Source organism: Ornithorhynchus anatinus, chromosome X1 (genome assembly GCF_004115215.2).
Source record: "Ornithorhynchus anatinus isolate Pmale09 chromosome X1, mOrnAna1.pri.v4, whole genome shotgun sequence".
NCBI lineage: Eukaryota > Metazoa > Chordata > Mammalia > Monotremata > Ornithorhynchidae > Ornithorhynchus > Ornithorhynchus anatinus.
The window spans coordinates 52,129,374-52,200,599 of NC_041749.1; the positions used below are offsets into that span (position 1 = coordinate 52,129,374).

At 49.0% G+C, this 71,226-nt stretch overlaps 1 protein-coding gene across 2 annotated transcripts; it reads left to right on the forward strand.

The window, feature by feature from the left end:
- Positions 1-394: 394 nt before the first annotated feature.
- On the forward strand, positions 395-38,637 carry TWF2 (twinfilin actin binding protein 2). Of its 2 annotated transcripts, XM_029051533.2 has the most exons (9): positions 395-554; positions 15,461-15,538; positions 30,032-30,210; positions 31,356-31,451; positions 34,054-34,158; positions 35,399-35,524; positions 35,769-35,919; positions 36,243-36,364; positions 37,137-38,637. In XM_029051533.2, the coding sequence occupies exons 1-9, from the start codon at positions 530-532 to the stop codon at positions 37,299-37,301; spliced, it is 1,047 nt and encodes a 348-aa protein (XP_028907366.1). In that variant the 5' UTR covers positions 395-529; the 3' UTR covers positions 37,302-38,637. The 2 variants fall into 2 exon arrangements, with proteins under 2 accessions (XP_028907366.1, XP_028907367.1); XM_029051534.1 differs by lacking the exon at positions 395-554 and having other exon boundaries at positions 15,449-15,538; positions 30,037-30,210.
- Positions 38,638-71,226: the final 32,589 nt, after the last annotated feature.

Sequence of the window (71,226 nt, forward strand, 5' to 3'; positions counted from 1 at the left end):
AGATAACTCACAGGAAGCACCCATGTCTTGGTCACACATGTGTTTTAGGTGTAACGGACATATGTAACACACGCAGTGATCAAACCTGTATGTCATACAAGTATCCTATTGGCAGCATACATACCAATCCCTTGGGTACATTAAATTGAGATATCGCGTGTGTGGCATGTCTATGTCACATCTGCACATCCCACCTATTTATCCTATACTTTTCAAACCCAGCATCTCGCACCCCTAAGCCTCGTTCGCGGCGAAGAGATCGAGCGCCTTTAGGTCTTCTCTGCGGAAGAGGTCCAGGGGCGGGTCCGGGTGTTGTCGAGAGGAGGAGGAGAGGGAATCAGTTCCAAAGCCCCGCCCCCAACTCCACCCCTTGGAGGGTGGGGTTCCGGAAGCCGGCGCGGAGGAGGGAACTGCGGCACCGCCCGGGAAGCAAGTGAAAGGCGACACTGCCGCCGTTATCGCCGACTGCCGCGCTGCATCCTCCGGAGCCCGAGTGAGCCCAGCCACACCAACCGTGCCGCAGTGAATCATGGCCCACCAGACGGGCATCCACGGTGAGAGGGCGGTGGGACCTGGGCATGAACTCCCCGCTGCTTCGGGGGCGAGAATGGCTGGAGGAGACGGGAGCCGCCTTGGGAGAGGTGGGGAAGCCAAATGTCTCTGAGGAAGTGGGGATCGGTCTGTGCCGGCTGCCTCGGGGCCGGGAGGGCGGCCACATCTCCCTCCAGGGTCGCCGCACCTCATCCAGGACCCCAGGACCTTCCTTTGGCTCTCCCGGCCCTACCAACGGCCACCCTCTAATCCTCCGTCCGCCCCTCCCTGCCTTCTTCTCCCTCCTTCTCCCCTCATCCCCGGTCCTTGCCTCAGCCTCCACCCGTACTTCCTCCATTTCTCCTCCCCCATTTTTGCTGCTCTCTGGAGATGCTCTGGTCTCTTCCTCCCTCCGGCAGAAGCGGAGCCCCTCCCACTTCCCCCCCTTCCTCCCCCCCACCTTCTTCCTTCCTCCCTTTTCCCTCCTTTACTCTTGGGCAACCTTCTTGTGCCCAAGGCCCAGTTTGTACCTGTGTCTGACCCTGCATGTGTATCTGTGGCTACCTGGTGGGTAGTTTACAAGTGTCTGTGCCCCTAGGGTTGTACATGTCTCTGTATGCGTATGTAATTAATAATGGTATTTAAGTGCTTGCTATGTGCCAAGCACTGTTCTAAGCGCTGGAGTAGATACAAGGCAATCAGCTTGTCCCACGTGGGGCTCAGTCTTAATCCCCACTTTACAGATGAGGTAACTGAGGCTCAGAGAATTTAAGCGGCTTTCCCAAGGTCACACAGCAGACAAGTGGCAGAACCCACGTCCTCCGACTCCCAAGCCTGAGATCTTTCCAATAAGCCACGCTGTACATCTCTGGATGTGCACACACCGTGTTGGAGAGATTCCGTGGGAACTACACTGGCCCTTAGCCCCGCTCCACCTCCAAATCCTACTAGCTTCCTAGCTCCAATCCCCCGGCCCCCCTAACGCACACACTCTCTCTCTCTCTCTCTCTCTCTCTCTCTCTCTCTTCCTCCCCCCCCCCCAGCTCTGAAGTTACCAAACCCCCAGGCCAGTAATTCAAGGTAAGGTAGTTTGGTTGCTTTACAGGGATCAGAAAGCTCCAGGTTGAGAGACTTCCTCTCCCCGACCCCTACCCCACCTATAGCTAGGTTTACCTGCCACTCTGAAGAGTTGCAGGAGAGAGAGAGAGAGTCTGGCTCAAAGGCAGAAGCTAGGATCTCAGAGAAGAGCCTTTAGATACCCTCATCATTCACTGCTTGGCTGTATGTGCAGGGAGTGGGAAAGGAGGCCCTGGGCCCAGCCACTCAACTTAATCATATTTATTGAGCACTTACTATGTACAGAGCAATGTACTAAGTGCTTGGGAGAGTATACTATAAAAGAGTTGGTAGACACAGTCCCTGCCTACACTGAGTTTATAGTCTACATCTTCCTTTTATGTTGTCAATGGTATTTGTTAAGCACTCACTGTGTGCCAAGCACTGTACTAAGCACTGTGGTAGATACAAGCAAATCAGGTTGGACACAGTCCATGTCCCACATGGGATTCAGAGTCTTAATCCTCATTTTACAGATGAAGCAAAGGAGACACAGAGAAGTGAAGTGACTTGCCCAAGGTCACATAGGAGACAAGTGGTGGAGTCAGGATTAGAACCCAGGTCCTTCTGACTCCCAAGCCCATGCCACACTTGGCCACACTGCTTCTCTTGACTGCTGGGTCCACTTGGGCAAGTCACTTAACTTCTCGGTGCCTCAGTTACCTCATCTGTAAAATGGGGATTAAGACTGTGAGCCCCACGTGGGACAACCTGATTCCCCTGTGTCTACCCCAGCTACCGCCCACCCTGCACGCTCCGCTCCTCTGCCGCCCACCTCCTCACCGTCCCTCGGTCTCGCCTATCCCGCCGTCGACCCCTGGGTCACGTCCTCCCGCGGTCCTGGAACGCCCTCCCTCCTCACCTCCGCCAAACTGATTCTCTTTCCCTCTTCAAAACCCTACTTAAAAATCACCTCCTCCAAGAGGCGTTCCCAGACTGAGCTCCTCTTCCCCCTCTACTCCCTCTGCCATCCCCCCTTTACCTCTCCGCAGCTAAAGCCTCATTTTCCCCTTTTCCCTCTGCTCCTCCACCTCTCCCTTCCCATCCCCACAGCACTGTACTCGTCCGCTCAACTGTATATATTTTCGTTACCCTATTTATTTTGTTAATGAATTGTACATCGCCTCGATTCTATTTAGTTGCCATTGTTTTTACGAGGATGTTCTTCCCCTTGACGCTGTTTATTGCCATTGTTCTCATCTGTCCGTCTCCCCCGATTAGACTGTAAGCCCGTCAAACGGCAGGGACTGTCTCTATCTGTTGCCGACTTGTTCATCCCAAGCGCTTAGTACAGTGCTCTGCACATAGTAAGCGCTCAATAAATACTATTGAATGAATGAATGAATACCCCAGCGCTTAGAACAGTGCTCGGCACATAGTAAGCGCTTAACAAATACCAACATTATTAGGTTCCTTCTCATTAAATGTAATCTGAGAGTCACTAGCCAGGGTCACCCCCCCCACTCACCCTTTGTCCATGTCCAGTGGGTGAGTGTCCATCAAACAATCTTTCCCCACACATAGCCTGGCCCTGCAACACTCCCCTCTTCCCATTGCACAGACAGAGAAGCAGAGGCCCAGCCTAAGGAATCTAGACCAGAGTTGCAGGTTGGGCTCTGAGTTTCCTGCACATCCTCTGTTTAGGGGAAGAGGCCCTGGGAATTACTGTTCAAGGTTAGGATGGTCTCACCTTTGAGGAAATCCCCTTCCCAGTCTTGTAGCCCCAGGGATTGTGCCAGAGAAAAGAGGAAATTCTGATAGTTTGGACAGGAGACAGCTCTGAATCATACTGAAGGTGGAGGGATGTCTGCTGAAGGCTCTCCACCTCCCCCACCCAAAAAAAAAAAAAAGATCGTGATCCTGCGTCTACAGAGAAGTCTGCCTAATGGAATGGTGGCTTCCTTTCCCACTCTTTTCTTCCTCATCCCTCCCTTCCCAATTTGGGCCTGTGCCTCACAGCATATAACTGCACCTGGGATACAAGAGAGCAGTATTCCCTAGCGGACATCTCTGTCTCAAGGAAGGTAAGGCAGGGGAGGAGCATGGAGCCAGGGACTAGAAGGCAGGAGACTCAGATTTGAATCCCAGCTCTGGCTTGCTGTGTGATGCTGAGCAAGTCACTTAACTCTCTCTGGTCCTCAATTTCTTCATCTGTAAAATGGGGATTAGCTAGATTGTGAACCTTTTCTGGGCAGGGACTGTACATGTCTATTCCAGCATGTAGCACAAAGTAAGTGCTTAACGAATGCCATAATTATAGGAAGCAGAGGCCTTACCGCCCCATTTTGTGTAAAGTAGCTCGCTCCTCATTCTTCTTCATGGCCCAGGGGGGAGGGGGGTATATTGAGCTGGCTTTACCCCAAACCCCAATTTTTGTAGAAACCTGAAAAGAAAACATTACTGCTCATACAGAAGGGGTTTTCTGGATGGCTGGAGCTAGGGTGGCTGGGCAGAGGTGAGAGATTCAGGAAGAGCCAAGCTACCCTGTAATGCTGATGGATCGATTAAGTTCCAAAAAAGCCATTTATTAAATAACTGGTAGTCGGAGAGGGAGGGAGGGTCAACGGTTGGGGAAAAGTCTCATGAGCATCATTTCTCCGGTCAGTTTTCAGCTACCCTCACCCCGGCCAACTGCCCCAACCTCAAACTCTCTAGGGATTCATCCAGCTCTAATAGCCATCATCCTCATCAGGGCAGCTTCCGAGTTTTCCGTCTCAGGTTAGGCTCAGCTGCCAGATTGTCAGATTCCATTATGTTCTGGTTGCTGCCACTTAGTGGTCTGACCGCATGCACTTCCCCAGCTGTCTTCCTTAGGAGACATCCACCCAGTGGCCACTTGCCCTTCTGGGGTCTTGGGGCTGTTTCCCTCTACATGATGGGATGGGCTGGTTGTCTTGGGGTGGGGAAAGTTGGCCTTCCTTCTAACAGGCTGTCAGACTCCCTCCCACCTCCATCTTTGGCCTCACTCTGCCAAACCTGACCCGTCTTTCCCTCTGTCCCAGCATCTGTGGCTCTGCAGATGCCCCTTGAAAATGCCGTGCCAGTAGCTAAGGAGCAAGTCCCCCTTATACCCTAGATGGGGTAGGCCCCCTTCTCTTCTAGAGCTTCTGGACTATGCAGATGTCTTTCTCTCTCCCTTTTGAAGGATTGCCTCACTTTCCAAGTAGAGAAACTGTAATCCAGACAAGGGACAAGATTTCCCCTGGACTAACCTGTGAGTCCAGGCTCCCAGCCCAGAGCTGAGACTCCTTAGATGCCCGGGTCCTCTTTAAGGGATCTAGCTTTGACTCAATTTCAGGGATCTGCCATTTTCTCCCTGATCCCTCCCCAGTCTATAGGCCCCAACCCTTTCCCCATCTCTCCCCCTCCAGGGTGCCGCCATCGGTCCCTGTCACTGGGGAAGCAGCATGGCCTAGAGGATAGTGCATGGGCTTGGAAGTCAGAAGGTCATGGGATCTAATACTGGCTCCGCCACTTGTCTGCTGTATGACCTTGGGCGAATCACTTTACTTCTCTGTGCCTCAGTTACCTCATCTGTAAAATGGGGCTTGAGACTGTGAGCCCCACATGGAAAAGGGACTGTGTCCAACCTGATTTGCTTGTATCCAACCCAGCGCTTAGTACAGTGCCTGGCACATAGTAAGCACTTAAAAAATGCCACTGGGGAGCCTGGGGCTCTCCAGTTCCTGGTGCAGGGTGCAGACCTCCTCCCTGCCCTGGGGCTTGGAGCCTTCAACTGCTTGAAGCTGGGTTGCGATTACCCAATTTACCTATTCTTAGTCCTCTGCTCTCCCCCACCCCTCCACCCGGAGGACTCAGAGGCTGTTGGGATCTGGAGGAGAGGAGGTTTTGTCCCCAGAGCTGTCAGAGCCAGGAGCTGATGTTAATTTTCCCTCCCCCTCTTCTAAATCAAGCTTTGCCCAGACTCCAGAGGCAATCTGTCTTTGCCTACAGCTGGGGTGGGATGTGTGATTCACATCCCACTGGGGTAGTTTGTGGGGTAGTTTGTGATTCAGCCTTTCACCTTCCCTGTGGAAAAATGAAAACCCTGGATTTGGGGAAGCCAAAGCTTCCTGCCTGGAGTGGGGAGAGAGCAGCCCTCATAGAAACTCATGTCTTCTGCCTTTCTAATTTTAATCTAAAAAATAACTTTTTTTTAAATTTAGACAAGGCCCAGTTGTTTAGTATCCGATGAGTTATGAGCCCCCTCCATTACTCGCACCCCTCCCAGTCTGGCCTTACTGAAGTTCACTCACCACCCCATCTCTCTCCTCACCCCACTGCTATTTCCTGGCTTGCAAGGGAAGAGAGGCTGTATTCCTGCTGGGCTAAGAGAAAGTAACTCCAGAAATTTAAATGTGGGCTAGATCACTTTTCCATCCTGCCCCTTCCCAAATTGACATGCAGTCTCTCCTAGATCTCTCTAGTCTGTAGCTAGTCTGTCTAGTCTGTCAGAAGGTAGGGCGATGGGTGTAATAATGTTAACATTAATAATAATAATAATTATGGTACTTGTTAAATGCTTACTATTTGCCAAGAACTGTGTCTCCCCCGATTAGACTGTAAGCCCGTCAAACGGCAGGGACTGTCTCTATCTGTTGCCGACTTGTTCATTCCAAGCGCTTAGTACAGTGCTCTGCACATAGTAAGCGCTCAATAAATACTATTGAATGAATACTAAGCATTGGGGTAGATAGGCCAATTTAGGTCAGATTTAGTACAATCCCTGTCCCTCATGAGCCCCATGTGAGACCTGATTTCCTTGTATCTACCCCAGTGCTTAGAACAGGGCTTGGCACATAGTAAGAACTTAACACGAACCATAATTATTAACTATCATCATTATTATTATTATTATTTAATCCCCATTTTACAGATGAGATAACTGCGGAACAGATAAGTTAAGGGACTTGCCCAAGGTCACTCAGCATACACATGACAGAGCTGGAATTAGAACCCAGGTCCTCTGTCTTCCAGGCCCATACTCTTTCCACTAGGTCTTTTGTCTTCCAGGTCCACTAGGTCATGCTGTTTCTCAAGCAGCGATGCCCTCAGGGACACCAGGGAAGAGAGGCCTTCTTCTGCCTCACCTAACTGTATCCCTGCACAGCTACCTTCTCCAGAAAACTGAGTTCCCTCTGTCTTCTGGGCTGGCAGGAAAAGGTTAGTTTTGGGGCCAGGGGCCAGGCTTGTGACTCAGTAGCTCCCAGACCTGATTCTCCCCAGTTCTGAATTCAGGCCAAGGACTGAGAGGGTGGGTGGTGAGGAACCTGAGGCCCAAAGCAAAAGGCTCCCTCCTGTGTCTCCCTATGGGACAGCTCCAGGTCATCCCCATTATCCCCACCCAGCTAATAGAGGCTGGCCACAGCATCTTTTCTAGTTTAAGAGGTGCAGTCACTTTCCTGAGCTGTGAATAATTCAAGTCACCAGAGCTGGGAAATCCCTTGGAAAGACTGTGCTTACCGAAAGATAATCTTGGCTGGGTCTGGATGCCAGATCCGATCCCCTCTTCCCCAATCCTGCCATGCCCCCATCTGCCCTCTTGTGCTCCCCACATCCCCAGGAAGGAAGATACTGGGCTACAACTGGCCTAGGGAACAGGTGTAAGGGCTCTAGCACAGTCCGGGGTCCTGACATCTCCCAGAGGGAAATCCAGAAGAAGACCTGAAGGGTTGAAGTCAGAGTTGCTCCTTGTTGCACCCCCTCTAGGATGATAAGCTCCTTGAAGACACAGTAGAATTGGTAGAAACAATCTCTGCCTAGGTACTCATCCCACCCTTCACCCTCCTAGCATTTATGTCCAAATCCTTATATTCTGTTCCTTCCCCTATCTGCAATTTATTTTAAAGTCTGTCTTCACCACTAGATTGTAAGCTCCTTGAGGGCACGGGTTGTGTCTACTTACTCAATTGTACTCTTTCAAACACTTAGTAATGATAATAATAATTATGGTATTCATTATGACTTACTATGTACCAGGCACTGTACTAAGCGCTGGGGTGGATACAAGCAAGTTGGGTTGGACTCAGTACCTGTCCCACATGGGGTTCACCATCTCGATCCCCATTTTACAGATGAGGTAACAGGGCAGAGAAGTGAAGCGACTTGCCCAAGGTCACACAGCAGACAATTGTGGAGTCAGGATTAGAACCCATGACGTCCTGACTCCCAGACCCATGCTCTATCCACTCTGCCTTGCTGCTTCCAGGACAGTGTTTTGTACACAGTAAGCACTCAGTAAATATGATTAATTGATTTGATGGATGAATCCCTCCTACTTAGACTGTGAGCCCCATGCGGGACAAGGACTGTGTCTTACCTAATTAACTTGTACCTATCCCAGTACCCGGAGCAGTGTTTAACACATTGTTGTTGTTGTCTTATGCTGTCGAGTCGTGTCCAACCCATAGTGATGCCATAGACACATCTCTCCCAGAACTCCCCACTTCCATCTGCAATCGTTCTGGTAGGGTATCCATAGAATTTTCTTGGTAAAAAATATGGAAGTGGTTTACTGCAGTAAACGAGTCTCTGCCCTCAACTCTCTCCTATGCTGCTGCTGCCCAGCAGAGGTGAGTTTTGACTTGTAGCAAATTGCCGTCCACTTGCTAGTCACTGGCCATGCTAGGAATGGAATGGGTATGCCTCTGCTTGACTCTCCCTCCTGTAGTCATGACTGTTAGAGTACTGGAAACTCTCCAGTTGTTACTCTGAGAGGGGTTTAACATGTAGTAAGTGCTTAACAAACACCATTTAAAAAAAAAAAGAGAGGGCCCGGAGATGAACTAAATGACTTTAGTTGTATATTCAATTACTCTTTGTCAATACGGGCCCTTAGAGCGTAAGCTTCTTGTGGGGAGGGAGTGTCTCATCTCTTGCTTCTGTACTAAAGAAAAGTTTAGTACAGTGCACTGCACCCTGTGCACACTCAAGTGTACTGTGTACTACTTGAGCACTATTGTATTAAGCAAATGAGAGAGAAAAACAGATAAATGAGATGTTCCCTGCGTGCAAGGAGCTTACACCCTTAATAGGGGGGATAGACATAGAAATATTTACAAATTGAGTAATCAAAATAAATAGTTGATTTCACTATTTCCAAATGCTGCTGGAGGGGTGTCCATAAATATGGAAGCACTAGAGTGGGTGTTTTGTTGATGTAACTTGGAGTATTGGGAGTTAATTGGGGAAAGCTTGCTGGAAGAGGTGGAATTTCAGAAGGGCTTTGAACTTGGTGAGAGTCGTACCCCTGTGGATTTGGGGAGGAGGGATTTCCAACACCAGGGGAACCCCATGAGTGAAAAGATGGAGGCGGGAGAGTTGCAAGCAAGATACACCTAAAAGGTTGTCCTGAGGGGAGTGAAGACAGTGTGTTGGGGAATAGTGGAAGAAAAGAGCAGATAGGTAAGGTGGGGCTAGATGTCGGAGAAGGCATTTATTTCCCCAAAAGGCATTTCTTTCAGAAGATGTAATCTGGGAAATCCCAGAGCACTGCTTTTTTCCCTGTCATGTGACTGAGCAATAAGACCATGAAAATGCCTTTCATGATGGGGCTGTTCTGGAGGAGACTGGACCTGGAGAGTGGTGATTCTCGTGTTCTGGACTTGGGGATGAGGTGGAAGTTTGGCTAGAGCATCTGGCATGTTACAGGGATCTAGTGAATGGTCATTTGCCCTCTCCCTTCACTGTCCCTCCTCCATCTCCCCCTCTCCCATTCTCCCACTGGCCCTGCTTGGCCTGTCTTTCTGTCCCTCCCTCAGCCTCACTCTGCTTTCCCTTCCAGCACATCTCCTGTCCCCTTGGCTGACCCTGGTCCATTTTGGAACACAGGGGTGAATAGTTATGAGTTGTAAATGTGAAACTGGAGTGGGCTGAACCTGGGGGCTGGAGCTGGGAGCTGGGCATGAAAGATTGATGGCGGTCATCTTAGGTTCCCCATGGAGTGAGTGAGGTGACTGAGGTACTCAGCGCAGCATCTGTTACCTACCCTGGATTATTGATGGGTTCGTGACGAGGCAGCTGAACCAGGGAAGTGGCTACTCTTAACCATGCCCACACATCCACTACATCCAGGGCTACATGTTGGTGGAGAGGATCTGAATCTGGAGCCATGCTCCTCTGTCTCAGCCAGGCCACGGACTTTGAGGACCATCTGGCAGTGTGACCATGTCACCAGACATCTGCTTCCTCCAGCTGGAAGTCTGAGGTTTCTGGTTTATTCCTGTGCCTGTTCTTGCTTGAGGTGGAGAGTGGCTATTAAAAGCCAGGACCATCGTTGAGTTCCCCATCAACTCCTGGGATTATCTTTCTCCTTCCACTTCTTTTTTTCCTCTCCTCTTCTCCCTCTCTACCCTTCTTCCTCTCCTGTTTTTCTGTCCCCCCTCCCCCTCAGCCTCTGTATTTCCTAAATTCTCTCCTCTCTTCCTGCCCCATTCATGCTCCCAGTCTTACACAGTGGTTGGTCTGTTGCCATGGAGACACACAGTGGGTGACTCTTTTTCAGAAGAGTGGAAGAAACACTGCTTTCTGCCTTACAGATCCTTAGCTACCAGTACCTTGGAAACAGCTTTGGACATTGGTTCAGGAAGCAGAACATATGACTCCTACTCCAGCTTCCCACCAGGTGCTTGGTGGCCTTGCCAGTGAGCCTCCTTCCCTCCCAAACTGACCCCTTGGAAGAGGAACGAAAAGGCAGAGGACTCTGCTTTCCAGGGATGTCAGCCCCATGTCCTAGGTCAGTTGCTGGTCAGAGTCATAGCCAAGCCCCTACTCCATCAGACCAGTCACTTCAAAAGCGTTCTGGAGCTCAGTGATTTCGCTGGTATTGAGCTCCAGCTCTGCACTAGCCGGCCCAGGTCTGAGCGGGTGCAATCAAGCCGAATGACCAAAGGAAAGTGTGGAGATGAGTCCCAGACTGCCGCTATGAGAGGGTTGGGGATCCTAGGACATGACCGCCCTGTTTGTTTGTCTGGCCCAGCTTGCTCACACCATGGCTGGGGGCCAGGAGCAGAGCTGTGAGCCGGGGCCTGACCACGTATGGGAAAGGGGCTATAAATATCCCAGCAACCTCACCTCAGAGGCGTGAACTGGGTGTCTGGTAGGGTCCTGAGTGGGGTGGTGGCCAGGGATCAGACAGGGACAGATAAACTGACCAGCGGGCATCCAGGAACATGGGCATCTATTTTACCAGGGGACAACGTGCTCATCTCCCTTTGGCATAGCCTCCTTGGGCTGGTAGGGTCCCCATATAGTCATCTCAGCCAACCCGCTGACTCCAGGCATGACACACTGATCAGCCAATCCATCAGTCAGTGGTTTTATTGGGAGCTAGGCACTGTACTGTACTAAGCGCTTGGGAGAGTAGAGCAGTAGCAAGTAGCACACATTCTCTGCCCTCAAGGAGTTTACAATCAAATGGGAGAGACAGACAAAAATTACTTTGAGAGAGAGAAGCCAGAGGAAGAACAAGACTAAAGCAGAAGGCAGTATCAACATGCCAGGACCAAACAGCTGAACAAAGAATGTACAGCTAAATATATAAATATATGAATGTACATGATGGGTGGGACCAGGATTAAAGTACGCAAGTTCTAAGCATGGGTGTTGGGCTGAGTGAGTTGTGAATTAATTGGGAAAGGCTTCCTGGAGGGGAGCGGAGTGGATATTGATTTTATGAGGGATATCTATTGTCTTTCAAGCTCTGTAGGAAGGAACTTCCTCAGATAACCCATTCCAGTGCTCCTCTCATCAATCAGTTAATGTATTTAATGAGCGCTTACTATGTGCGCAGCATAGATGAGAAGTCTTTCCTTGTGCCTGGCATTATTCCTTCCTGCTGTCATCTCTGTTTCACCTAGTCCTATCACTTCCCTGCCCACATTACATTTCCTCTATGTCTCAGGCTGGTGGTGAGAAGCAGCAGGAGGTCCCCAAATCCTCTACTGACCTCTTATCACAGGACCTTGAAACCATCTGCAGAGAGATTAATAACCCAGGAGATGTTTGGGGATCTAGGGATAGAGGTAAGAAGGGCAATGCTAAACTGTCAGGGAGGGCTGAGACATACATCATCCTCCTCATGCCCAGTGTGGGATCATATGGGGTCAGGTTTCCCTGGAAGAATTCAGAGTTCAGGGCCAGCCCTCAGACCTTTGTACAGAAAGCGGCAAGTCTATCCATTACAAGTGGCCAACTCCCTGTCTTCTCAGCTACTGGGTCCCACACTTGGCACATGATCTCTGGTCACTCTTCTATCATCCAAACTGCTTCCAAACGTCGTCTCATTGTTAACTGGAAGGGGAAGCCCCCTACCCCACTCCATCCCTGTGTGAGTGTGTGTTGAGGTGATTTGGTGTCTGGTTGAGTTTGCGGTCCCAGCTACTGTTTTCCTAAGATCCTTGGGGTTGGAGGACTCTGGGATTGTTATGCCCTGGGGACTTCAGTGAGTTTGGGTACTTGATTACCTGGAGAGATTAGAACAGATATATTTTCCTCTCCACCTCTTCTATTTTGACCTACTCAGTCTATATACCAACAACCACTTTATGCAGATGTTCAAGCCTAATGCAAGCATTCATTTTATTCATTGTTTGCTATAGTTGTCTGTATGTCTGGCTTTGTGAATGTCCACCTCAATGCTGCCCAGGCAATGTGGTCCCAGAGAGTAGGGCCCATTTCTGTCTCACTTCCTTTCATCATAACTTGGCCCTCCCTGTGTACTAGAGGAAGTGTGACCCTCTGGAAGTTTACATTCTAAAAAAAATACTGCTCTTTGTGGGAGTAAGGGGAAGTCAGATAAATATCTAAGAGGGTGAGAGTGGTTTTATTTGGCCTTTCTTCTGTGGATACCCAGGCTTCCAAGAGGTCTGAGATGTAAACCCCGACTTAGCTTGGAGGCATGTACATGTACATAAGGGGTGGGACTAGGATTAAAGTACACAAATGCAAAGGGTGGATGTTGTAAGCATGGGGAGTTATCCGGAAACGTCAGTGTCATAAGGCTGCAGCTCCTGGGGCCACCCTGGCCCTGTGGAAGGGGCGGTGTCCAGTGTCAGCTCCTAAGCTAAGGTGTTTGCTTCTTTACATCAAGATAGCTGCTGGCAACGGAATAAATCCCGGAAGGTGTCATATAGAGGAGGGAGAATCTGATCAGCCCTGTCCACTACTCCTCCAAGTCTGTGTGGTAGCCTTGGTCCTTTGGAGTTAACAGAGAGTGTCCAGAAGTTGCACATGACTTTGGGGTTGCTTGGGGATGTCTGAACTTATAAGTCACCCACTGTCCTGGAAGGTGAGCACACGGCCCTGGGCAGATCTGATCACTGATGATGGCTGGATGCCCCAGGGGTCGGGGGGTGGAAAGGGGCATCCAGCAGTGTGGCTCAGTGGAAAGAGCATGGGCTTTGGAGTCAGAGGTCATGAGTTCGAATCCCAGCTCTGCCACTTGTCAGCCATGTGACTGTGGGCAAGTCACTTAACTTCTCTGGGCCTCAGTTACCTCATCTGTAAAATGGGGATTAGGACTGTGAGCCCCACGTGGGACAACCTGATTGCCCTGTGTCTACCCCAGCGCTTAGAACAGTGCTCTGCACATAGTAAGCACTTAACAAATACAAACATTATTATTATTATTATTATTAAAGGGGAGAGACGGCTGAGGATTCTGCTCCTCCTCTAGGGGTGGTGAGAGGGAGAGTGGTGGGATTTTGTTTATGTAATAATAATAATAAGGGTATTTGTTAAGCGCTTACTCTGTGCCAAGCACCATAGTAAGCGCTGGGGTAGATACAAGATAATCAGGTCCCACATGAGGCTCACAGTCTAGTATGTATGTGCTAGGCTTCCCTTGGGAGCCAGAGCCAGCTGTTCTCCATTGCTGCTCGGGCTCAGGGACATAAGTCACATGTAGAATCCTGGGGCTGCAGCCAAGAGATAGCCCCTCTGCTTCCTGCTGGTGGCTTGGATATGGGAGTAAGGTTTCTGTGTGGAGAGACCAGCTTCTGTTTCCCTTGCCTTGTCTCTGCCCTCCCTGCCTAATAACAGTAGGCACTATGGTATTTTTTAAGCACTTACTATGTGCTAAGCACTGGGGTCAATGATACAGTCAGATCAAACACAATTCCTGGTCTCACAAAGGGCTCACAGCCTAAGGGGGTCTCCCTTAATCTCCATTTTACAGATGAGTAAACTGAGGCACAGAGATGGTAAGTAGCTTGGCTAAGGGCATACATACAGCAGGTGACAGAACTGGGATTAGAAACCAGGTCTCCTGACTCCCAGACTCATGCTCTTTCCTTTAAGCCATTCTGCTTCTCTGCATCTCTGCCCTCCCCCTTTAGTCTCCCCACAGGGGTGGGCAGCATGGCAATGGTGCCCAGGACCCTTCATGAGGGTGGAGATGATGATCTGCACCCCGTACTGAGGTTGGAATAGTTTGGGCTGGATATGCCCTATGACTGCCTGTTCATGTAGAGATGCCATATTGAGGCTGGAGCAGAATACTCTAGAGATGGTTTTGAGAGCTCACCTGAAACCCAAACAGAGGAGGCTCACTAAGCCAGAGAGGGGACTGGACAGGGATCAGACTGGAAGGTTACCCCTTAAGCACTTGATATTCATCCCACCCTCAGACCCACAGCACATACGTACATATCCATACACTTTGCCATTTCCCCGATCTGTAATTTATTTTACTATCTGACTTTCAGGAACGTAAGCTCCTTGTGGGCAGGGAGTGTATCTACCAGCTTTGGTCCTGGAATGCCCTCCCTCCTCACCTCTGACAATCTAATTCTCTTCCCCTCTTCACATCCCTACTTAAAGCTCACCTCCTCCAAGAGGCCTTCCCAGACTGAGCTCCCCCCTTTTTTCCCTCTGCTCCCTCTACCCCCCCCTTCACCTTTCCGCAGCTAAACCCTCTTCTCCCCCCTTTCCCTCTCCTCCTCCCCCTCTCCCGTCCCACCCCCTCAGCACTGAACTCGTCCGCTCAACTGTATATATCTTCATCACCCTATTTATTTTGTTTAATGAGATGTACATCACCCTGATTCTATTTATTTGCCATTGTTTTTATGATGTTCTTCCCTTTGACTCTATTACCATTGTTCTTGTCTGCCTGTCTCCTCCGATTAGACTGTAAGCCTGTCAAAGGGCAGGGACTGTCTCTATCTGTTGCCGATTTGTACATTCCAAGCGCTTAGTACAGTGCTCTGCACATAGTAAGTGCTCAATAAATACTGTTGAATGAATGAATGAGTATTATACTCCTCCAAGTGCTCAGTACAGTGCTCTGCCCACAGTAAAGCCTCAGTAAAACCACTGATTGATTGCTACTGCTGAACTTCACATAGTTTTTTCTCCCTGCTTAAAACTGTGGTCCCTGGGAAGACTGAAGGTAGGATGAAGGGATTCCCAGGATCCCCCTGGTGGATGTGAGGCCAGTCTGACAGTCCTCTCTTCTCCCTTCTTTCCTCCTGCTTCCCTTGGCCTTCCTTCCCCTCCCCCCTCGGGGCTTGGCAGGCTGAACTCTCTGTCACTTGAGCCATCCCAGCTGTACCCACACCACCATCAGCTAAATTTGGGAGATTATGTTCAGCCAGGCCTTGGATCGGTTTTCTGGAGTCACATGGGCCAGCTGGCCAGAGGTATTTATCGAGGGGCCCAGGAGACTGGGCTCAGTCCCGCCTGTGTCACCAGTTGCTGCTCCCTGTGAATCAGCCACTCCTTGGGAACTGGGTCTTCTGGATTCACGTCCCCTGAGGAATCAGATCTACAACTCACTCCCTATCTCTCACCACAATGTTTCTGATTCTTTCAGCTACCACCGAGTTAAAGGAGTTTTTTGCCAAGGCCCGAAGTGGCTCCATTCGCCTCATCAAAGTCATCATTGAGAATGGTGAGTTTCTACTGTCATCTGCCTCCCATCCCTAACCCCTCCTTGCTCTGACACCACTGTTGCTGCTGGGATAGCCTGGCCTAATGCAAGTAGTTTATTGCTATTGTTCTTGTCTGTCCGTCTCCCCGATTAGACTGTAAACCCGTCAAAGGGCAGGGACTGTCTCTATCTGTTACCGATTTGTACATTCCAAGCGCTTAGTACAGTGCTGTGCACATAGTAAGCACTCAATAAATACTATTGAATGAAGTGGCCGAGTCAGATAAAGAAGCTGGGTTTTGGACTCCCTTCCTACTCTTCTGCTTTCTTCACATTACCCGCTTCACTCTAGAGCCCAGGAGGGAGTTAAAGGGGGCATACTGTTGTCTCCTTCTAGACTTAGAAGCAGCATGGCCTAGTAGATAGAGCACAGGCCCAAGAGTCAGCAGGACCTGGGTTCTAATCCTAGCTCTGCCCCTTGTCTGCTGTGTGACCTTGGGCAAATTACGTAACTTCACCAAGCCTCAGTTACCTCATCTGTAAAATGGAGATTAAGACTGTGAGCCTTAAATGGGACAGGGACTGTGTCCAACACAATTATTTTGTATCTACCCCAGCACTTAGGATAGTGCCTGGCATATAATAAGTGTTCAACAAGTACCACTAATAATAATAATTGTTGGCAACTCTGTGGGCAAGTCTGTTATACTGTGCTCTCCCAAGCACCTAGCACAGGCCTTGGAGTTGGAAAGTCATGAGTTCTAATCTCAGCTCCTTGTCTGCTGTGTGACCTTGGGCAAGTCACTTGACTTCTCTGTGCCTCAGTTACCTCATCTGCAAATTGGGGATTGAGATTGTGAGCCCCATGTGGGACAGGGACTGTGTCCAACCTGCTTTGCTTGTATCTACACCAGTGCTTAGTACAGTACTTGGCACTTAACAAATGCCACAATTATTATTATATGGGAAGCAGAATGACATAGTGAATAGATCATGGGCCTGGGAGTCAGAAGGTCATGGGTTCTAATCACAGCTCTGCCGCTTGTCTGTTGTGTGACCTTGGGCAAGTCACTTAACTTCTCTGTGCCTCAGTTACCTCATCTGTAAAATGGGGATCAAGACTGTAAGCCCCACGTGGGACAGGGACTGGGTGCAATTCAATTTGCCTGCATCCACCTCAGCACTTTGCCGGGTACATAGTAAGCACTTCACAAATACCATAATTGAGAAGCAGCATGGCATAGTGGATAGAACACGGGCCTGGGAGTCAGAAGGTCATGGATTCTCATCCTAGCTACACCACTTGTCTGCTGTGTGACTTGGGGCAAGTCTCTTCACTTCTCTGTGCCTCAGTTAAAATGCAGATGGAGACTGGTGAGCCACATGCAGGACAGGGACTGTGTCCAACCCAATTTGCTTGAATCCCCCCCAGCGCTTAGTACAGTGCCTGGCACATAGTAAGGTCTTAACAAATGACATAATTATTTTGATTATAATAGTAATAATCATAATAATTGTCATTTAAGTTACAGTGCACTGAACACAGTAAGTGCTCAATAAATATAATTGATAAATTGATACTATTGAATAGGATTTCCCATGAGGCCAAAGCTACTTGAGCCTGTTGTGGGGGGGAAGTAGGGGGAATAATGTGGAAGTGAGCTTCACCTGTCACTGTAGTGAGGAGCTAGGGGTGGCTCTGGTCTCCGATCCCAGGAAACATGCTTTGGGGGCAAGATTTGCCAAGTGATAGAATGTTTGAGGTATTCAGAGCCACTGCAACAGGGAGTGGGCTTCCCCTCTTCTCAGGCTGGGTGAGGTGGGGGAGGGAGCTGATCCTTAGGGGAAGTGGGCATCAAGTTGCATTGTTTGGCCTCTGTCCCATTCCCATTGGTTCCCCGTCCTGACTGGTGAGGGCCCCAGGCTCTCTGCCCTCTGCCATTTCCTACAGGCTTATGCTGATGATAATGATGCTGACTCCCTGAGTATGGAGCCAGTGGAGCTGACTCCTAGGCAAAGGAACAGGAAGGTGGACAGGGGCTGTGAAGAGCCCAACTGAGAGAGCCTGGATTTGGTTCCTCTAAGTGGAAACCTTGGCAATCTGGTGTTGGGAAGGCTCTCTCTAGAGCTATACAAAGCCCTAGTCTCCATGTGGCATCTGTACTCTTCACTGGACTGTGAGAGACAGAGTCAGACTCTGGATGAGGTGCAGTGAGAGGGGAGAAGTAAGGGCAAGGTGATGTGGAAGATGTGGCCAAGGTGATGTGGAAGATGTGGCCCATTAAACCTTGTAACCCCCACATGACTGTGTTGCCGGAGACAGTGCTGAAGGTAGAGGTGTCTTCTTGCACCACAGCTGATCATGATGTTAGTGGGGGAGGAGGAAGCAGTGTTAGGTAGTGAGGGACCCAGGGTGGGGCTGAGCTGAGCCAAACGTATTTAGATCTGTGCCTCTTTATCCCACTCCAGACCCACAGGAGGTAGGGGCAGAGGGAAAGGAGGTGAAGCCAGAGATGAGGAGAAAGAGTAGCAGCAGGATTTTTTTTTATGATATTAAGTACTTATTATGTTCTAGGCACTGTACTAAATGCTGAGATAGATAAATGGTAATCAGGTTGGACATGCTCCACGTCCCACATGGGGCTCACAGTTTTACTCCTCATTTTACAGATGAGGTAACTGAGGCCCAGAGAAGTTAAGTGGCTTGCCCAAGGTCACCCAGTAGAAAGTGTTAGAGTCTAGATTAGAACCCAGGTCCTTCTGACTTTCAGGCCCATGGTCTATCCACTAGGTCATGCTGCTTCTTGTTATTGGAGGAGAGTTGACAGGAAGGAGAGAGAGCTGGCCAGGGAGCTGTGAAACTGGGGAAGTGTGGGGATGAGCCAGGTGAAAACTGGGTTGCTGTTTTGAAATGGAGCTGGGGGGTGGGGGTCTGCCATTTCTGGGGTTTGGGGTTTGGGTTGGGGGTGTGTTTGCAATTTCTGTGAGGCAGGTGGAGGGAGCCTACCATTTTGGGATGGGAATCTGACATTTTGGAGGGAACTCTCTGCTGTTTAGGATCTGTTTTCTGTTATTTCAGGGGGAGGTTCTTCCTTCAGGAAGGGAGAAGGGTCAAGGCAAGTTGTGATTTTGTGTTCTCTTCTCTCCCCACCAAATGGGACCAGGGAGGCTTGGCTCTGGCCTCCTGCTGACCAGTGCCTGGGCAAAAGAGACTGCAGTTAAGAGACCACCCAGGCTTGGTCTACGAGCTGAGCTTGGGCCGATAAGAAAAAACTGACTCAGGTTTAGGCTGGGCCCAGGCTTGGCTATAGTCCCCTATTTGGGCTGAATGTCAGGACCCTCATCCTCACCTGACCTCACCTGACCTGAGCCAAGCTCCAGGAGTATGGGATCAGTCCTCAATTTGACTCCCAACAGCCTTAACCAACTTGCTGAGGAGAACAGACCACACAAGTGTGCAGCCTCATATCAAATTTACAGTTGCCCCTGAATGGCTGATAATGATAATGATAATAATGATGGTATTTGTTAAGCTTTTACTATGTGCCAAACACTGTTCTAAGCACTGGGGTAGATACAAGGTAATCAGGTTGTCCCATGTGGGGCTCCATTTTACAGATGAGGTAACCGTGGCATAGAGAAGTTAAGTGACTTGCCCAGAATCACCCAGCAGACAAGTGGCGGAGGTGGAATTAGAACCCACGACCTATGACTCCCAAGCCCGTGCTCTTTCCACTAAGCCATGCTGTTTGCCCCAGGTGGTATACTGAGCAATAGTGCTAGTCCCCCTCCAGCCCTATGAGGTCTGAAATGGGGCCATAGTTGTCCAAGTTCAGCCAGCCTTTTCCCCAGGCCTGGTTTGGGCCAGTGAGGAGATAGAGAAGCAGCGTGGCTTGGGAGTCAGAGGTCATGGGTTCTAATCCTGGCTCCGCTGCTTGCCAGCTGTGTGACTTTGGGCAAGTCACTTCACTTCTCTGTGCCTCAGTTACCTCATCTGTAAAATGGGGATTAAAACAGTGAGCCCCATGTGGGACAACCTGATCACCTTGTATCACCCCCAGCGCTTACAAAAGTGCTTTACACATAGTAAGTGCTTAACAAATGCCAGCATTATTATTATGTCAAGCCAGGGTCCAACAGACATTACCTCATCGATGTCTCCTGCTGTTTCTGTCCTGGGCTTGCCAGTCCTAGGCAGAGCACGCTAATTAGGGAGAGGGGCCAAGAAGTGGAGTCAGGTAATAGTAATAGTATTTTTTAGGCACTTGCTATGTGCAAAACTCTACCAAGCACTGAGAAAGAATACACAAGTGGGAATTAGACAGGGTCCCTGGCTCTCCAGGGGCTCACCATCTAAAAAGACTAAAAGTAGGAAAAGGGGACTGGTGACAGACACATAAGGGAAAAATAAACCAAGAAGAACAAAAACAACATAAAAGCCAAGGACAGGGATGTTGTGCAGAGGCCAGGCACTACTGGATTCAGGCTGGGGTCTAAAATTTCAACTCTGGCAGAACCCAGGAGCAAATTTAGGGTTCTGTCTCTTAGTTCTAGATTGATTTGGCCCCAGAGAGGGGATCAGAGCCTGAGAGGTGGGAGCCAGGGGGAAAGGGGAAAGGACAACCTGATTCTCAGTCCAGCTTGTAGACATGTCCCAGTCCCCCTTTTCTTTATGGGGGGGGGGGGGGTTTGGGAGCTTGGACTTCTGCAGCACCTTGGTGCTAGTGACAGAGGGCTGTGGGCTCTGAAGAGGTAGCACTGGACCAGGCTCAGAGGAGAATTGGCAGTCGGTAATGGAATGCAGAGACCAGAGAAACCCAGTTAGATTGATGGATTTGAGAACTTCATTCATTCAGTCATATTTATTGAGCGCTTACTGTGTGTAGAGCACTATACTAAGCACTTGGAATGTACAATTTGGCAACAGATAGAGACAATCCCTGCCCAATAACATGCTCACAGTCTAAATGGGGGAGACAGCAAAACAAAGCAGAACAAAACAAAACAAGTAGTCTGGCGTAAATATCATCAAGATAAATAGAATCATAGATATATACACATCATTAACAAACTAAATAGAGTAATAAATAATATATACAAATGAGCACAGTGCTGTGGTGAGGGGAAGGGGGAAGAGCAGAGGGAGGGAGTAGGGGGAATGGTGAGGGGAGGAGGAGCAGAGGGAAAGGGAGGGCTCAGTCTGGGAAGGCCTCCTGGAGGAGGTGAGCTCTCAGTAGGGCTTTGAAGAGGGGAAGAGAGTTAATTTGGCAGATGTGAGGAGGGAGGGCATTCCACGACAACAGTAGCACATGGGCCAGAGGTCGACAGTGGGACAAGCACGAATGGAGGACCATGAGGAGGTGAGCGGCAGAGGAGCGGAGTGTACAGGGTGGGCAGTAGAAGGAGAGAAGGGAAGTGAGGTAGGAGGGGGCAAGGTGATGGAGAGCTTTGAAGCTAAAAGTGAAGAGTTTCTGCTACATGCGAAAGTTGATAGGCAACCACTGGAGGTTTTTGAGGAGGGGAGTGATATGCCCAGAATGTTTCTGTAGGAAGATGATCTGGGCCACGAAGTGAAGAATAGACTGGAGTGGGGAGAGACAGGAGGAAGGGAGATCAGAGAGGAGGCTGACACAATTATCCAGTCGGGATATTATGAGAGCTTGTACCAGCAAGGTGTTCGTTTGGATGGAGAGGAAAGGGCAGATTTTGGCGATATTGTGAAGGCGAGACCGGTAGGTGTTGGTGACAGATTGGATGTGTGGGGTGAATGAGAGAGCAGAGTCAAGGATGACACCAAGGTTGCGGATCTGTGAGACATGAAGGATGGTAGTGCTGTCCACAATGACAGGGAAGTCAGGGAGAGGACAGGGTTTGGGAGGGAAGATAAGGAGTTCAGGGTCTTGAGAGTGGAAGCTGAAAGGTTACCCATGGTCAGTTCTGATGAGTGATGGTAGTGTAATGAGATGGAGAGACTAGCTCTGGAGATGATTTCTCAGCTATGGGGAAGGATTACCTTGGTGGCGGGAAAGCAGGGAGCTGAGGCCATAGAGCTAGAGTAAAGGTGGAAACATCAGAGCAGGGTTGAGAGGAACAGCCACTTGTCTCTAGGGACTTGGGGACAACAGAGTTTTGAGTGGAGCAGTCTTACCTGCCATCAGCTTTCTCTGGAATGGAGGGTGAATGGCCCCTGATGAGTGAGCACCAGCCAAGTGCCCAGCCAACTGGGGGTCATCTCCAAGTGTGCCCTCCCCATAGGGGGACACTGAGGACAGTATCCCACATGTCTGTGTCTGGTGAGTTGTCACAAAGCAGGCCTGGAAATGGGCATTGTCCCTGCCCCATGTCTATCAGCTGGAATAGCTTCCAGGGGGTGAGTGGGAGGTCTAGTTCTCCAGGGAATTGGGGAGGGGAAGGGCCATGCTGGGATCTGACAAGGGGGAGGAGGGTCCCCTTCTGCTTCCTCCTTCTGTTATAGGGCTCTAAAGTCACTCCTGACAAAAGAGAAGGCTGGGAGGCCTGGCTTCTCCCGGGAGGAGCCTGGGGCCATCTGGTCCCTGCGGAAGCAAGACAGGTCCTGGTCCAGAGCTGAGCCCCCACTAGCTAGGCCAGGTTAAGCTCTGGAAGGTGGAGTTAGGATGTGGGTGGGAGACACCTGGGGTCCGGTGCTGCAAGTCGGAGCCCTGCAGCAGTTGAGGAAGGGGTTCCATGCCCCAGGTTGAGGGTCTGTAGGGGACTCAAATGCCACCCCTTCCACTTGCGCTGCAGACCCCATTCCCTCCCACCTTATAAAAACTCTCACCCCGTCCCTCCTCCCCTCCTTAACTTCCATCTTCAACCGCTCACTTTCCAACGGCTTCTTCCCCTCTGCCTTCAAACATGCCCACATCTCCCTCATCCTAAAAAAATCCTCCCTTGACCCCACAGCCCCCTCTAGTTATCACCCCATCTCCCTCCTACCCTTCCTTTCCAAACTCCTGGATTGAGTCGTCTACACTCGGTGCCTCAAATTCCTCTCCTCCTGCTCTCTCCTGGACCGCCTCCAGTCTGGCTTCTGTCCCCTCCACTCCACTGAAACTGCCGTTTCAAAGGTCACCAATGACCCCCTTCTTGCCAAATCCAACAACTCCTACTCTATTCAATAGTATTTATTGAGCGCTTACTATGTGTAGAGCACTGTAATCGCTTGGAGTGTACAATTCGGCATCAGATAGGAACAATCCCTGCCCAATAACGGGCTCACAGTCTCCTCGACCTCTCAGCTGTCTTTGACACGGTCGCTCATCCCCTTCACCTCAAGAAGTTATCCAACCTTGGCTTCACTGACTGTATCCTCTCTTGGCTCTCCTCTCATCTCTCTGGCCATTCATTCTCAGTCTCCTTTGCGGGCTCCTCTTCCCACTCCCATCCCCTAACTGTAGGGCTTCCTCAAGGGTCAGTTCTTGGTCCCCTTCTGTTCGCCATCTATACTCACTCCCTTGGTGAACTCATTCACTCCCACAGCTTCAACTATCATCTTTACACAGATGATACCCAAATCTACATCTCCTCCCCTGTTCTCTCTCCCTCCCTCCAGGCTCGCATCTCCTCCTGCCTTCAGGACATCTCCACCTGGATGTCTGCCTGCCTCCTAAAACTCAACATGTCCAAGACTGAGCTTCTTATCTTCCCCCCACAAATTCCGTCCTCTCCCTGACTTTCCCATCACTGTGGACCATCCTTCCCGTCTCACAAGCCCTCAACCGTGGTGTCATCCTTGACTCTGCTCTGTCATTCACTCTACACATCCAATTCATCACCAAAACCTGCCGTTCTCACCTTCACCACATCTCCAAGATCCACCCTTTCCTTTCCATCCAAACCGCTACCATATTAGTATAATCACTCATATCCCAATTGGATTACTGCATCAGCATCCTTTCTGATCTCCCAACCTCCTGTCTATCCCCACTTAAGTCTATACTTCACTCTGCTGCCCGGATTATCTTTCTACAGAAACGTTCTGGGCATGTCACCCTCCATCCTCAAAAATCTCCAGTGGTTGCCTATCAACCTTCGAATCAAGCAAAAACTCCTCACTATTGGCTTCAAAGCTCGCCAACACCTTGCCCCCTCCTACCTCACCTCCCTTCTCTCCTTCTACATACCAACCCACACACTCCGCTCCTGTAGTGTTAACCTTCTCACTGTGCCTCGTTCTTACCTGCCCCAACGTCAACCCATGGCCCACACCCTACCTCTGGCCTGGAGTGCCCTCCCTCCTCAAATCTGCCAACGTAGCACACTTCCCCCCTTCAAAGCCCTACTGAAAGCTCACCTCCTCCAGGAGGCCTTCCCAGACTAAGCTCCCTTTTTCCTCTGCTCCCCCTCCCTTCCCCATCACCCTGACTCGCTCCCTTTGCTCTACCCCCCTCCCTGCCCCACAGCACTTGTGTATATATGTATGTATTTATAATTATAATTCTATTTATTTTTATTAATGTGTATATATTGATAATTCTATTCATTTATAATGATGCTATTGATGCCTGTTTACTTGTTTTGATGTCTTTCTCCTCCTTCTAGCCTGTGAGCCCATAGTGGGCAAGGATTGTCTCTGTTCCTGAATTGTACTTTCCAAGCGCTTAGTACAGTGCTTTGCACACAGTAAGCACTCAATAAATATGATTGAATTAATGAATGAACCTCCAGGCACCTTCTGCCTCAACCCAAACACTGTGGCCTGGCCTCCCCAGCTCCCATTGTATCAAATGCAAAACTTTGGGGCCTGGGCTGGGCTCTAGCATAAGGACAGTTCTCTCCCTAAGGGGCAGAACCTGCCCGCTTCAAACAGTTTTGCAGATGAGGCAACTGCCTTGGGGCACAATATCAAAGTGGGTGGCAGCAGTGGCATAGGCACAGTGTTGGAAGGGGCAGCAGTTTGGCAGAGTTCAGGGGCCAGGGTCAGGGAGAGCAAGAATTTCAAAGCTGTCCATTCTGCTCCTTATCAACAGTTTAGAAGAAAGACATAGCTAAACTATAAGCTATAACTGTTTAAGTGCAGGGATTATGTCTACTTTACTGGACTCTCCCAAGCACTTAATACAGTGTTCTGCATACAGTAAGCACTCAACAAATACCACTGATTAATTAAAGGGTGAAGCAATCTGCTAGAAATGCTTTGGGATTCTCTATCAATTTCAGTTGTCCAGGCTTTCCCTGCTCCCATTGAGTCTGGTTAAATTAGTTTTCTGCACTTAAAGCCAATACCACCTGGACCCTAGAAAGAAGGGGGCCTGGAGAGGAGCACAGTCTGGTGGAGCTTTCGTTGCCCCTGAGTTTCTCAGCTCTCCAGAGTTCCAGACCTTGGGATTGGAGGATTGGAGGAAAGAGGCAGGAAAGGGAGGTCGGGGTTGCTCTATGGAGATGGAAAATTGGGGAGGAATCCTCATAGAGTTCAGAAAGGGCAGTCTGTTAGGTACAACCCCCGTCCAGGGCACAGTGAGGCCCAAGTTCTAACCAGGCTCCATTACTGCTTCACCCTAGCCCAGGGTTGTGTATTATCCCTTCTGCCATGTGGGTGTGGCACTGACCGCATTAGCAGCCAAGTACTTCCAGATGGGAAGAGGGTAGGGTTGGAAGGGCACAGGCCTGAGCTAAGTGGGGAGTGAGACCCAAGCAGTTGTGTTCTAAGAGCTGGGAGCAGGAGCCTAGAATGAGGGCTTAGTGAAAAAGAATGGAAGGAGTTGGCCCCGGGAAGTGGGCCAATGCAAGGATCACTGCTTCACTTTCCTTTCGTATTTCAGAATTCTCTACCACCTTCCTCTCCAAATACCTCCCTTGCACCCTTGTTCCCCTTTAAGCTAGAGTGACGGTTACTCCTGGGTTCATTTCCCTAGATCCTTTGACCCCTCTTGGACTGACCTCAAACCAGGCACCGAGTGGTGAAACTCCGAGTGCTGGCAGGGGGACAAGCAGCTGCCTCCAAGAAGTATCTGGGAGCAGGGTGAGCTCCAGGATAGGAGGGGCCAGGCTGAGTCTCTCTGAAAACCAGCTTGCCTTTCCATTTTCATTTCCTTGGTAAAGGGAGGCTTCTTTTCCCACTGCAGTAGGTCCTTTGAGCAGGGAGTGGTAGGGGCAGGGGAGGGGAAGCATCTTGGAACCCCGAGTCTAGGATTTGGATTTTAGGCAAATGAGCCCTCCTTTCCCTTCCCTGACCCCTTTGGGAACAGCTTTATGAAACCCTGAAGAAACTCAGGCTCTGAGCTGCTCTATTCCCACAGTCAATCAATCACAATTTTGCCTTTTGTTCACCTTTTAACAGGCTAGTTCCCTAGGTCCTATTTAGGGTGTGGTGCTAGGGAGTCCCCACACTTTGCTTCTCTCTCAGGTGAAGCCTCCCAAGTCTGTGAGTCCAGGCTCCTGCATTCCAATTTCAACTCCGTCCCCACCTCCATCTGGGCTCTGAAGTTGTAGACTTCAATCATGTCCCCTCTCAGGCTGTTAATCCTAACTTTCAATTTCATAAAGAAGCTTCTCCGTCCCCCAGATCACTTGAGTTCCCCTTTCCTATACCCTTCTTAAAATGCAGTGATCAGACCAGCAGGTAATATTTCAGGTGTGGGCACCCCATGCTTTCATATAATTTTCTAATTGTTTATAGTGTATTGCATACACAGCGTGGCCTAGCAGAAAGAGCACAGGCCAAAGGAGTCAGAGGACATGTGTTCTAATCCCAACTTTGCCACTGGTCTGTTGTGTGACCTTGGGCAAGTCACTAAACTTCTCTGTGCCTCAGTTTCCTCATCTGTAAAATGGGGATTAAGACTGTGAGCCTCACATGGGACAACCTGATTACCCTGTATCTATCCCAGTGCTTAGAACAGTGCTCTGCACATAGTAAGCGCTAAACAAATAACAACATTAAAGAGGCACTCAATAAATACTATTTATTAAGGCTCAATGCCTTTCCACCTACCTGCCCCCGGTCAATATTCATTGCCCTTCCCCAGTCCCTGGACCCCCATAATCAAGTCATCCCATCAACCAGCTTTAACATTTATGTGTAGAATGATTTATTTGTTCACTTCTTGCTTAACCCTTGTAAAGTGGGGATTAAATCCTACTCCCTCTCACTTAGATGGTGAACCCCATGTGGGTCAGGGACTGTGTCCAACTTGATTATCTTGTATCCACCCCATTGCTTAGAACAGTGCTTGACCTATAATAAATGCTTAACAAGTGCTATCATTATTATTATTATCCCCTTCCTGTTTATGCCCAATATTTTGTTGACTTGTTTTACTGCTGCACATTGGACCAATGATTGAAAAGAACGATGTGAAAAGCAGTGTGGCTTAGTGGAATTAGTGTGGGACTGAAAGTCAAGAGTCCCGGTTCAGCTACATGCCTACTCTGTGACCTAAGACAAGTCACTTAACTTCTCTGCGCTTCAGTTCCCTCATCTGTAAAATGGTGGTTAAATACTAGTTCTCCCTACCCCTTAGACCAGGTGGGGCAGGGACTACATCTGATGTGATTGTTTTGCCTCGGGGCTTAGTATAGTGCTTGGCACATAGTACTTTATTATTATGATTATCATCATCATCATTATTAGTATCACTAAGCACCATCAACAGTGGCACTGAGATCATAATAGAGAGCTCACCATCATCATCTTCAGGATTTACTGAGTACAGGTTGCAGGATATTGTACTAGACTCTATACTAGACTCTATAATAAAAGTAGAAGAGATAGTTCCCTGTCCTGAGCTTTAAATCTAATGGAGGAGACTGGCAGGCACATAGAGTACACATGCAATAGGAGCACAAGGGAAAAAAGAGATACAAGTGCTAACAACAAGTGTTAAGCAAGAAGTGAACAAATAAATCATTCTACACATAAATGTTAAAGCTGGCTGATGGGATGACTTGATTATGGGGGTCCAGGGACTGGGGAAGGGCAATGAATATTGACCAAGGGCAGGTAGGTGGAAAGACATTGAACCTTAATAAATAGTATTTATTGAGTGCCTCTTTAATGTTGCTATTTGTTTAGCGCTTACTATGTGCAGAGCACTGTTCTAAGCACTGGGATAGATACAGGGTAATCAGGTTGTCCCACGTGAGGCTCACAGATGAGGTAACTGAAGCACAGAGAAGTTAAGTGACCTACCCACAGTTACACAGCTGACAAGTGGCAGAGCCGGGATTCAAACCCATGACCTCTGACTCCCAAGCCCATGCTCTTTCCACTGAGCCACGCTGCTTCTCTGCCTCTTTGGTGCAGAGCACTGTACTAAGCACTGGAAGAGTAAAATAGAATTAGCTATTACTCAAGGACCTTCTAGTCCAGTGGTGTAGAGGTAGATAGGAAGCAGGAAGCAACAGAGTTTAAAACTATGTCCAGGAGTTCTTCAGGCAAGGGGGTGTACTTAAGTGCTAAGTGCTTATGTGGTGTGGAAGTGCTGAAATAGCAGTTGGAAAACATTGAGTAGTGTTCCTGCCCTCTGAATTCACACTCTACCACCACCTCTCACCCACTGTGTCCCCATGCATAGCTCACTCTTCTCTCCCACTCTTACAATTCCTGGTGACAACCTACTCCAGTTGCTATCTCCTTCACCCCCGAACTCACCCCGCCTGGGGGACATCAGGAACATCTTCTCTTCCCTGCCCCACTTCTTTCTCTCATGCCAGGCCCAGGGTCCCTCAAGGTTCAGTTCTGGGTCCCCTTCTATACTCAATCTACATCCATTCCTTTGGAAAACTCATTTGCTCCCATGGCTTCAACTACCACCTCTACGCGGATAATGTCTAAATATACATCTCCAGCCCTAATCTCTCTCCTTCTCTGCAGTCTCGCATTTCCTCCTGCCTTCAAGACATCTCTACTTGGATGTCCTCCTGTCACCTCTAACTTAACATGTCCAAAACAGAATTCCTTATCTTCCCACCCAAGCCCTCCCCTCCCCTCATAGTACCATCTCACTGTTCCTCGATCTCATCTATCTCGTCACCGACCCCTTTCCCATGTCCTGCCTCTGGCCTGGAATGCCCTCCCTCCTCAAATCTGACAGATAATCCCCCTCCCCAGCTTCAAAGCTTTATTGAGGGCACAACTCCTCCAAAAGGCCTTCCCAAAGTTCCCTTTTCATCTTCTCCCACTCCCTTCTGCATCGGCGTGACTGGCTCCCTTTGTCCATCCCCGCTCCCAGCCCCACAGCACTTATCTGTAATTTATTTATTTATATTAATGTCTGCCCTCCCCCCCGACCTGCCCCAGACTGTAAGCTCATTGTGGGCAGGGAATGTGTCTGTTTATTGCTAAAATGTACTCTTCTAAGCGCTTAGTACAGTGCTCTCACACAGTAAGTGCTCAATAAATACAAATGAATGAATGAATGAATGAATATGTATCCTGGGAGGGTTGGTTGGGGGCTGAAGGGTTTGAAAATGGCTGGGAGCCCAGGGGACAGGTCATAGTGTGAGAGAGAACCAAGTGTCAGGCTCTGTGCTTAAGTCTGTTCCCCTCCCTTTGTGCCTATTGACTCCCATCTCTGCTCCTTGTTCTCCCTTGCCCCAACCTCTCAGACCTTACTCACCTCTCTCATTTATTCATTCAGTTCTTTAAATCATATTTATTCAACCCACATATTCAATCTATCACTAAATCATGTCAGTTCAACCCTCACAGCATTGCTAAAATCCTCCCATTCCCCTTCATCCAACTGCTGCCATGTTAATCCAAGCACCTATCCTATCCTGACTTGATTACTTCATCAGCCTCCTTGCTGACCTCCCTTCCCCCCCAACCCCCATTCCAGTTCATACTTCACTCTGCTGTCCAGATGATTTTTCCACAAAAACGTCCAGTCCATTTTTCCCCACAGGAACCTCCAGTGGTTGGCCACCCACCTTTGCATTAAACAGAAACTCCTTACCATTGACTTTAAAGCACTCAATCACCTTGCCCCCTCGCTACTCTCCTCATACAACCCAGCCCACACATTTCATTCCTCTAATGTTAACTTAACTCACTGTACCTTACTCACTGCCAACCTCTCCCACATCCTGTCTCTGGCCTGGAACACCCTCCCTCCTCATATCTGAAAGACAATTACTCTCCCCCGCTTCAAAGCCTTATTGAAGGCACATCTCCTTGAAGGGGCCTTCCATGACTAAGCCCTCATTTCCTTTTCTCCCACTCCCTTCTGCATTGCCCTGACTTGCTCCCTATGTTCACTGCTCCCCCCAGCCACATGGCACTTATGTACATATCTGTAATTTATTCATTTATATTAATATCCATCTCCTCCTCTAGCCTGTAAGCTCACAGTGGGCAGGGAATGTGTCTACCAACTCTGTTATATTGTTATATTGTATTCTCCCATGCACTTAGTGCAGTGCTCTGCACACAATAAGCACTTAATAAAAGTGATTGATTGAAGGTGCTTCCCAGCTCTAGAATATTCCAAAATGAGGAGCCAAGGCAGGTTCCCAGCCAAAGCTAACTCCTTCCCACCCCTTCTCTCCCAGAGCAGCTTGTGCTGGGTGCCTACAAAGAACCGTCCCAGCGCTGGGAAAAAGACTATGACACTTTCGTGTTGCCACTGCTAGACGAGGAGCAGCCATGCTACATCCTGTACCGGCTTGACTCCCACAATGCTCAGGGCTTTGAGTGGCTCTTCATTGCGTGGTCCCCAGACAGCTCTCCGGTGAGGCCTGTGGGGTGGGGGGAAAGGGGGTGTGGGGCACTGTGGAAGGGGTTGGGGATGGGGAATAATGCTGGTTAATGGGTCCTGGGGATCCCTGTCTGAGTAGAGATCCTCACAGCTCCCTTTCCTTAGGGGAGCTGAGCTTACATTAGGAAAGGAGAAATGAGTGGGAGGGAGTTGAAAGTTTGAGATGTGCTGCCTGCCCTGGAGAGCCAGCCTGAGGCTGACAGCACATATTCACTTTTGCCTTCATTCAACTACCCCCTGACTGCCTCCAAACCACTCCAAACCCTCTCCTCCTTGTCCATTCCATCCCCCAGAATCAGGTATGGCTCAAACTGGCAGGGCCCTCCTGAAGCCATCCTTACTTCCAGTTTCAGGCCCACCTCCACTGCCACCCACTTAAAATCTGCCCACTTTATCTGCTTGTTCCTGTCCATAATCTTAGACAGCCATCCTAGTTGGGACTCTAGTCCCTCCCACTCCAAAGACCTCTGAAATGCTGTGCAAGAGTGTGGTGGGGAATGACTAAGGTTTGGTCATGATGGGCTGAACTGTGCCATCCTCTCTCCCTTTCCTCCTTGTTGGGTCTGGGCCTGAACCTGGCAGAGCTGGGAGTTTGAGCTCTGGGAGCTCTCTCTCTAGTCCCCAAAATCCCTGCAAGCCAGGGGCAATTCTTCATGGCTGAAAAGGGAAAAGAAAACCCAGAGAGAAGCAAAGTCTTGCTCGATGTCACATAACTGGGACCCAGAGTCCCAAATTCCCAACCAAGAGGCTGGAGGGAATTCCAGAAATAGTCACCCCAGAGGGAGACACCCTTAACCTCGTTGCTCTGAGTCCTGGACCTGTTCCTGGAAAGGGGCAGCCCCAGGCCAATCAGGCCCTGGAGATGGAGAAGCAGTTGGTGCAGAAGGCCGAACTCAGGGCTCCTGTTCTCCAATCCCTACATGACCACAGGGTGGGGGCAGGAGCGGGGAATGGTGAGTAGCTGGGGAGAGGGGAAGAGAACCTGAAATAGCCTGGGCAAGGGTGTGGGGATGGGGGCCCCAAGAGCTGGAAATGGGTAGAGGTGGGGGGAAACCAAGAGAACCAAGGAAAATATGTCCTCCAGTTCACTGTGGAATTGCGTTTTTCTGCCTGCCCAGATCCGGCTGAAGATGCTCTATGCAGCCACCCGAGCCACAGTGAAGAAGGAGTTTGGAGGCGGGCATATCAAGGATGAGCTGTTTGGGACAGTGAAGGTATGACTCCCTTCCCTGCCTTTCCCCAGCCATTCTCCTTCCCCTCCCTCCCCAAGACAGCCCCTGAGGGCACTGCTTGCATGAGTCCAGGCTTCACCTCCTCTTGAAGTGTCCTCAGGCCTGTTCTGCACATAGTACGCACTCAATGAATACCATTGATTGATTCTAACTCTACAGTATTCTCCTGAGTGCTTAGTACAGAGCAGGCACTCAGTATATATCATCAATTGATTCGGCAAAGATTGTGCCAATCAACTCTATCATATTGTACTCTCTCAAGCGCTTAATAAAGTGTTCTGTACACAGTAAACACTCAAATGCTTGATTTTTCCCTTCAAATTCATCCTTATTTCCTCCCTTCTCCCCTAGGGACCCTATAGGGCAGAGTAAGAGAAAGACACACAGACTATTTGGTGGCCATCCCTAGGGTGGATCTCAGGGATCTTGAGAATTGGGATCCATGTTCACTCTTTTTTTCTTGCTGGCAGTGGTTGGGCTGGCAGGGCAACAAATGAAGAAGGCCAAAGGTGCCAACTTGAGGCAGGGCTTTCAAGGGGGTGGGAGGATTAGAAAGAGAGGGGAGCAACAAGTAGTCTGGCCCTGTTTTTGTTCACTATTATATTCTATTCATTAGGCCATGCTGCTTCCCAATTAGCCCCAGAGCCCTATGGGGTAGGGCCAACTTCAGAAGGTCAGCATGTTAGCTTGGGAAGAGGGGTGGCCACAAAGCAGCTTCTAAAGAAGCTGGCCCTTTAGAAAGATAACAGCCACATAGCTTCTCTCAAAGATGGCTGTGCTGCCACCCTTTGCAAAGATGGTGGCAGGACAGAAGTGATCTAGTAGCTGGGTGTAAGCCACAGTCTCAGAGGCAAGCTGCCCAGGACACCCATTTGAAGCGTGGCATGGGCAACAGTGGACAAATATTACCCCATAGTTGGATGTGATATTTCATTACCTGCGTGCATGTACCGCATGGCGTGATGGCATCGTGGGGGGTGGAGGCAATAAAATATCTGAAGCTGACCCTGCGGTGGGACTACCAAAAGCACCCAGTTGATTCTGGAGCCTGGTGGAAGCACAAAGAGGTCCTCCACCCAGAGACTCCCCCCAGGCCCCAGGGTCTGATGGAAGGGCCAGGAGACAGAGTCAGAAGTGGAATTGCCATTTTGAGAGCTGCACTTTAGTTCAGCCCCACTCCAGTTCCAGGGCTAGCTTTAGTTGACTGCCTGCCTTGCCCAAAAAGCCATAGGGACAAAGTGAATGACTTTGCAAGCACAGTGCCAATTCATGAAGAGGGGTAACGATTACCCCGCCTTTAAAATGCTTCTGTAATAGCCCTCCCCAAGAATGAGAAGAGAAACCTAGTGGCTGAAGGATAGCTCACCGTAGCAGCTTGCAAGGCCACCAGATGGCAGCACCAGCCTACACATTGCTCAGACCTGCTAAGCAGGGAAAACCCTGAGCCCCAGAATGGCTAGATGCCTGCATAAGTCCAATCAATCTGTCCGTGGTATTTAATGAGTGCCTACTGTGTGCAGGGCACTGTACTAAGCCCTTGGCAGAGTACGATATAACAGAGTTGGTGAAGACATTCCCTTTCCTTGAGGAGCTTAACAGCCTAGAAGGCCCAGGCCTCAGAAAGACAGGTGGAGTTTGAGCAGTTGTAGCCTGTACCTCCCCGCCTTATCCTCCCGTCCCTTCTGCTCCCTCTTCAGGTTAGACAGTGGCATATACATGATGTATTTCCCTTGCCTCACTGTATTATCACCAGTATTTATCTAGCCCCAACTGTATGTGGAGCACCAAGTTAGACACTAGGCACATTCAATAGAAATAAAAGGTGTGACCCCTGCCCTTAAGGAGTTTGCAGGTCTAATGGACACAGTGCACTAATTTAACAAAGGCAAAGAGAGAATGGCTCTAAATAATAGACACAAGTGAATAAATAGATGAATCCATCCATGAGGGCCAAGGTGGCTGATGGGATGGTGTGACCGGGAAGCTTAGGGATTAAGGAGAGGGAGGGATGTGTTTTGGAGGTAGGGGGTGCGAGGGTGTTCTGGGCAGCCACAATCCAAAATTTGGGTGGGTCTGAAAGGGCATTGGTCACAGGTACCCGACCTGCATGGGTGCTTCAACTCCTAGAGCTCAGCCCAGACCCTAAGTGAGACTCTAGCAGAGTTGAAAGGGCCCTGCAGCAGTCAGGCCATATCTTCTGCAGACTCTGTCCAGGACAGCATTCAGATCATCCTTTTCAGAGTGTCATCACCCATTTTCCTTGGTAGCTCCAGTGGGTGAAACTCTACAGCCTTTCCCAGTCATACTGCTCCAGTTTGGGTGGTGGAGCAGCAGGGGTTGCAGCAGACTGACTTCTTTTCACTGAGGCCAAATCTTGTTGGTCCCAGGCTAGAGAGGCTACTCCCTGGACTAGGAATTAGACAAGCCTTCTTCCCAAGGGGGTGGGAAGAAGTGGCAGGCTGAGCAGATGCCAGAGTGTCATGACTTCCCAATTGCTTCCCCTTCCCACATTTCTGGCTCTCTTACCCCTCACGTCCCTGGGTTAACAGCCTCAGTCTCTTTTCCCTCTCTCCCTGGGACCTAGGATGACCTTTCATTCACTGGCTACCAAAAGCACGTATCATCCTGCTCGGCCCCTGCACCCCTGACTGCAGCTGAGAGAGAGCTCCAGCAAATCCGGATCAATGAGGTATATGGGACCCACAGCACCAGATGTGGCTAGGGATCGGAGAAGGCACTGAGTTGATGGGGAGAAGAGGGAGGGCCAGTATTAAGGGGAAGAACTGGTAAAAATCGAGAGTGGAGTGGAGGAGGGGGGCAGCTACTTGGAGGTTTTCCTTTCTAAGTAATCAGCACTGAAGTCCAGGTTTCCCAGCTCCCTGCCATTAATCGTTTGCCTTCCAGACCTGCCACAACCTATCATGGAACCAGGAGAAACAGTCTAAAGCACGGGGAAGGGGTGGACTCATTATGGTACTGAGCTGGCAGGAATTTGCTGCAGATTGGTATTGGTTAAGAGTTCACTTTCCTAGCTCTGAGCTCTCACCACCACCAAGGGTGTGAGGCCCACCCTTTCACAGCCTCTGATGGGGAGGGAATGCTGTGGGCAGAGAGATCTGGCTTTCCGCACGGCTGGGGCTGAGCTGTGTGGAGGAGGGACAGCACTGTCCTCAACCTTCAGAAGGCTATGCCTCAAGTCTACCCTGAGGAAAAATCCCTTGGGAAGGCAGTGGAGCCTAGTGGAAGGAGCATGGGACTGAAAATCAAGAGTCCCAGGTCCTGTTCTCAGCTCTGCCACTGGCCTGACCATGAGCTAATCACTTAATCTTTCTGGGCCTCAGTTTTTCCACCTGCAAATTGGGACTACCATTCCTGTGATTAGAGGAGCTCTTAGATTGTGAGGTCCTTTGGTGCAAAAACTGTTCTGACCTGATTATTGGATATCACCCCAGTGCTTAGCACAGTGCTTGGCTTATAGTAAAGGCTTAGTAAACACTATCATTCTGATTTTATTATGATATATAACCTAGTGTCATTCCTCTCTCATCCCCTCCATCCAGATGGATGGCAGGATTCACTCTGACATTTGCTAGTGTTTCATTTCCTCCACAGTCATCAGGGCCTAAGAGGAAGGGTGGCCCAAAGAGCGTTATTTGGTTTCTGACTCTGTGTGTGTGTGTGTGTGTGTGTGTGTGTGTGTGTGTGTGTTTTGGGTATGTGCACATACAGGACTTTCTCTCAACCAAATAAGCTCTATAGGGATGGCACTCACTCGAGCACAGTTGCGCAGTTATGGCCAGTTATGCTGTGGGGACTGGAGATGGGGAAAAGAGGAGGAGAGTCAAGGAGAGGCTAGGATGTGTGTCCTATCCCCCATCCCCATGAGGCTTCTTCTGCGCTCTCCCCCTTCCTGTATCCATCTTATTCAGGTGAAGACTGAGATCAGCGTAGAGAGCAAGCACCAGACGCTGCAAGGCTTGGCCTTCCCCCTGCAACCTGAAGCTCAGCAGGCCATCCAGCTCCTGAGGCAGAAGAACATCAACTACATCCAGCTGGTGAGACCCACTCCCTTCCTTTCCTCCTCCTCCTGGAGTGAAGCTACATCAGGAAAGAACTTGTGGGTGCGCTGGGAGGCTTCCCCAGTTATTAAAGTACTTTCTTTCAGGCCTCAGAAGGGTCAGGTTTGCCCAGGGTCCAGCTGGGAAGCCAGGCTTAGCCAGAGAGGCTCTTGGGGCCATGAGGTCCTGATTTGAGAGCTCCCCTGATGGCTCCCACCTTCTTTCCGCCGGTGTTCCCCAGAAACTGGACATTGAGCGGGAGACCATTGAGCTGGTGCACACCAGCCCTACCGAGCTGGCAGAGCTGCCCAAAAGGGTGCCCCAGGATGCTCCACGCTACCATTTCTTCCTCTACAAGCACTCACATGAAGGGGACTACCTGGAGTCTGTGGGTGAGTGCTCCTCCCCCACATCCCCTGCACCATTCCTGCCCTTTGCCTAGGATGGGAGCCAGCGTGCCTGGATCCACTCCCTGGGACACTCTCTATGTGACTCGGCAGCCAGCTGCTGTTCCTCCCTGCTCCTCACTCCATAGAGTGAGAGGAAGTACTGGGCAAGTGGGGGAGACCCTTGAGTTTGGGGTCCCTTTTCCTCCCCACCAGCCCTCCTCCTACCTAACTAGCCAAACCAGGGGACTGCCATTCTGGCTGTCAGGCTGGGGCTAGTCTTCCCAGGGTGTGCCTGGCTCTGATTGCTGACCAGTACCCCCCTGCAGTGTTCATCTACTCCATGCCTGGCTACAAGTGCAGCATCAAGGAGCGCATGCTCTACTCCAGTTGCAAGAGCCGGCTGCTCGACTCAGTGGAACAGGACTTTCAGCTGGAGATCACCAAGAAGGTGTGGGGGTCTAGGAAGAGAATGGGGGCAACCCCAGAGGGAAACAGGGAGAAACATGCTCTCACTCCCATCTCTCACCCTCCCTCAGCCTCACCCCTTCCCTCTTACCTCCTCGTCCTCCTTTTCCACCCCTTCTACCCTCCCCACCCCCCCGTCATCCTGTGCTGCAGCTCTGGGCACACAAACCAGCCTCTAGGGAAAGGCATGGGGTCCTGACAGGTCAGGTCCATTGGTCTTGAAGGGGTTGGGAGGCCCCCAAGTGAGGCTGGGCAGAGGAAATCCGGGGAAGCTGGTTCAACTCAGAGGGACATGGGGAAGTGGTTGGGTTTCCAGGTGGATCCCATAGATGGAGTGGGACTCCCCTGGCTTAGGCAGGGGTGCAGGTTCATCAGAGCCCCAAATTCTGCATGGAACACTCCTTTTCCCTACTCCCTAGTGAGATGGTCTTCATTATAGTTACAGGAATTTGATCACCTCTCAGAGCCTTTTTGACTCCTAAGTAAGGGCCAGGGGGATAATGTGTTGATTCCACTGGTGCTGGGGGGATGAGAACTGGGCCCCAGAAAGCGGGGCCCCAAATATGGGAATTTGGAAGTTGGTACCTTGACCATGTGATGAACTGATTGGAGTGGGGTGCACGGTGGCTGGTAGTGGGGGCGGTCCACCAGAGCAGGGTGTAACCAAGTCAATGGTTGCCACACAGCACAAGGAAGGCCGGGGGTGCTCTGTTTAATCCAACTTCCATTGTCGGTTCCTCCCTCCCCAACTCTAGATAGAGATCGGTGATGGGGCTGAGCTGACGGCTGACTTCCTGTATGACGAGGTCCACCCGAAGCAGCAGGCCTTCCGCCAGGCCTTCGCCAAGCCCCGTGGGCCTGTGGGCAAAAGGGGGCAGAAGCGACTCATCAAAGGTCCTGGGGAGAATGAGGACAGCTAAGCACCCCTGCTTCCCCAACCCTTCCCCACCACTCCTCTCTCCTCTCCCCTTTCTCCCTCCTTCTCCTGAGGACATGGGGCTGCGAACTGTTTACAGTGTCCAGGATTGCAGTTACCTCAGAATCTTTTGCCCCACTGTCTCCTTGTTCCTCCTTGAGAGGCACTCCAGATTTCCTCCCTGCTCCCTGCCTAATTGCTCAGTGTGTATCTGTTTCTCTCTCTCTTTCTCAGTGTTGAGACACTGGAATGGGGAAGGGGAGGGTTGGGGGACTAAGATGAAGCTTGTAGTATTTACTTCCGTCTTTCTCTCCTCTCTTCTGCCCTGTTCACCCTAGATATCTCTCAGTTCCCCTACCCCTCTTGGCTTTGCAGTCTTGTAAATTCCCGAGGGAAATGTTGTCATGTTTGTAAGCATCAGTGTAAGGAATGGAAGGGATGCCTGCACTTCCCCCCCACCCCCCCAATATTCAGGAGCCTGCTGCACCATTCATCTCCCAGCCTCATTGTTCTTGTCCCCTGCCCTCCTTCACACCAATTTTGCAGGGGAGGAGCAGAAATTGGGGCCCCTGCCCCCATGACTCTCCCACTCAGTAAGTCGACAAGATCCCTGAGCTGAGGATGGGGTGGGGCGAGAGCCGTTTCCTCCTCCTCATGTCTCAACCTCCCACAGCCAGGCCTCAGGGGTGAGAGAAGATCAGAATTTCTGTTACCCTCCCATCTTCTCTGTCTCTGGTGGGAGGACTATCTGAGGGTCAGAGGGATTCCCCTCAGCTCTGGAGAAGAGATAGGCACGGGGGAAGGTACACTGGCTTGATGGGGAGCAGAGGCTCAGCTCAACCCTGAGCCTTCTAAATCTTTGTCCACCCCCCCAAAAAATAATTGTTACCTCATCAGACTGTGGACTGAGACTTTGGGGTAATGGAGGAGAGAAGACTTCAACCCTGTTCCTACTTGCACCCAGCAGCCACTTTCCAAGAGCCATCCCCAACCACAAGTGAGAAAGCTGTCTGGTATGACATGGGTTAAATCCTCAGTGTGGGTAAAGCTCTTTCCTGGCCCTGGGATAATGAGAGTTAAAGACCCATTGCACCTCCTGCCCCAACTTCCCAGCTCCTTTGGGATGTCACCTGCAGAGGAGTCAGTCCCCAGTACCAGGCTCAACCATTGCCCCGGGCAGTTAGGGAAAACGATGGGCAAGGAGCTTCTGCTTCCCTATGACCCAGCACTCATTTCCTCACTGAGGCAGGAGCCAGGCAGGCAAAGTGGTTGGGGAATCACAGGACACACTGTACTGAATGCTGTATTTTCTAGAGAATAAAGTATTTTTCAAACAATAATGGAGCCTGTCCAACCTTCTTTTCTTTTTGACTTCTGCTTCTTGGGAAGAACAAATTAGAAAGGAAAAGGTCATGTCTCCTGGTTCTCCTCTTATCTCTCTAGCTGGTCATACTCAGTCTCCTTCATGGGCTCCCCCTCCCCCTCCCAGCCCCTAACTGTGGAAGTCAAATCAAAGACCACATGTTCAACTTTCTTCAGTATTCTAACAATAGGGTTATCCCAGACCAGAAGGTCCAAAGACTCTGAGTTGGTTCTGAGGTTCACCAGGGCTGGGGTCTGCTCTGGAGGACAGGTCCCCAAATCAGGCTAGCAAATCCTCTCTAGGATTTACCCCTCCCCCCTTCTAGGGCAGCTCTAGCGCTCTGTGTGTTTCCCCAGTGCCTTGATGTTTTAGGGTTTCCCCCCAACACACGCCAGACCACATGACTCTAATATGACAGATCACTCCACAAGGCGGAGATCAACAGACGATTGGAGGAGGGACTAAGAGTAATGAACAGAGATCATTGGGGAACAAGAGACACTAACGTCTTGCTCAACCACCAGTGAGAAGCCACAGAACCCGACGGATAGCAGGGGGACTAATGAGGGCTCGTTCCCTTGGGAACATCTTCCAGAGGGCCAAGGGAGGCCAGGGGCAAGACTATGTAAATAAAGGATGTGTTAAAACCCCGCCCATGTAAGTGGCTCAGGCTCAGTATGTAGATTGTTCAGTATGGAGACCCCTCTATGCCTGGACCAGCAGTTGTGTGTTGAGCCTTCCCAGGAGAGAGCGGAATTAAAGGTGCCTGACTTGGAGCAAGCTGTGGTCTTTGTGTTCTGTACACTACGTCTCACCAGGAATGGTAGTACCAGGCACTGTACTAAGTGCTGGGATAATAAAAATAACAATAATAATAATGACAATGGCATTTGTTAAGCACTTACTATGTGCCAGGCACTATATTCATTCAATAGTATTTATTGAGCGCTTACTATGTGCAGAGCACTGTACTAAGCGCTTGGGATGAACAAGTCGGCAACAGATAGAGACAGTCCCTGCCGTTTGACGGGCTTACAGTCTAATCGGGGGAGACGGACAGACAAGAACAATGGCAATAAACAGCGTCAAGGGGAAGAACATCTCGTAAACTATACTAAGCACTGGGGTGGATGCAAGCAAATCCGGTTGGACACACTCCCTGTCCCACATGGGGCTCACACTCTCAATCCCCATTTTAAAGATGAGGAAACTGAGGTCCAGAGATGTGAAGTGACTTTCCCAAGGTTACACAGCAGACACATCCTACCTCTGGCCTAGAATGCCCTCCCTCCTCAAATCCACCAAAAAATGACTCTTCCCCCCCCACTTTAAAGCTCTACTGAAGGCTTACCTCCTCCAAGAAGCCTTTCCAAAGTAAGCCCCCCTTTTCATCAGCTCCCCCACCCCTCCACATCACCTCGAGTCACTCCCTTTGCTCTACTCACCTCCCTTCAGCACTTATGTATATATGAATACATCTATAATTCTGTTTATTTAAATTGATGCCTGTTTGTTTTGATGTCTGTCTCCCCCCTTCTAGACTGTAATCCCGGTGTGGGCAGGGATTGTCTCTCTGAATTGCTGAATTGTACTTTCCAAGTGCTTATTACAGAGTTCTGTATACAGTAAGCACTCAATAAATAGGATTAAATGAATGAAGTGGTAGAGACAGGATTAAAACTCGTAACCTTCTGACTCTCAGAACTGTGCTCTATCCACTACGGCATGCTGCTTCCCCAAGATAAATACAAGATAATCTGGTTGGACAGTCCCTGCCCCTCATAGGGATCACAGTCTTAATCCCCATTTTAGAGACTAGGTAACAGAGACACTGAGAAGTTAAGTGACTTGTCCAAGGTCACACAGCAGACATTGTGTGAGGCACAATACAATAGAGTCGGTAGTCACGTTCCCTGCCCGCAGGAGCTTACAGTCTAGAAGGGGAGACAGCCATTAATATAAAAAAGTAAATTATGGATTTGTAAATAATTGCTTGGGGCTCAGGGTGGGGTGAATAATAGGTACACGTGCAAGGGCGATGCAGAAGGAAGAGAGGAAATGAGGCCTTAGGCAGGGAAAGCCTTTTGGAAGAGATGTGATTTTAATAAGGCTTTGAGAGTGAGGAGAGTGGTGGTCTGTCAGAAGTGAAGGGAAAGGGAACTCCAGTCCCAAAGCAGGATGTAGTAATATTTCTTAAGCACTTACTATGTGCCTAGTACTGTACTAAGCACTGGAGTAGGTACAAGATAATCAGGTTGGACAGTGCCTGTCCCACATAGGGATCACAGTCTTTATCCCCATTTTTGAGATGAGGTAACTGAGACACAGAGAAGTTCTGACTTGACCAAAATCATATAAGTGGCAACTTTAGGCCCGTGCTCTTTCTACTAAGACATGTTCATTCATTCATTCAATTGTATTTATTGAGCGCTTACTGTGTGCATAACACTGTACTAAGCACTTGGAAAGTACAATTTGGAAACAAATAGAGACAATCCCTACCCAACAACAGGCTCACAGTCTAGATGGGGGAGACAGACAACAAAACAGGTAGACAGGCATCAGTAGCATCAAAATAGATAAATAGAATTATAGATATATGCACATCATTAATAAAATAAATATAATAATAAGAATGTACAACTATACACAAGTGCTATGGAGCAGGGAAGAGGGTAGAGGAGAGGGAGGGAGTAGGGGTGATAGGGAGGGGAGGAGGAGGAGAGGAAAAGGGGGGCTCAGTCTGGGAAGGCCTCCTGGAGGAGGTGAGCTCTCAGTAGGGCTTTGAAGCGGGGAAGAGAGCTAGTTTGGCAGATGTGAGGAGGGAGGGCATCCCAAGCCAGAGTTTGGACATGGGCCAGGGGTCGACGGCAGGACAGGCAAGAACGAGGAGGAGATTAGTGGCAGAAGAGCAGAGCGTGTGGGTTGTGCTGTAGAAGGAGAGAAGGGAGGTGAGGTAGGAGGGGGCAAGGGCAAGGTGATGGAGAGTTTTGAAGCCAATAGTGAGGAGTTTTTGCTTGATTCGAAGCTTGATAGGCAACCACTGGAGATTTTTGAGGAGAGGGTTGACATGCCCAGAGCGTTTCTGTAGAGAGAAAATCCAGGCAGCAGAGTGAAGTATAGTCTGAAGTGGGGAGAGACAGGAGGTTGGGAGATCAGAAAGGATGCTGATGGAGTAATCCAGTTGGGATAGGATTAGTGATTGTACTAACAAGGTAGTGGTTTGGATGGAGAGGAAGGGGTTGTTCTTAGTGATGTCCTTTCCTCTACATCCAAACTACTACCACATTAATACAGTCACTCAACCTATCCTGCCTGGATTATTGCATCAGGCTCCTGGCTGATCTCCCTGTCTCCAGTCTCTCCCCACTCCAGTCCATACTACACTCTGCTGACCAGATCATTGTTCTACAAAAACCATTTAGTCAACTTTTCCCAACTCCTCAAGAACCTATAGTGGTTGCTCATCCACCTCCACATCAAATGGAAACTCCTTGTCTTTGGCTTTGAAGCGCTCGATCACCTTGCCCCCTTCTATCTTACCTCCCTGATTTCCTAATGCCAACCTATTTACTGTACCTCGATCTCATCTATCTCACTGCCAACCCCTCACCTAAATCCCACCTTGGGACTGGAATTCCCTTCCCTTTAATAGATGTTGGACTATCCATTGCTCTCCCCACTCACAAACCCTTATTGAAATCCCATCTCTTCCAAGAGGCTTTCCCTGACTAAGCCCTCATTTCCTATACTTCCTCTTCCTTCTGTGTCACCCTTGCAGTTGCATTTGGACCTTTCATTCACCCCACCCTCAGCCCTACAGCATTTATGTATATATTAATAATATATTTATTTATACTAATATCTGTCTCCCCTTCTAGGCTGTAAGTTCCTGTAGGCAGGGAACCCCACTACCAACTCTTCTGTATTGTGCTCTCCTAAGTGATTAGTACAATGCTCTGCCTACAATAAGTGCTCAATAAATATGATTGATATTTGTTAAGCAAGTACTATATGCCAAGCTCTCTAGACAGGGTAGACAAAAGATAATCAAGTCAGAAACAGTCCCTGTCTCACATGGGGCTCACAATCTAAGAGGGAGAAAGAACTGGTATTTAATTCCCATTTTACAGATGAGGAAACTAAGGTACAAAAAAGTTAAGTAACTTGCCCAAGGTCATACTGCAGGCAAATGACAGAGCCTGGATTACGACCCAGGGCTTCAGACTACCAGGCCCATATTCTTCCCACTGGGCCACATTTTGGGTTTCTTCATGTGTTGGCCCCTCACTGTACTCCATAGAATACAACTGGCAGAATTAGAGAATGAGAATGGTGCTGCGCAAACCATTACCACCAAAATTAGTCAATCAATGATCTACATTGAGCACTTACTGTGTGCACTGTAGTAAGTGCTTAGAAAAATTCGGTACCATTGATAGACATGATCCCTGGATTCTAGGAGCTTACAGTTTAGTGGGGGAGACAACCATTAAAATAAATCACAGATAGTAATAATAATAACAGAAGTATTTCTTAAATGGTCGCTTTGTGTCAAGTATTGTACTGTTAGATAGGGAAAGCAGCAGAATATGAGGATATATACATAAGTGTTGTGGTTGGGGGAGTAGCAAAGTACTTAAGAGGGTATGGAACCAAGTGCAAAGCATTTGGCAATAATGGGTCCTTCACAGAGATTCTCTGTTCTGAAGACTCAGGATCATAGGTTCTTCCATGGTTCTTTATGGGAGATCCTATCATCATCACAGTATTTAATAGAGTGGCAAGGGTGGAAAGCATTTGCTAGTGCCGAACAATAACCTGTGTGGTTATCATCCAACCATCTACCCCCTGACCTATTAATTCCCAATGGTTACTATAATGCAATTTTCCCAAGATGCGAAAGTTTTTAAGAACACAAACTGCTACATTATATCAGAAGTAAGTGTATCAATTTAGTCTCTTCCTGACTACAGGAGACAACTGACTGAGGGAATCTATGTTTACAATGTTATCCATGCATTCAACCATTTATGTACCCTTTCAAAGTAGAAATCATATTGCAGTATATGTGTTTGCTTGTGTAGTAATAGTAAGAACCCTGGTATTTGAAGATTGAAGGTTAAATACAAACTTCTCAGGTATGGGAGGAAACTAGTTTTCTGATCATTTGATCTAATTTTCCCACTCTGTAGCATGAGAGAAATTCCAGGCCCACTATATAAACAGAATATCTTGATTATGGCAAGGAATCTAAGACCTTTGTTCCTCCTTTGCTTGCCTGCAATCCTGAATCAACCAATAATCAACCATATTGGTTTTGTAACCAATATGATGAATAGAATACATTGCTTTTAAATTCTGAGTATCTAGCACCCTCTAGAGGAGACTAGTTTTGTTTGTTTGGCAAAGTGATTAAAGGAGTTAGATGAAAACGGACCCCTAATAATAATAATAACAATAATGGTGGTATTTGTTAAGCGCTTATTATGTGTGAAGCACTGTTCTAAGCGCTGGGGGGATACAAGGTGATCAGGTTGTCCTACGTAGGGCTCACAGTCTTAATCCCCATTTTACAGACGAGGTAACTGAGGCACAGAGAAGTTAAGTGACTTGCCCAAGGTCTCAGTGGTCAAAATCAAATCAGATGTTTGCCGTGCTTCACGTTTTTTTCCAAGTCATGTTGGAGGAAAAATAAACACTAATGTATTGAGAAAGGGTTTTTTTTGTTTGTCATTTTTACATTTCTGGTAATGTGTAGGCCCCCTAGTGGCTGCCTGATTTTCATTTTTAAACCTCTCTTTTTTTTTTTTTTTTTGGTATTTGTTATGGTTGACCGATTGATATTTGTTAAGCTCTTACTGTGTGCCAAGCAATGGGGTAGGTATAAAATAATGAGGTTGGACAGATGAGGTGACTGAGGCACAGAGAATTTAAGTGATTTACCCAAGGTCACACAACAGACACGCGGCAGAGCTGGGATTAGAACCGAGCTGGGATTAGAATCCAACTCCTCTCACTCCCAAACCTGTGCTCGTTTGACCATGCCATGTTGCTTCTCTCTTTAAAGCCCATTTCTTCCCACACTAGACTGTAAACTCTCTGAGGGTAGGAATCATGTCTATTATCTCTATTGTATTCACCCAAGAACTTAGTACATTGCTCTCCACACATAGTAAGTGCTTAAATACTAATGGAGCATGGTTTAGTGGATAGAACACAGGCCTGGAAGTCAGAAGGCCAAGGTCTCTAATCCCGGTTCTGCTACTTGTCTGCTGGGTGACCTTGGGCAAGTCACTTCACTTCTCTGGCCCTCAGTTCCCTCATCTGTAAAATGGGGATTAAGACTGTGAATGCTGTGTGGGACACAGACTGTGTCCAACCCGATTATTGTGTATCTACCCCAATACTTAGAACAGTGTCTGGCACAGACTTATCAAATACCATAATTATTATTATTATGATTGATTATTATTGATTGCTAAGAGCTGGGGCAGATACAAGATAATCAGATCAGAAATAGTCCTTGTCCGACCCAGAACTCTCAGTCAGGAACGAGGGAGAATGGGTATTTTTTGCCTATTTTACTCTAATTCTCACTTGTATACTCTTTCCAAGTGCTTAGTACACTGTTTTGCAGACAGTAAGCACTACTACTACTACTACTACTACTACTACTACTGCTACTACTATCAAGGCACAGAGAAGTTAAATGCACAATCATGACAATATAATCTTGCCCATGTGGTATGTAGAAATGCCAAGGGCCACCAATGAGGAGTGGTGAGCATCTTTGAGGTTCTTCGCACCTTGTCAAGACACTTGACCCTTCCCTTCTTCCTCACTGACCACTGTCTTCAACCATTCAGTTACCAGTGGCTTTTTCCCCACTGCATTCAAACATGTTGATGTATCCCATCTTAAAAAAAAAAGCCCTTCCTTGAACCCATGGCTCCCTCTAGTTATCACCCTATCTCTCTCCTACCATTCTTCTCCAAACTCCTCGAGCGGGTTTGCTACACCTGCTGCCTCCATTTCCTTTCCTCCACTTCTCTATTTGACCCCCTCCAATCTGGCTTCCGTCCCTTTCATTCCATGGAAACTGCCCTCTCAAAGGTCACTAATGATCTCTTTCTTGTCAAATCCAACAGCCTCTACACCATCCTAATCCTCCTTGATCTCTCAACTGCCTTCACCATTGTAGAACAGTCTCTTCTCCTGGAAACATTATCCATCCTTGACTTCACTGACACTGTCCTCTCCTGGTTCTCCTCCTAACTCTGACTGCTCCTTCTCAGTCTCTTTCACAGGTTCCTCCTCTAGCTCCCACCCCAAACTGTGGGAGTATTTCAAGGCTTAGTTCTGAGTCTCTTTCTATTCTCCATCTATACCCACTCCCTTTGAGAACTAGCTCACATGGCTCACATGGCTTTAACTACCATATCTAAGCAGATGATTCCCAAACCTTTATCTCCAGCCCTGATCTTTCTCCTTCTCTGCAGTCTCATAATTCCTTCTGCCTTCAGGACATCTCTACTTGGAGGTCCCACTGACATCTCAAACTTAACATGTCCAAAACAGAACTCTTCATCTTCCCACCCAAACTCTGTCCTCCCCTTGACTTTCCAAGCACTGTAGACAGCACCACCATCCTCCCTGTCTCACAAGCCTGGGAAGCTTGAGAAGCCGTGTGGCCTAGTGGGAAAAGCATGAGCCTGGGAGTTAGAAGGATCTGGGTTCTAATCCTAGCTCTTTCAATTGCTTGCTGTGTGACCTTGGGCAAGTCACTTCACTTCTCTACCTCACTTTCCTTAACTGTAAAGTCAGGATACCTGCAGGATAGGGACTGTGTCCAACTTAATTAACTTGAATCTACGGTATTTGACACATAGTAAGCACTTAACACATACAAAAGCCAGTAATAAATTTGGCATTATCCTCAACTCATCTCTCTCACTGAACCCACATATTCATTCAGTTGCCAAATCCTATCATTTCAACCTTCATAACATCACAAAATCTACCCTTTCCTATACACCCAAACTGCTACCATATTAATCCAAACACTTATCCTAGCCCACCTTGATTGCTGCAACAGCCTCCTTGCTGACCTCCCTGCCTCCTGTCTCTCTCCACTCCTGTCCGTACTTCACTCTGCTGCCCAGATAATTTTTCTACAAAATTGTTCAGTCCATGTCTTCCTTCGTGAGCTCCTTCTAACTCCCCCCACACCCACCCCCTCACCCTGATTTACTACTATAACAGCAGCACACTCACTTCATTCCTCAACTTACTTACCATATCTAGATCTTGTCTATTTCTCTGCCGATCCCTCACCTACATCCTGCCTCAGAACTGGAATTACCTCCCCCTTCATATCCAAAAGACCATCGCTCTCTCCACCCACAACACCTTATTAAAATCGCATCTCCTCAAAGAGGCCTTCCCCGACTAAGCCCTCATTTCCTCTACTCCATCTCCCTTCTGTGTCACCCTTGCATTTGGATTTGCATTCTTTATTCACCCCACCCTCAGTCCCACAGCACTTATGTACAAATCCATAATTATTTGTATTAACGTCAGTCTCCCTCTCTAGGCAGTGTCTTGTGGGCAGGGAACATGTCTACCAATTCTGTTATACTATACTCCCCCTAGTGCTTAGGACAGTGCTCTGCACACAATAAGCACTCAATAAACATGATTGATTGATTGAGGTGTAGGTTTGAGCTCTGACAGGCACCAGGGAGAGGGGAATTCCAGACAATGATAGGGAAAGATAGCAGATAAACAGGAGGGAGGCAGGTCCAGGGTTGGGAGGCAAGAGGAGGGAGAGGAAAGAGGAAGAGGTCTGAGGAGTGCAGAGAGGCAGGTTAGCAGCCCTTTTCCTGCTCCTCCAGTAAACCTACCACATGTGGAGGCTTTTGCTCCTGAAAGCAGGAATGATGATGGGCTTACAGACTCACCCCCCTTAGCACTCTATCCACTTTGCAGCCCCCAGGATTGAGGCAGACTCTGAGTGTCTGTGTTTTGGTGGGGGAAGGGAGCAGGATGGTTTGAGGCTATAAAGTTCCAAGTTCTGGGCCAGGATGCGGAATGGGTGGTGAGCAGCACACTGGCTCAGAGCTGAGCATCTGGATAGATTTGCCCAGCTGTGCTTCTGAGGTGAGGACCTGCAGGATCAGGGCAGCCCAAGGCTATAAACACCTAGGGTCTAGGCCAGAGTGCTCACAAGGTGGAGAACAGTAAACCATCTCAGGGCCAAGCATCTGGAATTAACCCTCCTTTCTCTCTCTCAACCCCCATATTAACGCTTAGAATTAAACTTAATTCACCTTAATTAACTAAACTTAATTCATTCACCCATCACCCAAAATATTCTGTAGTTATCTGACCTCAAAAACCTCTAGCAGTTATCCGTTCCTCACCTCAAGCCAAAATTCCTGGCCTTTGCCTACAATCATTCATTCATTCATTCATTCATTCAATCGTATTTATTGAGCGATTACTATGTGCAGAACACTGTTCTGAGCTCTTGGAATGTACAATTCAGGAACAGATAGAGACAATCCCTGCCCAACAACGGGCTCACAGTCTAAAAGGGGTAGACAGACAACAAAACAAAACAAAACCAATAGTCTGGCATCAATATCATCAAGATAAATAGAATCATAGATATATACACATCATTAAAAAAATAGAGTAATAAATAATATATACAAATATATTATATATAACATATAATATATATAATATATAATATATACACAAGTGTTGTGGGGAGGGGAAATGGGAAGAGCAGAGGGAGGAAGTAGGGGGAATGGGGAGGGGAGAAGGAGCAGAGGGAAAGGGAGGACTCAGTCTGGGAAGGCCTCCTGGAAGGTGAGCTCTCAGTAGGGCTTTGAAGAGAGAAAGAGAGTTAGTTTGGCGGATGTGAGGAGGGAGGGCATTCCAGGTCAATGGTAGGATGTGGGCCAGGGGTCGATGGCAGGACAGGCATGAAAGAGGGACAATGAGGAGGTTAGCAGCAGAGGAGCAGAGTGTACGGGGTGGGCTGTAGAAGGAGAGAAAGGAGGTGAGGTAGGAGGGGGCTAGGTGCTGGAGATCTTTGAAGCCAAGAGTGAGGAGTTTTTGTTTCATGCAAAGGTTGATAGGCAACCACTGGAGGTTTTTGAGGAGGGGAGTGACATGCCCAGAGCATTTCTATAGAAAGATGGTCCGAGTAGCGGAATGAAGAATAGACTGAAGCGTGGGGAGACAGAAGGATGGGCGATCAGAGAGGAGGCTGATGCAATAATCCAGTCGGGATATTATGAGAGCTTGTACCAGCAAGGTGGCAGTTTGGATAGAGAGGAAAGGGCAGATCTTGGTGATATTGTGATGGTGAGATCAGCAGGTTTTGGTGACAGATTGGATGTGTGGGGTGAATGAGAGAGCAGAGTCAAGGATGACACCAAGGTTGCGGGCCTGTGAGATGGGAAGGATGGTAGTGCCGTCCACAGTGATGGGAAAGTCAGGGAGAAGACAGGGTTTGGGAGGGAAGATAAGGAGCTCAGTCTTGGACATGTTGAGTTTTAGGTCGCAAGGCAGACATCCAGGTGGAGATGTCCTGAAGGCAGGAAGAGATACGAGCCCAGAGGGAGGGAGGGAGGGAGGGAGAACAGGGGATGAGATGTAGATTTGGGTGTCATCTGCGTAGAGATAATAGTGAAGCCGTGGGAGTAAATGAGTTCACCAAGGGAGTGAGTATAGATGGAGAAGAGAAAGGGGCCAAGACCTGACCCTTGAGGAACCCCTACAGTTAGTGGATGGGAGGGGGAGGAGGAGCCCACAAAGGAGACTGAGAATGAAGGGCAAGAGAGATAAGGAGGGGGAGGAACAGGGGACCTGAGGAGAGAGTTAAATGTCCGGAACAATAGGCAGGGGTAATGGGCATGGGTGTCGATCATCTCTCTCCTCCCACTACAACTCCAACTCTCAGTTTTCTTTTCATCTGCAAATCAGGTTAACATCCTCCCGACTAGACTGTAATGTCCTTGAGGGCAAGAGTGGTATCTAACAATTCTAAGCCCTTAGTACAGAGCAGGCAGTAGGAAATCAATAATTATTATTGACTGGAGGCTATTTCCCCAAGTTTTAAAATCCATGTTTAAATTCTGGGGAGATAATAACTGCCATCATCCTACACTAGAGCTGTTCCTGGCTTCCCTATTAATCTTCCTGGTTCATGATCCCAGCAACTCCACTACATTCACAATAATAAAATACCGGTAGTATTTGCTAAGGGCTCACTTTATTACTAGTATTGTCTTAAGCACTTGGGTTAGATGCAATTAAATCAGATCAGACACAGACCCTGCCCCACACAGCACTCACAGTGTAAGAGGCAGGAAGAAAAGGTACCCATTTTACAGATGAGGAAATTGAGGCAAAGAAAAGTTAAAGTAATTTAACCAAGTCAAATAGCAGGCAAGTGGTGGAGCTGGGATTAATAATGTTGGCATTTGTTAAGTGCTTACTATGTGCAGAGCACTGTTCTAAGCACTACATACAGGGAAATCCAAATGTCCCACATGAGGCTCACAGTTAATCCCCATTTTACAGATGAGGTAACTAAGGCACAGAGAAGTTAAGTGACTTGCCCACAGTCACACAGCTGACAAGTGGCAGAGCAGGGATTCAAACCCATGACCTCTGACTCCCAAGCCCAGGCTCTTTCCACTGAGCCACGCTGTTTCTCTAGAATTCTGGATTAGAATCCAGGTCTCCTGACTTCCAATACTGAGCTCTTTCTTCTGGCTAAACTACTTCTCACAAAGCTACAGGTGCCTGATTAGAAAAGAATTCATGGTTTCTTAAAACACTTAGATCTCTGATCAAGAAGTTTAACTTAACCAGATGAGACTGTTTACCCATAATCAGATATACAAACCTTGATATATTCACGACTACAAACACATAAGTAAACTTCCCGAAGAACACAAAGTTCTGAGTGTGTGTACAATTACATTTCTTGTAAATGTGGCTGTATCGTGAATGATTGTATCATGGGAGACATTTTTCTATAGATGTATATATAATTAGTTTGGTTCTGCTTCAGAGTTTGATGGTCAGGCCTCGCATCTCCCTCCTCCCCCACCACAGCCCTGATAACTAGTCAGTAAGGAGAAGGGTGGAAGTGCCGCCCACAAGACTTGCACCAATTTAAAAAATCCTGGGTCTGGGGTAGGGAGACAGGGAAGGGAGAGGCTGGGTCATGGGTGTAGAACAGCACAAGAAAACCACAGGGAAGAGGAGAGCAGGAAGGAAGTGAGTTGAAGGGAGAAGGAAAAGCATGGAGAGAGTTGCCTGACTGGCAATAGCAGGTCATAACACAGGGGTCAGAGCTAACAGTTGCTGGAGAAAGTTAACCAACAATTTAGAACATATTCCTGGGTTGTCCATATTGCAGTGGCTGTAAGCTAAAGTGCATTTGTACTTGTTAGCCGAGATATAGTAATAAGATATCTGGCATGAATGTCAGAGTGATCTGAAAAGTAGGAATTGAAAGCAACAGTAAAGGCTATTTAGAGCTTGCTGATTGTATTCTAGACTGTAAACCCAGTGTGAGCAGGGATTGTCGCTCTTTATTGTTGAATTGTACTTTCCAAGTGCTTAGTACAGTGCTCTGCACACAGTAAGTGCTCAATAAATACGATTGAATGAATGAATGAATGAATCTCATTCTGAGAGGATTCTGGGAAAAGTAGCTCTCTGGGAAATGTACTTCCTAGGCAGCAGCTGCTGCAGGAACGTTTCCTACTTTCCCTTTAGCTGTGCCCCCACAGGAAGCCTAAACATTTTCACAACCAGCCAATGACAACACTCAGGTTTCCTGCCCTAGTAGGGCTATCGTGCCTTGATAGGCTTGATATGGAGAACTGAGATACATTTTAAAAGAAGGGGAAAGTAACTACATGTATAAAACTGACTATACCAATGCTAATTATGCTCACTAAGAAAAATGAGAAAGATGAATGTGATTGGGATTCTCTGTGCTCAACAGCAAGGGTACCCACCATAGCCAAACCCCTGAAGACACTCACCAAACAAAACTTCTCCCAAGTTCCATCACATTGATAGCCTGATTATTTAATGACTTAGTTTCCCCTGGACCTTAATCTTGCTTATTGCAGACTCCCAGAAACAAGCCATTAACCATAACCACCCATTTTTTATTATTTCATTCATTCATTCAATAGTATTTATTGAGCGCTTACTATGTGCAGAGCACTGTACTAAGCGCTTGGAATGTACAAATCGGCAACAGATAGAGACAGTCCCTGCCCTTTGACGGGCTTACAGTCTAATCGGGGGAGACAGGCAGACAAGAACAGTGGCAATAAATAGAGTCAAGGGGAAGAACATATAAAAAACAATGGCAACTAAATAGAATCAGGGTGATGTACATCTCATTAAACAAAATAAATAGGGTGATAAAGATATATACAGTCGAGCGGACGAGTACAGTGCTGAGGGGGTGGGACGGGAGAGGGGGAGGAGGAGATGAGGGTTTAGCTGCGGAGAGGTGAAGGGGGGGTAGAGGGAGCAGAGGGAAAAAGGGGGGAGCTCAGTCTGGGAAGGCCTCTTGGAGGAGGTGAGCTTTAAGTAGGGAATTGAAGAGGGGAAGAGAATTAGATTGTCTGAGGTGAGGAGGGAGGCCATTCCAGGACCGCGGGAGGACGTGGCCCAGGGGTCGACGGCGGGATAGGCGAGACCAAGGGACGGTGAGGAGGTGGGCGGCAGAGGAGCGGAGCATGCGGGGTGGGCAGTAGAAAGAGCAAGGGGGGGAGAGGGGGGAGAGCGGGGGGAGGGGAGGGTTTGGATGGGAAGGAGGTGGCGGGACCCTGGACGGGGAGCGGGGAATGAGGGGTAGCGGTGGGACAGGAGGACTGGGATGGGGCGTGGGTGGGGAAGAGAGAAGGGGGGGGTGAGGAGGGGGTTTGGTGGGGGGAGAGTAGGGGGAGGGGGAAGAGGGGTAGCGCTGGTAAAGCGGGGTTCTAGGGCGGGGGAGAGGAGGGGGGGAGGAGGCAGAGGAGAGAGTGGGAAAGAGCTGAGCAAGAGAGGGGAAGGGGAAGGGAGGATGGGAAGGGGCGGGAAGGAGGAGGGGGGATGGAGGGACATGGTGAGGCCAGAGAGGTGGGTGGCAGCACTGACAACAATAAACAATAACAACCGAAATCGGTAATATAGCAACATGATACAGTATGATACAATACAGTAGTGTTAATATAGCAACATGATACAGTATGATACAATACAGTAGTGTTAATAAGCGGGCGATGACCAGGGTCGGGGGTAGGCTCGATTAAGGGTCGACCTGATCAAACTCAAAGTCAAGCGGCTGGTGAGGCCATAGAAGTGGGTGGCAGCACTGACAACAGTAAACAATAACAAGCAAAATCGGTAATATAGCTGCATGATACAAGGCTCTCCATCAAGGCTCTCCATCACCTTGCCCCTTCCTACCTCTCCTCCCTTCTCCCTTTCTACTGCCCACCCTGCACGCTCCACTCCTCTGCCGCCCACCTCCTCACTGTCCCCCGTTCTTGCCTATCCCGCCGTCGACCCCTGGGCCACGTCCTCCCGCAGTCCTGGAACGCCCTCCCTCCTCACCTCAGACAATCTAATTATCTTCCCCTCTTCAAATCCCTACTTAAAACTCACTTCCTCCAAGAGGCCTTCCCAGACTGAGCTCCCCCCTTTTTCTCTCTGCTCCCTCTACCCCCCTTCACCTCTCCACAACTAAACCCTCTTCTCCCCCCTTTTCCCTCTCCTCCTTCCCCTCTCCCATCCCACCCCCTCAGCACTGTACTCGTCCGCTCAGCTGTATATATCTTCATCACCCTATTTATTGAATGAATGAATGAACATGATACAGTATGATACAATACAATAGTGTTAATAAGCGGGCGATGACCAGGGTCGGGGGTCGAGGCGATCAAATTCAAAGTCAAGCGGCTAGCGGCCGGGAGAGTCCCGGAGCTCATGACCAAATGTCTCTGAGGCGGCGGCAGAGGCCCTGAGGTTGTCCGGGGGGGGGGGGGTCGCGGGCGTAGGCGGCGGCTAAGGTAAGGTAACACGGTGAGAACAAGGACATCGTCGCCCGGGGTGGGGGCGGGGGAGATGAATCACCTCGGGGGGAAGAGGGAGTGAGGGCTTCCCAAAATGGCCGCTTCAGGCCGAGTGGAGGGGCGGTTGGGGGGCACAATGTCCCCGGGCCCGAGCAAGGGGGACACAATGTCCCCAGGGCCGAGCAGGGGAGCACAATATCCCCGGGCCCGAGCAGGGGGGCACAATGTCCCCAGGGCCGAGCGGGGGCGGGGAGAATGAGGGCTGGTGAATGGGGGTCTGTGGGGACGGGGAGGGGCGGGGGGGGGAGATCCTTAGTGTCGGAGTTCCCGAGCGGGGGCGCGGAGGTCCAGGTTGGGAAAGAAAGAGGCGGGCACGGGTCTGGGCGGTCCAAGGCTCAGCTCCCCGGGGGAAGCGGGGGAGGCGCGGATGAGTCGGCGAGCAGCAGGCGAAGGGGGGGCTTGTCGGGAATCGGGGCCGGGCGGGCCAAGGCTGCGCCTCACCCACGTGGTAATGGCTCCAAGGGTCCGGGCGGTGACAAGGCTCAGCCTCCCGGGAGAGAGAGGCAGTCCCGGTGTGGATGAGTTCGTGGTCGGTGGCCAAAAGGCTGCTAGAGAGCTAGCCGGGAAATGGGGGCCGGGCAGTCCAAGGAACCGCTGCAAGGGAGGAGAGCTCCTGAGTCCATTCTTCCCTAACCCTGCTAATCCCAGGGCCCAGAGACAAGATCTAATTCTCTACTGAGAAATTTGGAGCTGGTCACTTATGGTACCAAGATTTCTACTTTCATCTTATTAATCTTTGAAGATGCTTCACTTACCGAGCCTGATGTTCCCTGGAAAAGATATTGTAGTGAGTCTTCAGCAAGCCATTTTACGAGTAACTGTTTTGATCTCACAAATAGCGAAGAAGAAATTCTCGAAGGAATTAAGCTGCTCTACTCTAGGACAGATGGTCTGCAGGGCAGAGCATGGGGGGAAGAGTGGCTCTCTCTGCTCTTTACCTGATAATGGGCCTGGAGGAATCAACAGCTGCCACATAGAGCTGCTGCGACGCCCAAGGCAGATAAAAGGCGGTAGCTTTGAATTACATGTGGGGAGACGTAGTGTGTGGAGGCTTGCAGCAGTGTTTTGCGCCTCCAGGAATGGACTAAAACAAAGCCGAGCCGAGCCACCACGATCTTCTCCAAACCTACTGGTGTGGGATCAGGGGGATGGGATCTCTTGATCTGCAAACTGGTACCGGATATTTTGTTGGAATGGGTGTGAGTGGATGTGCATATGTACATATATGTACACATATGTACACATATATACACGTATGTACATATGTACTCCCCTGAATGTGAGTTAAGAATTAAGTAGAACTTTCCTCAGCAACCTTGGTGATTTGGCTTTTCACATTAAACTTGTCATGGGGGCTAGCCTGGTCTAAGGAAATCCCAGCTAGTATGAGCCAGGGGCTCGTGACAGATACCCCCCAATTATTCTCTGGCCTGGCTGACAAAGTTTTTTCAGATCTTAATCAGAGACTTAGCTTACATGGTTCTCACCTCTCCTGGAAATAGGGCCTTGGCAGGCAGAGGGCCTGTTTGAGTATTGCTTTTTGCTCCCTCTTTTGGTATTATCACAATATTAGGAAAGGTATCTAAATTTTAACCATCAAGCCAATGATATTGGCATGCAGTAGTGTTATATTGTGTGTGGTTTTCGTTAAAGTTCCACCTACACGAATGGGCTGTTCCTTTCAATTCATGGGTTCACTTTCCACCCTATCATGAAAATTCTGTGCTATTATTCCCTTGGGTTCTGACAAGAGTAGAAAAAGTAAGCAAGATGGATGAAACTGTTTATCATTAATTGTCTATTAGTTTGTGCCTGAGCCAATGTTTACTTCAAATAGTTTCTTTGAAGTGTATGGGTCCCTGTAGTAGTAATAGTGTTTATTAAGGGCTTACTGTGTGCAGAACACTGTATTCAGCTCTGGGGAAGAGCCCTTCAAAGGGCAGGGACTGTCTCTATCTGTTACCGATTTGTACATTCCAAGCACTTAGTACAGTGCTCTGCACATAGTAAGCGATCAATAAATACTATTGAAAAAAAAATTAGACCTGCACCCTGTCCTTCAAGGGCAATGGAAGAAGTTTCTTATAGTTGCAATCCTTCCACCACAATTATGTTCCACTTCTTAATTCCAAAATACTGATTTTATTCCAGCCTTACCCATTATGTTTACACCGACAGCTTTATGGACAGAGACACTGCCCTCTACTCCTGCCCAGTAGTAGTAACCCCATTTTAGCAGGTGCTTCTGGGTGGTGGCAGAAAACCTTTCATTTCTCCCATACATTCCCAAGAGCCTAATCAACTCACGCAGCATGACAAGAAACTTGCACGCCTCAATCAACTGACGGCACAAAGTAAAATAAAATGCTTTACTGTTTCGTTATTGCCACGTTCTGGATTTCTGGTTGGTCACGCACTGGCAAGACCCAACTGTACACCTCTGAAATGAATAGATCTTTGGGGGCTTTTGATTTGCTATTTGGTTTTATTGCTCTTCCAGTTTCTTGTTCATTTTACAAAATGGCCATCAATCGAAACCCAAAAAAGCCAGGGAGAAGCCAGGGTAGCTGAAGTGTGCAGTTTGCACCTCACGTAAACAATATGTTAAATTCAATGCCCTTCAGCATATCACTTCCTGTGATCGCAGGTAGCCAGACAAATAGGCTTTAAGCAAAGAACAAATGTTGACACACTCGGGCAGGATGTCTTCTAAGAACAGAAGACAATGGAACTGTAATTGGTAGATTAGGTCCCTTATGCAGAAGAAGCTCTATGCAACGTCAACAAGCATAATATAAATGCTGGGGGAAAATGCCTGTCCTTGCTGTGCTATGCACTGTTATCTAGAGGGGTGACAGAGACAGCCCAGGCAGGAGGAGACCTTTTAGTCAGAAGGCCTGGGCTGGTCTAGGCCCGTATTCTTACTGAACGTCAATGGAGAATAATCATTCTGTGGTAAGAAATCCTCATAGCATCTGGGTTGAAAGGCTTAAATGGTGTCAGAGATCTCATTGCCCCTGGGTTGGAGGGCTTAATGGAAGCAGGATCTTTTATGATTAATGTTTTATACATGCTAATAAAAGTTTTCTTAAGGTGCTGGTGAATATCGTCGTTTGTTCCATCGGTAAAGCTGAGTCAAAAACCCACTCACCCTGTCCCTAATAGGCCTTACTGGGATGTAACAGTAGCATAATTCCCCTTTTCAATAGCTAAATATACCCAATAGTAGCATTCTTTCCATCTCTACTCAAACCCACAAACAACCTGGGTATGTTGGAAAAAAGGATCTAAAATCATCCCTGACCTGTTGAATCTAGGTCAAGGCTTTTAGTTTGGTTCACAATTCCTATTCTTGCTCTCCCACTAGCCAGTGTCTAATTCAGAATAGGAATACAAGGAAGTAGATAATGTCCCCTAGTAGATAGAGCATGGGCCTGGGAGTCAGAAGGTCACAGACTCTAATCCTAGCTCCACCACTTGTCTGCCATGTGAACTTGGGCAAGTCACTTTACTTCTCAGTGCCTCAGTTACCACGTCTGTAAAATGGGGATTGAGACACTGAGCCCCACAGGGGGCAAGGACTGTGTCCAACCCAATTTGCTGTATCCATCCCAGAGCTTAGTACAGTGCCTGGCACATAGTAAGCACTTAACAAATACCATAATTATTATCACTTTTCATCCCTTAACCCAGGCTTTTGTATTTCACTATAGAATTCCACCCAACCACACAGCCCTTCCTTTTGGCTCCTGCCCCTTTCTAGAGCTTGCCCTCCCAATTACCAGTTGGCTTCCAGAGCTTAGGGACTGCTCTTCATCTTTTTCCACCGCCTAACTCCTTAACACAAACCATGCAAGCATATTCCTCAGTGTTTCTGATGATACTTGTTTCTAGAAAGACATCAATAAGGCTTGGGGTCTTTTTTCCTTCTGTTATTCCTACTGTCCCATCCCTGCCCTCAACCAGACTTCTGGGCGAGGTCTGAGGCCCTTCTTTGCTTGATGGCCTTCAAAGCAGACTTTACCCATGACTGCTACCTTCACTGACTTCTTGACCCTCAAGGCAAAGTGGCCTGGAAGGGGGAATAGCTCCTTCTCCTGCTGCCTCTCCTGCTTCTGTTTCTGCTAAGGCTCCATGGTGTTTTTCTGGACTTTGTTCTACAAGTATGTTCATGAAGTGTGATCCTTCAAGATGATCCCATTAAGTAATGGTTTATGGAATCACCCCGCCAGGTCTCTGCAAACTTTATGGGGTCATCTGGGGTCAGGAAGGGAAGAAGGGGAGGTGGCGGGGAAGAGATGTGATCCAGACAGTCCCTGCTCCCAGGCTGAGGCATTCTGCCTTTCATAATAGTCCTGCCTGCAGCCCAAACATGGCAATGTTTTTGTGAGCCAGGCCAGGATCCTAGAAAAAGAATTTCACTCTGGAGATGAGATGGAGGTAGGGAAACACAGAGCGGAGGCAGACAGGCAGAGAAGAAAATTTACAAATACTTAAATTATGCTCTCCTAACATTTTCAAGTATTTGGGAATTAATAGGAAGCTGCCTACTTTGGACTCTGTCTTTCATCTCTCTCTGAAGCATGTCAGTCATCAGTTTGAGCTGAATATTTTTCAGGTGCTGGAGAAGATGGCTACAAATTGCAAATTGTAACAACCTACCTAAAGAGTATTAATTCAAATAGTCCATTTTTTAATCTGTCCAGTATTCTGTCCATTCACTATCATGCCTGACCTTAATTTGTACTTTAAGGCAACTCTGCCCGCTACCGATAGAGATAGACAGCATAAGACAACAATAGCCAGAGGTATGGGATGCTGATGTTTCATTGTCTAGAGTTTCTTAATAATAATAATGGTATTTGTTAAATGCTTACTGTGTGTTAGGAACTGTACTAAGTACTGGGGTGGATACCAGCAAATCAGGTTGGACACAGTCCCTGTACCACATGGGGCTTACAGTCTCAATCCCCATTTTACAGAGGCAGTAATGGAGGCAAGATTAAGTGCCTTATCCAAGGTCACACAGCAGACAATTGGCGGATGTGGGATTAGAACCCATGACCTTCTGACTCCCAGTGCTCTAACCACTATGCCATGCTGCTTTCACACCACATGCAAAGATTTTAGCATCCAACATGGCCAGCTGAATAGAGAGAAACAGCCACTGTTAGGTCATTGGGAAATTTGACATGCCATTGAGAAGGATCAGGTCAACATTGTACACTTCAAGTTTGTCCTTTCTTACCTTAACTCTGCCCTCTCCTTTGCCTGGCAAAACTATTTTTCTTCCTTTATTGACACCCATGCCCATCACCCTTGTCAGTTGTTCCGGACATTTAACTCCCTCCTCATGCCCCCTCTCCCAGCCCCAAATCCATCACCCCTAACGATCTGGCCATCTACTTCATTAAGAAAATTAACACCATCTGGTCTGAGCTCCCCCAAATCACCCTTCCCCTTCTTCCATCCCTCCTCCTCTCGGCCCCCTTTTCAACTTTCCCATCCTTCTCAGCAGTATCTACAGAGGAGATCTGCTGGCTCCTCTCAAGTCCCTCCAGGCTCACATCTCCTCCTGCCTTCAGGACATTGGAGAAGCAGCGTGGCTCAGTGGAAAGAGCACGGGCTTTGGAGTCAGGGCTCATGAGTTTGAATCCCAGCTCTGCCACTTGTCGGCTGTGTGACTGTGGGCAAGTCGCTTAACTTCTCTGTGCCTCAGTTCCCTCATCTGTAAAATGGGGATTAAGACTGTGAGCCCCACGTGGGACAACCTGATTCCCCTATGTCTACCCCAGCGCTTAGAACAGTGCTCGGCACATAGTAAGCGCTTAACAAATACCAACATTATTATTATTATTATCTCCACCTGGATGTCCTCCCACCCTCTACAACTCAAAACATCCAAGACAGAGCTCCTTATCTTCCCTCCCAAACCCTGTCTTCTTCTGAACTTTCCCGTCACTGTGGACAGCACTACCATCCTTCCCATCTCATAAACCTGCAACCAAGGTGTCATCCTCAACTCCGCTCTCTTATTCACCCCACATATCCAATTTGTCACCAAATCCTGCCAGTCTCATCTTCACAACATCACCTAGATCTGCTCTTTACTCTTCAAACCGCTACCACATTAGTACAATTACTCATCCTATCCTGCCTAGATTACTGCATCCGCCTTCTTTCTGACCTCCCAACCTTCTGCCTCTTCCCACTCCAGTCCATACTTCACTCTACTGCCCAGATCATTTTTCTACAAAAACATTCAGACTTCAAAAACATTTCACCACTCCTCAAGAACCTCCAATGGCTGCCCATCCACCTCTACATCAAACAGAAACTCCTTACCATAGACTTTAAAGCACTCAATCACCTTTCCCCCTCCTACCTTACCTCTCTACTCTCCTACTACAACCCAGCCCACACACTTCGCTTCTCTAATGTCAACCTTATCACCATACCTCCATCTTGCTGCAAACATCTTGCACATGTCCTGCTTCTGGCCTGGAACCCTCTCCCTCTTCATATTTGACAAGTAATTATTCACCCCAACCTCAAAGCCTTATTGAAGGCACATCTCCTCCAAGAGTCTTCCCTAAGCCCTCCTTTCCTCTTCTCCCACTCCCTTCTGTTTCACCCTAACTTGCTCCCTTTATTCATCTCCCCTCCCAGGCCCACAGCACTTATGTACATATCTGTAATTTTATATATTTATATTAATTTCAATCTCTCCCTCTAGACTGTAAGTTCATTGTGGGTAGAGGTATGACTGTTATATTGTTATACTGTACTCTCCCAAACCCTTAATATAATGCTCTGCACACAGTAAGCACTCAATAAATATGATTGCCTGACGAATTGAGCTGGAGCTGAGGCTGGACTTGGATCTGAGGCTAGATCTGGAGCTGGGACAGGAGCTGGAGCTGAAGCTGGGACAAGAGCTGGAACTATGGCTGGGACTAGGTCAGGAGCTGAAGCTGGGACTGGAGCTGAGGCTGGGTTGGAGCTGGAGTTGAGGCTTTGGCTGGGGGTGCACCTTGGGCTGGAGGCAAGGCTGTGGCTGGAGCTGGAATTGAGCCTGGAGCTGAACTGAACCTGGGGCTTAGGCTGGAGCTGGAGCTGGGACTGGGGCCAACCCTGGAGCTAGGGATGGGACTGAGGCTGGGGTTGATGGTGTACCTGGACCTGAAGCTGAGGCTGAAGCTGGGCCTGGCGCTGAAACGGGGGCTGGGGCTGGAGCTGGGGCTGAAGCTAGGCCTGTGGCTAAAACTTTAGCTTGGGCTGAGGCTGGAGCTGAAGGTGAGAGTTGAGGCAGAAGATGGGGCTCAGGCTGGAGGTTGAGCTGGAGTTGGGACTGGAGAAGAGGTTGGACCTTGGGGGTGGAGCTAGAGCTAAGGCTGGGTGTGGAGGTGAGGCTGGGGCTGGAGATGAGCTTGGGGCTGAGGCTAATGAGGAAACAGGGGCTGGGACTAGGCCTGAGGCTGGAACTATGGTTGGGGTGAGATATACAGCTGAGGCTGGGCCTGTGATCCAGGCTGAACACGGAGCTGGTCTGAAACTGGAGTTAGAACTGAGTGGGACTGAGACTAAAGCTAAGGCTGGGGCTGGTCCTGAGGCTGAGTCTGGATTTGGGGCTAGGGCTGGGGCAGGGGCAGGGCAGGGTCAAGGGTTGAGACTGGAGCTGTGGCTGAGGCAGGAGCTGTGGCTGGTGCTGACCTGAGACTGGATTTGAGGCTAGACCTGGACCTGGGACTGGAATTGGAGTTGGGCCTGAGGTTGGGGCTGGGGCTGGGGCTGAGCCTGTACCTCGAGCTGAAGCTGAGTTTGGGGCAGAGGTAGGCTGAGAGTGGTACTGGGGTGAGGTTGGGGCTGAAATCGGATCTGGGGGGTGGGGCTGGGACTGGCGTTGGGCTCAGGCTGTCATTGGGGTTAAGGGTGGGCCTGGGTCTGGTCTGTGAATGGGATTGAGGGTGGTACTAAGGCTGGGGTTGGAGCTGGGGCTGGAGCTGATGCTAATAATGAAGCTGGGACTGGAGATGTGGCTGTGTCTGATGACAGACCAGAGGCTGGAATGAGGCTGGAGCTGGGGCTGAGGGTGGAGATTTGTCTGGGGCTGGACTGAGGCTGGAACTGGAGCTAGGGTTGGGGCTGAGCCTGGAGCTATTTGGGGAAATGGGGCTGAGGCTTGGGATTGGACTGGGGCAGACACTGCAGCTGGGGAAGAGGCTGGCTTGTGGATGAGGTTGAGCCTTGAGCTGGGACAGGAGTAGGTCTGGGCCTGAGCCTGGGGCTGAGTCTGATGATGAGGCTAGAGCTGGGGCTGGAGCTGGAGCTGGGGCTGGGGCTGGGGCTGAGCCTGAGGTTGGTGTTAAGGATGTTGTTGGGTCTGAAGCTGGAGCTAACAATGAGGCTGGAATTGAGGTTTGGCCTGAGGCTTGGACCTAGACCTGCCTGGTTTGGCTAGAGCTGAGGTTGAGGATGGAACTGGGGCTGAGGCTGATGTTAGGACTGAGGCTGGGGATAGGGCCAAAACTGGAGCTGGGGCTGAGGCTGGAGCTGGTTGCTGAGTCTGGAATAGGTCTGAGCTCCCCAAAGTCACCCCTCCGCCTCTCCCCTCCCCCCAACCAACCCTCTCCTCTACTTTCCCATCCTTCCCTGCAGTATCCTCAGAGGCGATCTCCTCCCTCCTCACAAGTGCCACCCCCTCCACCTGCGCCTCGAAACCCATTCCCTCTCACCTTATTAAAACCATCGACCCTGCCCTCCTCCCTTCCTTAACTTCTATTTTTAACCACTCAATCTCCCAATGGCTCCTTCCCCTCTGCCTTCAAACATGCCCACATCTCCCCCATCCTAAAAAAACCCGCTCTCGACCCCACTTCCCCTTCCAGTTATCGCCCTATATCCCTGCTACCCTTCCTTTCCAAAATCCTAGAACGAGTTGTCTACAATCCTGCTTAGAATTCCTCAACTCCCATTCTCTCCTGGACCCCCTCCAATCTGGCTTCCATCCCCTCCACTCTACCGAGACTGCTCTCTCTAAGGTCACCCATGACCTCCTTCTCGCCAAAACCAATGGCTCCTACTCCATTCTAATCCTCCTTGACCTCTCTGCTGCCTTTGACACTGTCGACCATCCCCTCCTCCATACCTTATCTCACCTTGGCTTCACGGACTCCGTCCTCTCCTGGTTCTCCTCTTACCTCTCTGGTCGGTCATTCTTGGTCTCCTTCACTGGCACCTCCTCCCCCTCCCATCCTTTAACTGTTGGAGTTCCTCAAGGGTCAGTTCTTGGCCCTCTTCTGTTCTCCATTTACACTCACTCCCTTGGTGAACTCATTCCGTCTCACGGCTTTGACTACCATCTCTACGCAGATGACACGCAGATCTACATCTCCGCCCCTGTCCTCTCCCCCTCCCTTCAGGCTCGCATCTCCTCCTGCTTCCAGGATGTCTCCACCTGGATGTCGGCCCGCCACCTAAAACTCAACATGAGCAAGACTGAGCTCCTCATCTTCCCTCCCAAGCCTGGTCCTCTCCCAGACTTCCCTATCACCGTGGATGGCACGACCATCCTTCCCATCTGTCAGGCCCGCAATCTCGGTGTCATCCTTGACTCATCTCTCTCGTTCACCCCACACATCCTATCCGTTACCGAGACCTGCTGGTTTCACCTTTACAATATCGCCGAGATCCGCCCTTTCCTCTCCACCCAAATGGCTACCTTACTGCTACGGGCTCTCGTTATATCCCGGCTAGACTACTGTGTCAGCCTTCTCTCTGACCTCCCTTCCTCCTTTCTCGCCCCGCTCCAGTCTATTCTTCACTCCGCTGCCCGGCTCATCTTCCTGCAGAAACGATCTGGGCATGTCACTCCCCTTCTTAAACAACTCCAGTGGTTGCCTATCCACCTCCACTCCAAACAAAAACTCCTCACTCTAGGCTTCAAGGCTCTCCATCACCTTGCCCCTTCTTACCTCTCCTCCCTTCTCTCTTTCTACTGCCCACCCCGCACGCTCCGCTCCTCTGCGCCCACCTCCTCACCATCCCTCGGTCTCGCCTATCTGGCCGTCGAGCCCTGGGCCACATCCTCCTGCGGTCCTGGAACGCCCTCCCTCCTCACCTGCGCCAAACTAATTCTCTTCCCCTCTTCAAAACCCTACTTAAAACTCACCTCCTCCAAGAGGCCTTCCCAGACTGAGCTCCCCTTCTCCCTCTACTCCCTCTAGCGCCCCCCCTTCACCTCTCCGCAGCTTAACCCTCTTTTCCCCCCATTTCCCTCTGCTCCTCCCTCTCTACCTTCCCATCCCCTCAGCACTGTACTCGTCTGCTCAACTGTATATATTTTCATTACCCTATTTATTTTGTTAATGAAATGTACATCACCTTGATTCTATTTAGTTGCCATTGTTTTTACCAGATGTTCTTCCCCTTGACTCTATTTATGCCATTGTTCTTGTCTGTCTCCCCCGATTAGACTGTAAGCCCGTCAAACGGCAGGGACTGTCTCTATCTGTTGCCGACTTGTTCATTCCAAGCGCTTAGTACAGTGCTCTGCACATAGTAAGCGCTCAATAAATATGAATGAATAAGGTTGGGCTTGAGGCTGGACCTGGGGCTGAGGTTGGAGCTGGGATTGAGGCTGGGCCTGGGTCAAGGCTGGAGAAGGGGCTGGGGCTTGGGCTGAGGCTGGGTCTCAGGCTGAAGCTGGAACTGGATTTGAGGTTGCCCCTGAGGCTGGAGCTGTGCCTGAGGCTGGAGGGAGGGCTCGGACTGAAGCTAGAACTGAGACTGAGGCTGAGACTGGGGCTGAGCCTGACTCTGGAGATGGTCTGAGCCTGAAGAGAAAGAGTGTTTCTTAGTGGAAAGACCATGGGCCTGGGAATCTTGTCTGCTGTGAGACCTGGGCAAATCACTTTATGCCTAAATTACCTTAACTGCAAAATGGTGATTAGGACTTCGAGCCCCATGTGGGACAGGGACTGTGTCCAATCTGATTAGCTTGTATCTACCCAAGCGCTGAGTACAGTGCCTGGCACAAAGTGTTTAACAAATGCCATTTTTAAAACGCTGAAGCTGGGGATGGAGCTGAAGCTGAGATTGAGCCTGGGGCTGGGGCTGAGGCTGGTACTGGAGGCTGGAGGTAAGGCTTGGACTTGGGCTCAGACTGGAGACTGGATCTGGGGCTGAAACTGGAGATGAGACTGAAGCTGGAGCTAAGGCTGAGGCTGGAGCTGAGGCTGGAGCTGGAGCTGAGGCTGGAGCTAGGTTTATGGCTGGAACTGGGACTGGTGTTGGAGCTGGGGCTAGGCTTGGGGCTAGGTTGGAGCTAAGTTTAGGGCTGTAGTTGGAGGTGGTGCTGGTGCTGAGGTTATAGTTGGGGCTGGGGCTGGAGCTGAGACTGGAGCTCCAGCTGGAGCTGAGGCTGGAGCTGGGCCTGAGCTTGAGGCTGAACCTGGGGCTAGGGCTGAGACCAGGGCTGAGGATGGAACTGGGGTCTAGGGTTGAGCCTTAAGCTAGACCTGAGGATGAAGCTGGACCTGGGGTTGGGACTGGAGCTGGAGATGGAGCTGGAGTTGGAACTGCAGCTGGGGCTGAGGTTAAGGCTGAGGCAGGGCCTAGTGTTGAGACTGTAGTTGAGGTTGGGTCTGCGGCTGAATCTGGAGCTGAGGTTGGACCTGAGGCTGAGCCTGTACCTGGAATGTTCTAGACTGTAAGCCCGTCTTCTAGACTGTAAGCCCATCATGGGCAGGGATTGTCTCTCTTTATTGCTGAATTGTACTTTCCAAGTGCTCAGTACAGTGGTCTGCACACAGTAAGTGCTCAATAAATATGATTGAATGAATGAGGCTGGAGCTGGAGATGAGGCTGAAGTTGGGGCTGAGGCTAGGGCTCGGGCTGAGGCTAGGGCTCGGGCAGAGGCTGGAGCTGGGGCAGAGGTTGGAGCTGGGCTGCGCTGGGCTGGACTGGGCTGGCTGGGCTGTAAGAGCTGGAAAAGGCTGGAGTCGGGTATACTGGATTGGCTGGACTGGGATAATTTGGACCAGCTGAGCTAAATTTGCCTGGGCTGGGCTGGTTTGGGATGAATTGGGCTGGGCTGGAAGGGCTGGGCTAGCCTGGCTGGTTTGAGCTAGGTTGGGGTGGACTGGTCTGGATTGTCTGAGGTGTTTTCCTGGCTGCTGTGCTGGGCTGCACTGTGCTGGCAGGGCTGTTTCTTGGCAGAGTTCGCTGGGCTGGCCTGGCTAGGCTGAAGTGGGCTGGACTGCTGTCTCTCCCCCCCTACAGTCCTAGGAAAGTTTGTTCCCCCCACCCCTGTACAATCCCAAGAGGACTGTGGTTCATTCATTCAATTGTATTTATTGAGTGCTTACTGTGTGCAGAGCACTGTACTAAGCACTTGGGAGAGTACAGTACAACAATAAACAGACATGTTCCCTGACACAATGAGCTTACAATCTAGAGGGAGGGAGACAGACATTAATATAAATAAATAAATTACATATATGTATATAAGTGCTGTGGGGCTGGGAGGAGGGAAGAGCAAAGGGAGCATGTCAGGGCAATACAAAAGGGAGTGGAAGAAAAGGAAAGGGGGGCTTAGTCAGAGAAGGCCTCTTGCAGATGTGCCTTCAATAAGGCTTTGAAGGACGGGAGAGTACTTGTCTGTCAGATTGAGGAGGGAGGGAATTTCCAAGCCAGAGGCGAGGGGCGAGGGGTTGGTGGTGAGGGTTAGGATTAGGGTTAGCATTAGGGTTAGGGTTATAACTAGGGTTAGGGTTCAGGCATTTTTTTGCCCTGGGAGAGTTAGAGAGTTAACAGCATTCTTGGGAATGGAAGAACCCACCCACACAGGCCCCCAGGCATGCTCCTTCAGCCCACAGGAGTTAGGGTTTGGAGTAGGGTTAGAATTAGGGTTATTATTAGGGTAAGGGCTAGGGTTAAGGCTACAGTTAGGATTATGGTAGTTTGTTGCCCTAGGAGAGTTAGAGGGTGAATGGCATTTCTGGGGAGCTGGATGATCCCACACACACTGGCCCCCAGATATGCTTCCACAACCCTGGGGAGTTAGGATTAGGGCTAGGGTTAGGGTTAAGATTAGTGTTAGCATTAGGGCTACGGTTCACAGTCCACCTCCTTTGCTCTTGTGCAGTAGCTGCAGAGTGCTGCTGGCAGAAACCTAGATATCAGGCTGACTTTGTCGGGCAGAGGAGAGGACAGAGTTAAAACATGCAAGGATAAAGTGGACAAAGTTATTTCTCCATACCGATTGACACCCATTCCCATCACCCTCACCAGTTGTTCCAGATGTTTAACTCCCTCCTCAAGCCCTCTGTCCCCCCACCTCCCCCATCCCTTGCTCCTGCTGATCTGGCCACCTGGTTTATTAAGCAAATTAGCACTATCAGGCGTGATCTTCCCAAAATCTCTTCTGCCTTTATGATTAAGATTAGGGATAGGGCTATGGTTAGCATTAGGGTTAGCTTTATGATTAGCGTTAGGTTTAGGGTTAGGTTTATGAATAAGGTTAGGGTTAGGGGGATTTATTGTCCTGGGGGAGCTACAGAGTGAATGGCATTCTCAGTGCTGGAAAAGTACACCCACATAGGCCCTCAGAAAAGCTTCCACCACTCCAGGGAGTTAGGGTTATGGCTAAGGTTAGGGTTAAGGTTATGGTTGAATTAGGGTTAGGATTCAGGTTAGGGCTAGAATCAAAGTTAGGGAAATTGATTGTCCTTCGAGAGGATGAATGACATTCTCGGGTTTAGGGTTAGGTTTAGCTTTTAAGATTAAGGCTGGAGTTTGGACTAGGGATAGGGTTGGGTTTAGGATTAGGGTTAGGGTTAAGGTGAGGGTTAGGGTTACAATTTGGTTTTGGGTTTGAGTTAGGGTTAGGAAAATTTGTTGCCCTGGGTTAGTTACAGAGTGAATGTGCTAGAAGAGCCCACTTTTATGGGTCTCTAAGCAAGCTTCTACAGCCCTAGGGAGTTAGGGTTAGTGTTAGGGCTTTGGTTAGGGCTAGGGTAGGGTTGGGACTAAGGTAAAGAAAAGTATTATCGTTAGAGTTAGTACAATTTGTTGCCCTGGGAAAGTTAAAGGGTGTTTGGCATTCTTGGGGCTGGAAGAGCCCACCAACACTGGACCCCAGGCACGCTTCCACAGGGCCAGGGAGTTGGGTTAGGGTTAGGTAAAGGAATAGGGTTAAGGTTAGGGATAGGGTTAGGGGAATGGGAGAGTTAGAGGGTGAATGGCATTCTCCGAGCTGGAAGAGCCCACTCACACAAGGCCTCAGACATGCTTCTGCAGCCCTGGGGCATTAGGGTTAGGGTTAAGGTTAGGGTTATGGCTAGGGTTAGGATTAGGGTTGGGTTAGGGCTAGGGTTGGGTTAAGGTTAGGATTAGGTTTTGGGTTAGGGGCAGGATCTAGGTTAGGGAAATATGTTGCCCTTGGAAATGAACAAGATAAACAACATTCTTGGGTTTAGGGTTAGGGTTAAGGCTAGTGCTAGGGTTATAGTTAGGTTTAGGGTTAGAGTTAAGGTTAGGGATAGGGATAGGGTTAGAGTTAGGACAATTTGTTGCCTTAGGAGAGGTACAGGGTGAACAGCATTCTCAGCACTGGAAGAGCCCACCCAAATGTTATGGTTATAGATATGGTTAGGGTTAATGTTGGTATTTGTTAAGCGCTTACTATGTGCCGAGCACTGTTCTAAGCGCTGGGGTTGACATAGGGGAATCAGGTTGTCCCACGTGGGGCTCACAGTCTTAATCCCCATTTTACAGATGAGGGAACTGAGGCACAGAGAAGTTAAGTGACTTGCCCACAGTCACACAGCCGACAAGTGGCAGAGCTGGGATTCGAACTCATGAGCCCTGACTCCAAAGCCCGTGCTCTTTCCACTAAGCCACGCTGCTTCTCCAAGGGTTAAGGTTAGGGTTAGGTTAGGGCTAGGGTTAAGATTAGGATTAGGGCAATTTGTTTACCGGGGGATTTACAGAGTGAATAGCACTTTCATAGAGGGAAGAGCTCACCCACATGTGCCTGCAAACCTGCTTCCACAGACCTGGGGAGTTAGGTTGGGGTTAGTTTTGGGGTTAGGGCTGGGACGAGGGCTAGGGCTAGGGCTAGTGTTAATGTTACAATTTTAGTTAAGATTAGCATTAATCTTAGGGTTAGGTTTAGGGGTAGGGTTATGGTTAGGCCTAAGGATAGAGTTTGATCTAGTCTATCCTGTCCCTTTGCCCATAATCTCCCTCCTCAAATCTAACAGAAAATTACTCTCCCCTCCTTCAAAGCCTTATTGAGGGTGCATCTCCTCCAAGAGGCCTTCCCTGAATAAACCCCCTTTTCATCTTCTCTCACTGCGTTCTGCATCGCCCTGACTTGCTCCTTTTGTTCACCCTCCCCATCCCAGCCCCACAGCATTTATATATATATATATGTAACTGCAATTTATTTATATTAATGTTTGTCTCCCATCGTCTAGACTCTAAACTCGTTGTGACAGGGAACATGTCTGTTTATTATTGTATTGTACTCTCCCAAGCGCTTAGGACAGTGCTCTGAACACAGTAAGCACTCAATAAATATGATTGAATGAATGACAAATTGTTGCCCGGGTAGAGTTACCAGGTGAATGAGCTTCTTGGGGTTAGCACTAGGGTTAGGATAGGGCTAGGTCTAGGGTTTACATTAGGGTTAGAGTTAAATTTACAGCTAGGTTTAGGACTAGGGTTATTGTTATGGTTAGGGCTTAGGGTTAGGGGCAGGGATAGCGTTAGGGTTAGGGCAATGTTTTGCCCTTGAAGAGTTACAGGTTGAACAGCATTCTTGTGACTGGAAGAGCCTATCCTCACAAGCCCCCAGATATACTTCTGCATTACCGGGCAATTGAGGTTGGGATTATGGTTAGGGTTAGGGTAAATTTAGGATTAGGGCTAATGCGATTCATGGTCAGGATAAGGGTTAGGGTGAGGGTCAGGTTTAGGGTTAGAATGAAGCCTAGAGCTACGGTTAGAATTAGGATTAAGGTTAAAGTTAGGATTAGAATTAGGGCAATTTGTTGTCCTGCAAGAGTTACAGCATTAACATATTAGGATTAGCATTAGGGTTGGGATTAAGGTTAGGCCTAGGGTTAGGTTTAGGGCTGGGGCTAGGGTTAGCATTTTGGTCAGAGGTTAGGGTGAGGGATAGGGATATTGTTAGAGTTAGGGCAATTAGTTGCCCTTGGAGAGTTACAGAGTGAACAGCATTCTTACAGATGGAAGTGCCCACCCACATGAGCCCCCAGAGATGCTTCTGCAGCCCCGGGCAGTTAAGGTTAGGACTAGGGTTAGCTTTAAGTTAATGGTCAGGGCTAGGGATAGGATTAGGGCAATTTCTTGTCCTGAGATATTTAAAGGGTGAAATGCATTCTCAGGGTTAGGATTAGGGTTAGTGTTAGGTTTAGGGCTAGGGTTAGTACTAAGGCTAGGGTTAGGGTTAAATTTAGAGCTAAGGTTAGGGTCAGGGTTTGAATTACAGTGAATTTTAATGTTAGAGGCAGGGGTAGGGTTGGGTTATGGTTAGGGTAAAGGTTAGGTTAACTATATGGTTAGTGCTACGTTAAGGGACGGGTTTAGGTCTAGAGTTAGGTTTAGGGTTAGCACAAAGGTTAGGTCTAGGTTTGGATTAGAGTTAGGGCGAGGCCTAAGGTTAGGGATAGGACTAGGGCTAGTGTTGGGTTAGGTTGAGGGTATACTCTCCCAAGTGCTTAGTATAGTGCTCGGCACTATAGCACTATAGTACAGTACAGTATACTACACTAAGTACACTATACTACAGTAAGTGCTCAATACATATGATTGAATGAATAAATACGATTGAATGAATGAATCATGAAGGCTAAGGATAGAGTCAAAGGTTAGGGTTGGGGTTAGAGTTGGGGCTAGGGACTGAGTAGGATAAACGGTAGGTTTGGGGTTAGAGTTAGAACAATCTGATGTCCGGCAAAAGTTAGAGCATGAATGGCATTCTTGGGGTTTGGAGAGACCAACCAAATGTGTACCCACATGTGATTCGGAGCAGCAGTTATTTAGGGTTAATGCATTAGGGTTATGTTTAAGGTTAGGGTTACAGTTAGGGTGAGGTTTAGATTTAGGGTTAGTGCTAGCATTAGGGTTAGGACTATTTGTTGCCCTGAGAGAGTTCCAGGGTGAACAACATTCTTGGGCCTGGAAGAGCCCACACACATGGGTCCCCAGACATGCCTCCACAAGCTCGGGGAATTAGGGTTAGGGTTACTGTTATTCATTTATTGATTCAATCATATTTGTTGAGTGCCTACTGTGTGCAGAAGACTGTACTAAGTGCTTGGGAGAATACAATATAATAATAGACACATTCACATTCCCTGCCCATA

Excerpts from the sequence above, each read along its gene's own strand:
- TWF2 (XM_029051533.2), top strand. The coding sequence starts at position 530 with ATGGCCCACCAGACGGGCATCCACG. Across the intron at positions 15,539-30,031 it reads CAAAGTCATCATTGAGAATG|AGCAGCTTGTGCTGGGTGCC; the intron begins GTGAGTTTCTAC and ends CTTCTCTCCCAG. Across the intron at positions 35,525-35,768 it reads ACATCAACTACATCCAGCTG|AAACTGGACATTGAGCGGGA; the intron begins GTGAGACCCACT and ends GGTGTTCCCCAG.